The following is a 62,587-nucleotide window of genomic DNA, read 5'->3' as shown; positions in this document are numbered from 1 at the left end:
TGTCTCCGTTACGTCCGCACGCACCTTCCACCAGCGTCATCAGCATTTTAATAATGGCCTGCAACTCGTGAAAAAAACATATGACCCAGTCTACCTTAATGCCAATGTAGTCTAGAGACACCGGTGGATCTGCAGCTTAAAGAGTGCCGCTTTCACATCAGTTATGTCGGCAACTCGACAACATCGGCATATTTCCTTGCAGAAGCGAACCCTCCCCCCACAGAAAATGAGAAATTATGAAATTCCCATCGGGGATTCTCTGGGCTTTATTATAGGCTACATTTTGTCCACTTTTGGTAGGTTTGTTGTGGCATTGAACCTTAAATAACCCGCCATACCATTCAAAATGAGGTATTTTATGATTTGAATAATGACAAAAGCTTTAGGGGACCCTTGCTGATGGAATAGGTATGTGTCTTGCGGCACTCCTCTATGGAAAATGTAGTCATGCCACCGGTCTTGTGACACTGACCCGGCTCTCTCAACCGCCACGCAAGGCAGTTGCCAAGGCAGGGGAGACCAGGAGATCATCGCAATGACACGATAAAGGGAAATAATCAAGGGATTTTAGTTTGGGGGGGGGGCAGCAACCTGCAACCTGCAACCTGCCCATACAGTTAGCAGGATGCCTTTATCGAAAAGGGTGTCATCAAACGCGTCTCAGAGAACCTCTGTGCAGGCTACCTGGGCTGTGTTTAACACCCAGATGATAACAATTAAATGATTTCGCCGTCTAACTTTGTAGCCTGCCGCTTCTCGAAATAGGCTGCCCTTGCGCTCTCCAACATGCCTGGTAGCAGCTGGCACATAGAGGAGCGAAGTTGCCACCGAAGAGGTGACAACATTGCCCACTGATTAAAAAAGAATAAACGTCAGGGCGTCGGATGAAAAGAAAATGGAGTAGCCTTAATATGCTCCGGATAAGTGTGTATTCCCCCAAACACCAGCACTATCGAGCTCTAATGATAGACTAATAAACATTAGTCTCTTAAACCAATAAGCGCTAAAGCCTCGCTTGCATCCCCCTCATCGGTGTCAGAAGGGGAAAACTGTGTGTTCAAGTCTCGATGTGGTCTCATGTATGCAGCGGGCTCGGGACAGGATTTCCGTGGTGCGCGCTCGAGAGGAAAAACTGACGGCAGTGTCACTGCGACCTTGAAGCAAGGTCACTCGGTCTCTGCTGCAGACACTGCAATTCTGCGGGGCTGCATCACACTGGTGCAGAGTCTGCATTTTCATCCTGTTAGAGGCGAAACCGGTCATGCTATATTCATTAGACTCAACCCCCGAAAGCGGAAAACTGGATTTGTTAGAGAGGGAGTTGCTGTATTATAGTATCGTAAGTGTGGCTGTCTAAGACACGACAGTGTTGCCTTGAAATAGGTTTTTAAACTGTGGAGAGTGAAAAAGTAGAAGCACACTGTGAATGCCAGTCAGGGTCCCCTAGGGTGCTTCCTACAGCGGGTCGTGACCTCGGACAGGTGTCTGCTGATAGGCTACATAAATACCAAGAAGCCCTTGTGCCTGCGGTACACAAAGAGTATTGAGCGCTGCATTAGTGCAGTGCATGCACTGAGTCATACTGATAGAGGACAGTCTCCACCTATCCTATAAACACCATGATCAGTATATAATCGCTATGACTAGGTTATAGTACCAGGCTATAGAGTGTTTGAGGACTAAACAGCGTGATGGTCTTCGGTTGGTCCTAGCCCCTATAGCTGAACAAGAAGAGGACTTGACAAATGGATGGCCAGGTGACAGGAGTAAGTAATGACGGGAAATAAATTTAACACGATGGAAAATATTATTTCTTACAAAACCTAATGTCTGCGTGGCTACATTCATACGTGTTCTTATTACTTACCAAATTTATATGAAATTTAAAAGGTAAATACGCTTAAAATAGGATTTAAATGATCCTAAATTATAATGATTAGCCATACTGAGGTCAGTATCTATAAACATGGACAGTTTTCGTTTTGTTTCTGTTTTTTTTTTCTAAATTTGATACCTTAGCATTTAGAAGTGATGATGTCACCAGTTTACATTTCTGGAAAAGCTCATAATAGCTTACTGAGCTTACAGAGGTTTTGTTCAAGATGTTGCATCCAGCTGAGTTTGATTTGCAGGCAGAGCGCCCATCTGTGAATGAGAAAATGTCCCCATTATGGAACAGCTCCGGGATCTTTTTCTGAATAACATGATCACTGCAGTCTGTGTCTCTGCTGTGAAGCTGGAGAAGTGACTTGTTCAAACCTGGAACACAATACTGTAGAAATAACATATTTGAATTCTATTTTAGGATGGATTTTCCCTTTTTTTTCCAGGTCAGGCATGTAGCCTACACCAACAGTACAAACACTGCCAATTTTTTTTTTTTTTGCCTTCTAGTGGCAGCACAGGGAAACTGCAGCAGCGGTGCTGATGACGTTATAGCAGCTGAGTGTGTGTCCTCCAGTAAAAGGTCACCCACTGCCACTGTACATCATCACTGCCTGCTGACTTCCTGATTGCAACGCCAGAACGCTGCTTTTCACGTTTCCTGCAGAAAAGTGTCAGATTTCCAAAGGCCAGACAAACATTCACATAGTTCCTGCTCCGTTAAAATGCTTTAACATCACAGCAGGGGGGCAAAAGGCAGGCTGCAATTTGTCTCATTTTAAAATCATTCAGATGGTCACTAAAAAATAATTGCACGTCTACTGAGATATCAGTCAAAGACCTTGGCTGTATTGAAGTATACTGTACAGTTAAGTCTTGGAGTGTTGGACAGAGGGAAATGTGTCAGTGTCTGCCATCTGCTGGTTGTATTCAAAGAGAAAAAGAATCAGCATTAAATTACTTAGAGGAAGAGGAGGGGGGATTTAAAACATTAGTGGCAACTTCAACTTTGATCTATGAGATATTTTGTGACATTAAGGCACATTAGCTTTTCTTAAAAAATAAATGAAAATACTGATAACAAAAGAACTACAGGCACACTTTGCAGTTGCACCATGTGTGTCCTTGGTGCCATTTTCAGATTGAAACACCAAGGTAGAGTTACCAGCCAAGTATCACTTACATGGATCAACTGAGGAGCTATAGCACATGCTAAAAGGGCCATATTGACAACATGAAGGGCATTCATACAGTACACCCACAATACAGTACTGTGGGTACAGTGCGCTATTCAAGTGCTGCAGCACATGTCTGTCTCCACCAGCCTAAACTGGTCTATAGTGAGCACTGAACCGACACAAATGTTTTCATCCTCACCGTGAAATGAAAAGACACTTTCCTCCCCCTCTGTGCACAAGACAAGTCCCTCATTTCAGTTTACTGACAAAATTCTGAGAAAAGCTTAATGTTGGTTTGTTGGTCAACCACTTGGGCCGGACTGGAATATCAATTTCCGTTTAAAAAAATATCAATAGCTCTTCAATGGATTGCATTGAAAATTTGATGGTACAGATGGTCCACAGAGGATGGATCCTGCTGACTTTTGTAATGTCCTGACTTGAAAAATTTAGTGAAAACTAAGTGAACCCTTTGGAGTTACCTGCATTTATGTATAAATTTTTCTTAAAATATGATCAAATCTTCATCTTAATTACAATTATGAGCAAACACAATCTATTTTAACTAATAACATAATGATTGTATTGTTATTGTCTATGCTGAATACATCATACGGCTAATGATATCAACAAAAGTTAACTAGAGTCAGGAGTTAGCAAACCCGGAGTCCAATCATGAAACAAGACTGGAAGTGTGGGTTAGAGGGACTTTGACTTATGATAAGCACTCAAACATTTTGAGTTTGCTGTTCACAAGAAGCATCTGCTGATGTGAACTGTGACTCGCAAAAAAGGGATCTCAGAAGACTTACAATGCAGAACTGTTGACTTGCATAAAGCTGGAAAAGGTTACAAAGTCATCTCAAAGAAAAATATTTCCCAGATTTATCAAGGTATCTTACAGGATAATGTCAGGGTGGCTGTCTGCCAGCTGAAACTGGGTAGAAGCTGGGTGATGCAGGACAATGACCCTGAACACTAAAGTAAATTCTCTACAGAATTACTTCAAACAGAAAAATTCTGTTTGGGACTGGCCCAGTAAGAGCCTTAACCCAACAGAAATGCTGTGGACTTAGCTCAGAGAGCCATTCACACCAGACGCCCTCAGAATAGGTCTGAGCTGAAGCCGCTCTGTAGGAAGAATGGTCTGGAAATTGCTCCTGAACATTGTTCAGGTCTGATCCACAGCTACCTGGAGCGCTTGTTTGAGGTTATTGCTGCCAAAGGAAGTTCAACCAGTTATCAAATCCAAGGTTTCACTTACTTATTCACCAGCGCTGTGAATGTTTAATGGGAGTGTTCAATAAAGACACAAAAGATTATAATTGTTTGTGTATTATTAGCGCAAGCACATGTTTGTCCATACTTGGGACTTTGATGAAGACCAGATCACATTTTATGACCAATTCATGCAAAAAATCAGCTGATACTAGAGGGCTCACAAACTTTTTCCTGCCACTGTATATGCCTTATTTTGGTTTGTGACTACATACCTGCAAAACTGATGTAATTCCCCTCAGCCCCAGCTGTACTTTGTGTTCAGTTCTAATTAGCAAATCTCACCATGCTAAAATACGAAACTAAGATGGTGAACATGGTAAATATTATACCTGCTAAACATCAGCATGTTAGCATTAGCATGGTGAGGATGCTCGCAGTTGAGGCTGTCCTCAACTATTTCCATTTCAACTGGGCACTAAGCCAACATGTGATGGCAAAAATTATGTTTGTTACACAGTTATTACCATGTTTCCCAGTGAAGGTTAGGGGACAGAACAGTATCTTTAGAAATCAGGTACTTGCAGTAGTAAAGTAAGCATGCTTGTAAGACACGGTGTTGCTTTCATTTAAAAAACCTTTATTACATAGATGCAATACATTAGGATGAATTCATTTGGCCGTCAAAATGCAAATATTATTGTTGTATACAGTATTTAGAAAAGTTTTGTTACATACCCAAAAATGTACAAGAGCCTGTTTAGTACCCGTTTAATTGTTGGCAGGATTTAAGAGTAACTGTCTCCGACCAAAGCAACCTCTCTTTAACATGAGCACCACACTACTGTGGTAAGGTTCTGACCGGATAGGTTTTGGTTGCTCTCTCTTGTTTCTTGGACTATTTGGATAAGTAAAAGGCAGCAAATCCTCATGTTGAAAGAATGTTATTGCATTTCTGTCTTGGCCCAGTAGAGAGCAGTAGCTCTTCAGAAAGTAATGGGAACATTGGCATCAAAATCACTTCATTGTCTTTGATTGAGGCATACACACTCGCATGCTAAGAGCATTAAATGCAAATCAAAAGAGGCTAAGGCTTCTGCAACATGTTTTCATCTTAAGTGCATTTAAGTACAGTACATATACACAAATAAATTGCTAAACTGAAAAATCCTCTGCCAGATTTTCAATACATCTCATATCTCTCAAGTTGATACTTGTTATACTATTGGGGTTTCTGTTACTAGTTTAAATCTTATGTTGCATTGGTAGATCTGGAACTGGTTTGGGGTTTCCATTGGGCTCCTTTTTGTCAGGCTTGGAGCTGTCGTTTTTTGGGCTTCTCTCTGGAACAGGCCTTCTGTGGCGTCTCCTCTTTGGCTGGCGAGACCGCGTAGGGTTGGGTTGTGTTGGATCCAGCAGAGGATCCAAATGTAGTTTACCACTATGAGCATCTGAAGACTCATCAATAAATGCAAGGTTCTCCCCAAAGTAGTCCAGGGGCTGAGACAGGTGGGGATCTGGAAGAGTCTCCTCCTTTTCAGGCTCTGCAGTTTTTTCTTCAGGCACTCTCTCCGACTGAGTCACTTGAGAGTCTGTTTCTGACCCAGACCCTGACTCATTAGAGCAGGAGGAGGAGGAAGAGGAAGAGGAGTAAGATCCAGAATCTGTTTGATTATCATGCTGCTCTTTTTTCCCTTCAGGAGCCCCTGTAGCTGACACACTGTGACCATGGCTGCGAGGGCCGTGGCGGCGCTTTCGCCGGCGACGTTTGAAAGGGTCATCGATTTTTCCTGGAATTCGAAAATCCACTGACATATTCTGGATGTTCTGAGTCCAGTCAGTGGCATGGGCTCGTAATCCCTCCATCTAAGAGAAAAGGATAAAGCCACACATGATGGAAAAAAAGTGGAAGACATAAGACATGATAAAGCAGACAGGAGAATGCAAGTACCTCAGCTCTGGTCTTCTTAGAAAGAACCCGAAGCCAGTTACCAATCATTGTCAGGATAGATGCAAAGTAGGCAAGACCCAGCAAGATCCAGAACCACACCAAAGGCTTGTACCAGTGGTCGCTCCTCGCAATTCCAGAATCCCCTTTGAGAAGACACAAAGGCATACAAGTATGTATCCATCCATCCATCCATCCATCCATCCATCCATCTATCCTTTTCTACGAGGTAAATAAACATTTAAGATAGATGATACTAGCCAGCAGGTTAGGTAATCAATAATTAATCTCTTCCAAGAAAATCATCCTTAATAATTTATGAGGTAAATGAAAATTGTCTGTGCTAAAGGAACTTGATGCATTACAACTGATATTTATGAATGACTAATTAAGCTATACCAGCAACTCATCTGTGGATCAATAAATTCAACGAAAAAGCATAATTAGGCAAAAGCAACATAGAAGAACGGAGAGTATGTTTTCACTTCAGCTGGCTTGCACAAACAGGGAGATGTCAAGGTGTCAGTGGTGTGTGCAGGAAGCTCTGAGTGTTAAAATGCCCTCTTAAAAAAAAAACAACAACTGGCTACTTAATGGGAATGTATCGGCGCACTGATTAGGTATTTTGACCTCTGTCGTGGCCCTCTTTTTAGCTCGTTTCAGCTGTGACATGACCTCAGGGCAAATATAAACCCTGTCCTCATCTCTGCATGCAGAAAGAGCTAGGTCGGATTTAGGGATTTGGGAACTCAAGGCAAACCCAGGCACGAGACCTCACTCATGCCTTATTCTGACCTTTTCTCTAACTGAGAGTGTTATTGGTATTAAGGAGTTTACTGATTTTCATGGTTTTCCTCTGCTTCCCTGATATAAACCTCTCTCTGGACCATCCACTGAAAAAGTGCATTTATTCAAGTATTATACTTAAATTAAATTTCGAGACACATTTTCTGCAGCTCTCAACAAGTCTGAAGGAAACATTGTGCCTAGTATTCCACTACATTTGACGGCTATAGTACCATACAGATTATGATTTTACCTCAAAAAACATACGACCAGTTTGTATGATGTAATGTTCTTGAATAAACAACACAACACTTTATAAAGTAGTTAAAGTAAGCATCACCTCTTAACCAGCTCCACCATTAAAATGTTGCTTACATGTCAACTGATTCATAATATTAATCCAGTTGGAAAATATTTGGCCTGTACATTGTAAAAAGGATCAGTCTGCATAAATAGCAGGCTACTTTTGACAATTTGCTGATAATAGAGTATTTAGATAATAGAGTATTTATATAGTATCTTGTAATATTGCTAGCCTGCCTTTACTTAAATAAAGGATCTGAAAATTTCTTCCATAGCATGTGGCTGTGCCTTCTGTCTCCATCTGTCTTCCTCTTATCTTGAATGAGGATTACTTTTTTTGTATTTAATTATGTTTGTGGCATTTCCCTAATTGCAGGGAGACTATGTTACTAATATTATGTTGCTACAAGAATACATGGGTTACTGCCAAGAGTTCTGCAATTAATGTATTACTTTCTCTAGTGTGATTCATACGCGTGCCTATTTGCAGTGCCCACTGACAGTGATAAAAGAGGCCCTTTGAGAGCATTTTGTAAGTTACTGGAGAATTTATAAATATAAAGTATGCTAAAATGGGAACATACCGTAATTTATATGTTATATATCTTAAAATCATATTTTAACAATAGCCATTATGGCCCTTTTTCACCCCCTTCCTCCTCAGAGTGTCTGTGCACACCACTGTAAGCTATGTTAGGAAACCTGTGGTGGATCAGCTGTTGTATACCTGCAACGTAGTCTCCAAACCCAACTGTTGTTAGGGTGATAACTACAAAGTAGGCCGACTCCAGAAGAGTCCAACCCTCCACCTTTTGGAAAACTAGGATAGGCACTGCAACAAAGAGCAGGCAACCCAGCAGGATGGACAGGACAGCTGAGATCACTCGCACAATAGTGGGACTAACGCGCCATTTCTGTCAGCAGGGTGAAACAACAGAGCGGGATGAGACAAATAAAGGGAAGTACATGTACAGTACTATCAAAGAAGACATGTACAGCTCTGTTTGGGGTCTGACCAGGAATAGAGTCTCTATTTTGGCAACAGTTTTCCTCAGCCCAGTACCCAGATGGTCTCCGACTCCAGCGAGCAGGATACCAAACATTGGGATTCCCACCAGGGCGTAGAAAATGCAGAACAGCTGCCCTCCTTCTGTCTTGGGGGAGATGTTTCCAAAACCTGACAAGCAGGGTTAGAGGTTGAAGACACAATCTGTCAACAGATTCCAGTCAAAAATGTGTCATCAGAATTAAATTTAGCGGTCTTAGTAATTCTACTGTACACCTACCGATGGTCGTGATGACTGTCCCTGAGAAAAAAAAGGCACTGGCCAGATCCCATTGACTGACAAAGGTGATGTTGTTGCTGGGATCCACACCTGCACCGACGGCCTCCACCACCTCCTGGGATCGGACAGTGGAGAAGAGAAGAGTTTTAACCTTTACCACCAGTTGCAGGGCATTAGGTCCTCCACAGTAGAGTTGGAAATGCTGTAGAAAACGCATGGTCACGATCATCAGCAGGCTGTCAGTGACAAAGAGGTGACTTGTGATGCACAACTGCAACGGCTCCATTCTGTCCCAAGTGTATCGAACCACTGCCAGCACTAATAATGTAATTGCCTGATTTAATTATCTGTTTTGTGTCTGTTTGAACATGAAGACATTTTTTAACTATGAATTTAAAGCTTAATATGATGAAGTTGTGACTGAACATGGTCTTTGCAGACATTATTACTTCTAATAAATTAGAAGTCCATAATTACAGAGACAGGGCTGTGTCGACTTGATCCTGTCTGTCCCAAATGATTTGGGAAAATTGATTGAGTTTTATTGGTTTCCAATTAAATTTGTGCATTCATTTGAATCGCTGAAGCTCCTAATTAGTGTAAACACAGTCAATAGTTTTGCAAAATCAGATTTCCATGTTAAGCAGACATAGTGACTGAAATGCCACGTAATGCATAACCTGCATTTCAGTAAATACCGGTGTACATTGTGGTGTGGTTTTGTTGTCAGTACATTTTGGACTATAATAGGCAATGAAAGTTTTTTTTTTTAACTCTTCAACTGTCTCAAGTTAAATTAAAAGAATTCAGGTCAAAGGGTAAATTATGAGGTTAGTCACATGCACCTCAGCCTCTGTGTCTGTTCACCACAACAGGGAATTTATCTGAACTATTTGGAGCCAGAAAAACAATAATTACTGTCTGACTATTTAGAATTTAAGTGCTAGAATATTATCAACAAACAGATGAGTTAAGATTGTAGAGGGACATTTCTAGCCAGTGCACTTCAGGTTTGCATGGCCATGACATACCTGACTGCGCAGCCACAGATTTAACAACACATTATAAACACACCCATGCTATAATAATATTACCCCGACTACGTGTAATCATAAAATAGATCTGAGACCTGATTCTAACAATGATTTTTATTATCGATTAATCTGTTTATAATTCTCTGCTGATGAATCGATTAACTGTTTATTTGATAAAATGTCATAAAACACTGATAGAATGCCCATCATATGTTCCTATGAAGCCCAAAGTGACACGTTCAGATTACTTGTTTTGTTGGATCAACAGTCGAAAACTCATATGTGTGTGATTTACAATGAATTAAAACGGAGGAAAGAAGCAAATCCTTAACTGGAGAAGCTGGAACCAAAGAATGTTTGTCATTTTGGGCTGGACCGCAACAGCGGGGCCAGGCCTATAAACACGATTGTCTGTCGCCGACTGACTCACTTACTGACTTACTGCGTGATGAAGCTACACCATTGGTCAGCCGAATGCCATGTGACTGAGCGCTGACGTTACACCATTGGTTGGCCTGCCAAGTACTGGAGTTTCCCAACTGGCCGTTTCTCTTTCAAAACGAATTGGCACAAACCTTTTCTATTGAGTCTTCGGAAGGTCATTTACAGGCAGTGTTGCCAAATTAGTGCGTTTGTCGCCGGATTTACCAACTTTTCACACCCCTTTAGCGACTTCTTCACAAAAGCAACTAGCGACTTTTTGGGCAAAAACATTAGCTACTTTCCATAGAAGAGAGTCGCCAGTATTGCCCAGCGAAGGCGCAAGGTCAGGCTTTCCCTCCACAGGCACACCTTTCTATGTGTCTCCTTCAGTAGACTGGACAGCAGCTGACACAGATGTGAATCAGCTTGTAACTTTCTCTCCGAGTGATTATTTTACAAGTAAATATAGCTGAAATCACAGCACAGCCGTTGTCTTTAAACTATAAAAGCAGGATATTAGTAGAGCAGAGCAGCAGCTTGGAAATGGCTTGAAGTGACTACTGTTTAATATGTAGTGTTAAAGGGCCGCATTTCAGTAACTCTTTCATACTTGCACATATCAGCTTTGTTAGGAATTCGGCTGTAATAAATAATTTTATATGTGAGCACAGAGAGTAGAAGAGAGGCAAACAGATAAAAGGTGGTCCAGCCATATATTAGATTTTGACCTTGTCTTGTTGCTTCTTAAATGACTTAAACAATCTATCAATTATCTAAATTATTGATGATTAATTTAATTTTCCACTGACTAATCAATTAGTTGACTAATCATTCCAAGTGTAAAAAATTTGTCAGCTTTAACTGACTGCAGATTTGTTCTGAGCTTTTCAATTTCTGTGCTTACGGGGTAGAAAACTGAGTACTATGCATTATTCTCACATTCTGACACAGAGCAGGAGGGCCAGCACTGATAGACCACCTAGTCATACCCGCAGGTCTCCACGTGTGCCACAACATCACGCACATGACCAACCCCATTAATAGCCAGTGGAAGAAAATCAACAACTCTACAAGGGTGACATTGCGTAGTGTGTCACATCTCATATTACTCAAGTTGAGAGCAGATTGTAGTAGGAGGGAACTTCTATTGGAACGTCTATTGAAGACCTGTTGAAACATCAGCTGACTTTGGTTCAGTGAAACCTGACCCACAATATGTTGAACAGAACAACATCTGAAGAATGACTTTGTAACAGCTGCCTTGCTCACTCATGAATAGGATTACTTCAATTCTTGGCAAGTTGTCATTAAGTGCACGTGTACCATTTTTTCTAGGTGTGCTATATCACAAACTCATCTTGATGATTTCTACATTTAGATTTTCTTTTCTGGCAGCAACTAACAATAGATTCATTGACTCATTGAGTGTTTTTCCATGTGAGTGTATTTCTATTATTATAAAATGAAAAATTGTATTTGAAGCTTTTGTTTTAGAAAGGCAGCACATGCTTTATTTTAACCTTTTCTAAATCAAAATGAATAATTTGGTAGACAATGTTCTTATTAGACTGAATTTAATCACAATCATGGTTGTTTTTATCTTTGGAGCCCCAAAGTGTTCAATATTAAATAAATAAATGAGTTATAAAATAGCCATTTGAATAAATTGTGTAACATGTGAAACATTTTTTTGTGATACAATTTAGGAGATTATTAACATGTATTACTATAAAATGTCATTTAATAATTTGTGTTTTCATATTAAGTTTTATAGAATTTTTATTTCATTAAAACAAAATGTCCATTTTTCAAAAGTGTGTTTTATTTCTTAATGACATATTTCCCACAAACACTTGTATTTCATGCTACTTTTTATTTCATTCTGCCACTTATCATCGTGGTGTTGCCTTAAGCTAGCAAGCTCAACAGCTGCTACCAGGCTGAGCCAGTTAGCTCCTTTTAGGTGGAGGAGTCATTCTGCATCACAGACACAGAAACGAACATCTCCATTCATTTATTTAGCTTAACAAAGCTGCATATGTTACCTGCCTAGGCTGGTTAACTAGCTAGTTGGGGTTGTGAGCTTGGTTTATTACTCATCGACGAACTGAGGAAACATTGTTAATGGCCAAAGTTTACTCGGGATAACTTCAGCATTGTTGTTGCTCCAGCTAACAGGTGCTAACAGAAAACTGTCACTTGAATGTCATGCTAATATGGAATAAAAACTGCCTTTGTAAAAGGGCATTTTGAAACAAAAATTTAGATAATAAAATAAAAATGTAGCCTGTTATTAAAGAAATTATGATGAAATAACATTTCATCGTAATTTGTTTATTTTTTTAACTGATTCTTCCATTATTTTACAAACTGTTGGCTCATTTATATATTTTACACAGTTTATTCAAACATTTATTTATTTCATAATGTCTTTTCTGTTTATTTAATATTGAACACTTTGAGGTTCACTGCTGATATTACTATAATTCAGTTGCCCTCATTTCAGTTCCTTCATTTAACCAGTAAACAGGATGCACTGAAGGAATCAATCAGATCTCTTATCATCAACACCAAAAACAACATGTGGCCTGCTTGACTAAAGGACCATAGTGTTTACTTCTGTTATGTCCTTCAGTCTCTTGAGCCTTTTTGCAAATGTCAGCAACTGCATCTATAGATCTCTTTGCAGGCTAAAACAGTCATTTACAATGTTCATTCTGGAGCGAGGACAAACATCTCAGGATCACAGCACGGCTGCCAGGCCAGCTCATAACACACAACCTATGCATGACTCAGCTTCCACTCAGTTACACACACACACACACACACACACACACACACACACACACACACACACAGAGAGAGACACTAGAGCTGACCCATCCTTACATAGCTGCTCTGCCCACACCTGTTATCTGCCCCACAGTTGTGCTGTACTGCTCCTAAGGGGTCACTGAGAGGCTTCACTGACCGGCAGCATACGCTACGCAAATCTGAAGAGTCTCCCTCAGGACCCCCAAAAAAGATTCAGAGTATAATAAGTTGTATCGTCAGTCTAGCAAGTTCACAATTTATATAAGATAAGAAGCCGAGCCAATTATTTGTCAGACACCCAGCCAAAATTTATTTTTAGCTACAAGAAGTGGTCGGTCTCTAAGCTTCAGGCCCGCTTTGGTGTTTGTTTATGTGTAAATAACAACAAGCCTTGACTTTGTACACAGTCACTTTTTGAACACAAAATTTCACCTTACTATAATTTCAAATAAAATGTTGTCTCAGTACCGCTTTTGAGCTTTATTGAGAATTTTATAGTCACAAAAAGTGGCTTTTTCATTCTGCAAAGGCATCTGCAAATTCAACAGATGAAATCTGCATGTCAGTGAAAGGAAAGAAATAGCGGGCATCATTGTGTAGGTCACAAGTCGTGTTTAGATTACTTTTCAGTGGTTCCCAAGTTGAGGTCAGAATGATTAACACAAGGTCAATAAAGTGATAAGACAGGGGAAAAAAAACAAAAAACAAGACTTTTTTTGGTGAAATTCTGAGTACTTTTACCTCTTCGGGCCTGTTAAAATTCTTCGAATGACACAATCTGAGAAGGAAAATCACTGTTCGGTCAAACCGCTCACAATTCGTGTCAAGAACGTAACCTGTGATGGGGCTTTGCAAACAGATATTGCTTCATTTTTGGAGGTTCCAAGCCAAAAAGGTTGGAAACCACTGCTTTAGGCAACTCAAATGTGACGCAAAAGTGGTGTCACTGATACGTCTGAGCCCATTTATAGACTATCCGTGACGATGCAATCCCATTTGAAATTGTAAGAACACTGGGGGAGAGTAGCTAATCTGCCCAAGAGAAACTATTGGCTTTTGTTGATAGGTGCTTGTTAAACGCTTTCAAATCTTCCAAAATAAAAGCCAGATAACGAGTGGCTCTTGTCATGAGAAGATCTGCTGTACCTCTATAAGGGTCTGTAGGTTGTCTGAGTCGACACAGGTAAAGTTCATCAGGAAGTCCCGGCGGGTGTCCTGCAACTGCATGTGCTTGCCCTCCTCTCGTGGAGCCTCCAGGGCGCGGAACACCACGGCACCCAGCACCAAGTAGAGAAGCACCCCCGTGAGGATGGCGAGCAGGGTGGAGCAGCGCATGGCTGCCGATCCGGTCAGTTCGAACACAGGCTGCTGCTTCCCTCTACCAGCCTCAGCGCTGGTGTGGCCCGGATCCCAGCTGCTGCAGCTGAAACATCAGCAACAACACGAGTTTCATTCTGACCATAGCGCCTGACAGCAGCACAGGCGGCACACACGCCTGCGGCAGCCGGCCTATTAGCTGCACACGAGGCATTAGATGGTCTCAAGCCTCACCACACTGCTGACACACAGTAAATGCAACATCCCCAATCACAAAAACCCGTCATCTGGTCTGCACTTTAAACAGATGTGATTGCATGCAGGGCAATGAGAAATAAATGATCCATGTCATGAATACACAGACAGGTGCACACATAAGACTTGAGCATACCTGTCAATCCGTCTTAGATGCCCACGCCTTCGTCTTTTCCAGTCTCTCTTAGCACCAGGTCTGAAGATGGAGTCCCTGGATCCGTAACGACTGGGGAGCCCGTCCACCTCACACTCTGAAGGAGGGGGCACTAGATAAGACAACAGACACATATTTTCATATGCAATTCAGCATTCAAAGCATTTACGTCAGTGATTTTAAATAAGAGAAGGACAACAATAAATTCACTTTCTTACAAACAAAAACTGTCAGTATTGAGGATAATCCTCAATGGCAGGCAACAGCTGACAACAAGGTGAGGCTCTCAGATGGGGAGGTTTTCACACAGAGATGCTACTGTTGTGGAACAAAAGCAACCTGTTGTTCTTGACTGTCACACATTATCTGCACCATCTTCTAATCATATGCACCCCGGAATTTTGTGATGAGAGACAGCTCAGCTTTGTTGTTCCACCCACACCTTGGAAAAATTTGGATGAAGCAAAGGGAGATTTTTTTAAAAATTTCCTTTAGATGATCAGCAGCTGGAGAAGAAATATGGTAAACTGCAATTACCTCCAAATACGGCAGTAAGGAACTTTGGAAATCTTTGTAAACATAAAAGACGCAGAAGCCTTGGATGAGCGATGTCCAGCTGTGAAACCCAACTCAGTGGGATGACGTGGGTCATCGTCGGCTCAAACCAAGATGGTATTCTCATGTAAAACGGAAACTGGAGACAATGCTCTACACTCTGATGCATCTTTACCTTGTTAAAGCAATGGAGCTGAGAAACTGATAGATGTGTCAGACACTCACTTTGTCCCGGAAAGTTCGGATATTGAGAGGGGAGGATTTTATCATTTGGACCAGTAGGCCTGCCACTTACAATTCATTCTGCATTACTGGATTGCAAGCCAGAATTACCAAAAAAAAAAAGAAAGAAAAAAAGAACCTCCAATCTTCTAAAGTTCCGTGAATGTAGTTCTTTAGTCAGCAGAATTAGAGCAATTAAGTGTTAGACGATGATTGCAAAATATACGCTTGCTCTCCAAACAGTTTTACATCTCTTGGGAAGAAACACAGGTACTGTCCGCTGACTCAATTGAACACATTACAACTAGAAGTTGGCAGTATATGTACTCATGCCTACATTATACTAGTTTAAGAGGCAGACGATTTTTTGGTACAGACATATAGTGCATGTCGTAAAACAGCCATAATAAATTGCCCTAACATACATGTGTCACCATCACACGTAACTAACAAGTCACATACAATTCATGAATTACTTAAAGAACACAATGATCCACATTTTTGTGAAGGGCTGAATGTGCAAACTGCTCATTCAACATCTATCAACAAATATCAAACAAGATGCATTACAATAAAGCGGCTAATATGCAGTTTATCTACAGTATACCCACCTGAGACAAGCCTAACACAGACTGCCAGACAGATTATGCACCACTAGGTAACAGGAAATTGTAACATGGCTTGCATTAAGTGCCCACAGTGCTGCTACTGCTGCTGCTGCAGCCGAGCCACGGCCATAATGATCCCGTTTTATGAGCATTTAGAGTCCCTCGGGGTCCATAAGGTGTAAGGTGCTGACCGAAGCGCCTGACAGTCGAGTCTGTGTGTGCGCTTACCTCAAAATGAAGGATCATAAGAGTCCAGAGTACCAGTTGCCTCATGCACGAGTTCAGGCAGCCGCATACAGGGAGCGTGTGTGAGCATGAGTGTGTGTGTGAGGAGGGAGCCTTTTGCTGGTGCGCACAAGAGAGAAAAAGATACTCAGTCAAACTGACTTTATATAGAGAGTCAGAGAGTGAATTAAAGAGAGAGAGACAGACAGAGAGAGAGAGAGAGAGAGAGAGAGAGAGAGAGAGAGAGAGAGAGAGAGAGAGAGAGAGAGAGAGAGAGAGAGAGCAGCACAGATAAAGATGGAGGTGATGATGAAAGCTAGACTCCGGTTAGATGAGTTTGTTTTTCCAATCAGCAGAGAGAGATTTTCAGGAAAGCTGTAATGATTGTTTTTTTTGGGGGGGCAAACACACAATGCACCTCGTAATTTGCTTCAGTCTGTAACTGTAAATGTCATTGTTTTCTCCTGTGAAATAGTGTTAAACTGTAGGCTATGTACAATGTAAGGCGGTAGGGGCTGGAGTCATATCTTATAGGATCATTTTTTTAAGATTCGTTGAGGACTGATTGGTGTTACACTTCCAGCTCTGCAGGGGGAAGCCGGCTCAGCCACCCTTCAGCCCACTCTCAATATCCTATCTTCCTCACAAGCTGCCTGACAGAACTGCTGCTGCTCTCTTTCTCTTTATATATGTGTGTGTGTGTGTGTGTGTGTGTGTGTCTCTCTCTTTTTACAGGGTAGGGATAAGGTTTCTTAGACAGATCCAGGAGACTGAAGTGAACTTTCAGATCTTCCTCTCAACCAGGTCAGGACATTACTGCTACACATTTCAGATTCCTGGCTTCAAAGGTCATTAGTGTTAGTAGATTAATTAAGTCTCCCCATATCAGAAAGATGATTATCCTCAGGTTATTGTCTAATGAAATAGTTAGCCTAAGTACAGTATACACTATAGACTATACAGCCATGCCAATGTTTCTGTGAGGCTTCATTTACAGGTATAATGTTTACCATTCTCACAATTTTATTTTAGTGTTTTGTGTTTTAGGCAGTGAGATAAATTAACCCTTGGGGACAATTAAGTTGAAGTATACAATATAAGCAATGGCTTTGCTGCAGCGGATAGTAAAACATTTTTAAAAAATGGAATGTGGAAAATATGCTTTTTTTCTTTTTTGAAAGAGAGACAAACGGGCAACACAGACAGAAAACCAAGACTATAAAGCCAAGTTGGCAAATACCCAAGATGCTTTAGTGTTGCTCAGTCAGGGCTGACCATCACTATCTGTGAGGATTAGATTAATTAGTTTGTTACTCAGCGAAACAAGTATTTGAAAGGACAACACGAGCCGAAATCTCGATGCGGTCGCAGCTCACCACATTTCATGAAGGCACATAATGACCTGATCAGAGTAATCAATCACAAACATGACTCTTTTGTCAATAAGGCTTTTGTTTGTATTAGTCGGTAGCAAACCCATGTTGCCTCCTGACAGAACCGGTGTTGTTCCTTCTGACCACAGCTGAGTTGGGATGGAAGGTGGAAACCAGTCAGCAGTCCATCAAACACATCTCCATTCAGTAAATTTCATTTTAACCAGGGCTGGAAAGTAACTAATTCCAACCAGCATGTAAGTGATGGATTGACTGGTTGCTCGATCATATTCTATAAACGGTTAGTGTCCGGATGCCACAATTAATATTTATAGTGACTTTGTATTCTTACTCGTACCACCTCTAATTCCAAGTTCATATCTAGACAATAACTCAGTCCCCCTACTTAGCCTGATATATCGCCCTGGCTGACAGTCTGCTGAGGTCCCTGGCAACCACCGACTGAGAGCAACTGAACAGAACTGTACTTTTTACCTCTGAGGGGAGAGAGACCTGAATTTGTGCGTGTCATTTTGCCAGCAGGCCAATTTTAGGAGAGCTGGGAGAAACGTCCCACGAAATACGCGATACTTGTGCTGCTAGATTAACGCGTGCTCGTGAGGGGAATTCAGAGAAGGCGGTTTCGAGTGAGCTGGACGCTGTTTGGCTATTTGTACATTTTCTACCAGTGTTGTGAGAGGTGGTGAGGCCATGACGGAAGAACAGGTCGTCTGGGATCCCATTAGCCCGGTGCTGTGTTGGCCGATGGTGAGGTTGGAGGTTACTTAGTGATGAGGGTGTGCAGCTGTTCTGCTGTGTCACTGCAACTTCCTGTTGAACCATTTGAAGCTGTCAACAAAACGTGTAGTGGCGGGGGGCTACTTGGATATAAGGAAATATTCTTTCAGACCTTGATTGTTGTGAGTACATGAGTATGTAAAGTTTCAACTCCAACTGAAAACACGTTAATAAAACTTTTTGCAGTCAAAAATAATGTCATTTTATTAGTTTTTTAAATTTCAAATATGGTTTAACGTAAACCACTTTGATTGGGTGGTATGGTCTAGACTGAGAACTAACGGCATTTCGACTAATTAATGTAAGAATAGGCAGCCGAATGACTGAATTCAACCAAAATGGACGTTTTACATGTGTTTGCTTTTTTTTTAATGAGATTAAAAATGTCCAACTTTCTTCTGTTGCTTGTTTTCTTTGTTTTTTTTGCATGAAACAGGATGACAGTCGGATGATCATGTGAAAAATGACCTCAACAGAAAAACATGTTATACAAGTTTTTACGTAACCTGTAAAATACCCATTATAATTAGCAATTTTGAACCACTTGGACCAAAACAACAACTTCTGACCAGCTCATCTGCAGATGGATCTATTACATGATTGGATTACATTTTTTGACACACCCTAAAATGCAAGATGAGTTGGCAATGTTTTTTTGTTTTTTTTTTAAATTATTATTCTTTACAGGAGAAGCATCAGTGCATTTGTTTACGTATATTTGGCTTGTAACAATAGATAGAAAAATTATATGGCTTGGCCATGACTGAGCTAAAGATAGTGTATGGTTGTTTACTAGTGCACATGTTGCCTATCTACAATCTTAGGTGTAATAAGCAGATGATCTCTTATTGCTAATCATCAATTGAGCTTATTACATTACTGTAGCTGGGTTATGAGTCCTAGTAATGCCTGACAGACTGACACAGGCATGTATCATAATGCATTAGACTGTCCCATCATGTTGTAATGTATTTACAAGCATTTGTAATGAGACAGCAGTCTTTCTCCAGCTTTTCCCTGCAAACACTAGATCCGTACTTGCCGAGCAGAGGAACGGGATTTATTGTGTGCACTCACCAAATAAACCGTTAACCACATTTAGCTCCTTCAATTCAATCTAGCGCCTGGTTTTCTGCTCTTATAGCAAACTGAACACAGTCCAAGCCCAGTGAAACAGGTGTCTGTTATTCCAGCTGCATGAATCATGACACAGTGCAGCGCGAGGAAGGTCCATGGAAATGGATAAAGGAATGATTATTTATCGGGAGGAAAAACAAAAGCAGTAACCAATGTTAAACAGAAAGCTCTATAGAATGCAGTGTGAGAAAATACTGCAGGAAGAGCAAAACCCTGGGCAGTTTTTGCATTGCAGATCCAAAACATTTCCTTCCTACAGCATAAATTATGGTCAGAAAAAAACTCTTTTAAGTCTTTTTTCATCAGCAGACATAGTTCAATGAAACTATGAAAAAAACAAACAAAAACAAAACGTGTTATCAGACAGCAGCACAAAAAGAAATCAAGTCTTGTTGGGATAGAAATGAAATGAGATGAGAGAGAGAGCTAAATGAGCTGCGGGTTGCCATGTTTAAAGGTGAAGTAAAGAATGTTGAGTTCTACAATGAATTGGTGGCTACTCATACTTTTGGTATCTGCCTGTTAACTTATGGTATGTAGAGTAAGGTCCAAAAGTCTGAGACCACTTTCCCGTTCAAGTGAATGAGAGGTTTTTTTTACACTAAAGTTTGAAACAAACCTTCCTATGACTTAATAATATATTGCTTCAATTGATCTACTGAGCATGAAATAACAATAAGATGCTTGCTTACAACTTTACCTAGTACTATTAAAAGGAAATGAGAACAGTAGTTTGATCGAGTAGTTTGAATGCTTCTCAAGGCAGCACACCTGAAAGGCCTGACAAACACTTGGTATACTTTCACCTTTTCTCAGGAATTTGCGGACATTTCACCCAACTGTCCTGTTAGATTTGGTACGTGCCCAACAACTTATCAATTTATTCAACCTTTATTACTTTTATTACTACGGCCTACAGACTGACAACATCGTGTAATTTCCTAGCATAGCTCTGTTCAACAACCACCTGAGCAAAGGTCTAAACAGCCAGAAAGACTCCAGATATCTTAGAAAAACTGCAGCACACCGTTTCACCTCTCATCGATTTGAATCCAATTATAACACTTGAAATTACACTTGAATCCGATCCCTCCAGGTCCTGGAAAGCTTTTAAACCAGGGGAGGAACTCAACATAGCTAAGAAGGATGTAAAGTCAGAGGGTGAAAGAAAAAGATTACAAGATAACTGATTTATGTCTATGCAAGTACTTGAGTCTTACAGGAAAAGGCTTTTACAAGATAGACTTTAGGTTGGTGAGGAAATGCCACATTATTCCTTCTCTCCCCAATATGCTACAATCACCAATAATATTAGGAATAGTCACAGGCAATGTCCCTCATTCATGGAGTCTGCACTGAAGAACCTATATGCAACGTCTTTCCAATGTTTTAAAAATTTTAACAGCGTTAGAAATAGACTGATGAATCTGCCAGGCTGATAAATGCTTATTGCAGATACTGTATATTGTTACTGGTGTATATGTAGGCCATGAGTAACTGCAGTACAGAAAATGCCAAAGAAACGCTGCCTCCATTACATACTTCGACAAAAAGCTCTGACAAGTTTGTTTTTCAACTACAAAATGTCTCGCTCAATAAATATCCTGGACACAATTCTAAAAAAAGCTTGAAAACCTATTTTCTCAAGCAGTTTTTTACTCCAAGCGATGGGATCCTACCATTAATCTTTTGCTTGTATGGGCTTAACTTAAAAATAATTTCAGCATCCCCGCGACTGGTAGAGAGTTATGTGACTTTGCCATCAGCCTTGATGCTGAAGAGATTCTTTAAAACCTGCAATGACTTTTTTTTTTTTTTGGGCCACCTGGGGCAGGACTAGCTCGTCACACTTTTATAGGCAAAACTATTTACTGGATAAAAATGACTAAATTCACCAAACACTAAATGTTCCATTTTATTGATAATAGCAAGCTGAATAAAAGTCTTTTACATTATTGACAAAATGAATGAAATGTCATAGAAAACATACTAAGATGTGCTCTGGTGCATTAGTGCCCACCGTTTTCTTTAGATCTACACAAATACCAATGTCTCTACGCGGACGTTGAATTTCTACTTACTTTTCTTTTGTTAATCTGAAGATATGATCTACTTAAAGTCAATTTCCTTAGTGTTGATTTATCTGCATTGAGGATGATTTAGAAAGCACAGTATTCATTCCAACAATCCTTATGAAAATACTGTCACAAACTTAAAAACTGAGATGCATCTCTTTACAAAATCTAAAAACAATCACTTGCTTTATTGTGACACCCTTTAGTACAAGGGCTTCTACATCTGTTCTTCAATGGTTCTTGAAATATATGTTAAAAAAAAAGAAAACTAACATGGTGAACAGTCAATTAAGATGAATTAGTTTCAAATGCTAAAAAAAAATAAACTATGAGCTTTACTGTGGAATGGAATAAACAACAATCAATCCATTTACACCAGGTTTTAAAAATCACCACTCTAATAAATATAGAAAACACTGTGGAATGCATAAATTATATCAATGAAGAATTGCTGTAAAAGTAATGCACAAGCAGCAACTGTAAGTTTCCAAAATAGCCTTGCTGGTGAAGTATTTCCTGTCGGATTCATTATAAACTCCTCTGGCAAACCTGAAGTTATCATCTGAGCTGTCCTTGAGGAGGACTACAGATGTGGAAATTGCAGAGGGATCAGTTCAGTTTGATCATGCACTCTCTGGACTTGCCGACTCCAACCCACTTCACTGAAATCAGAAAAAAAGACAAGATGTGCCTGGCAGGTTATGCAAAGTGAAGAACAGTTTGGCTGGAGTTTCTCCATTAATGTAAAGCGTCTCTTTACAAACCTGGCACTTGCAGGAAATCCTCAATGAACCGAATGTATTTTTGTGCCTGTGACGGCAGCTCCTCAAAGCTCCGAGCCGCCTCAGTACTGCAGCACCAGCCAGGCAACGTCACGTATTCCACCGACACCTGCGTCAAAACGTCTGTGTTTGCTACAACAGAGGCAGATCAATAACACTGAGTGAAGAATGAAATGATTTTGTTTTGGTTTACAGTTCCCGATTCACCAAAAGACTGTGGTCAAAACACCATGTCGGACAACTGTCCTTTACTGATATTTATGGTCACGTATGCAGGATGACATGTCTTCTCATCTAACATGCTGTGGTGCTCCTGAGTGTAGATCTAATGGTTGGAAGACTGTAGCACAAGCAGAAAGCACTTAGAGAATTACATCTAGATCAGGAAAAGAGCCACTTCATCAAACATCCAGTACATTGACCACAAACTGCTAAATGTATACAGGAAATTAGTGTTAACATGCTTGTTGATGCAGCTGCAGTGTCATATGAAGCAGAGAGAAAGTTTTTGTTTTATCATTCTCGGGTTCAGTAGCTTGACAATTCAATTTGCTTTATTTGGCACGACAAACACAGAGATACACAAGATCTGCTGCAAAATAGATTTTCAAAAGCCAAGATGCTGCACACTTGCTAGTAAAAGCTGACCCATGTAAAATCAGACATTAGGGAGCATTAAAGCTATGTTCATTCACCTGAGTAACCAAATCCTAAGTAGTAGCTTTGAAAATAATAAACCCTTTACTCAATTAAATATTATTAAAATGTCAAGGTAAAAAGTGACCACACATTCATTTGAGAGAGAGAAATGCCAGTCATCTAGTGCAGATACCAAAATTAACATTCACTGTTTCCAGCTTCTCAACAATGTGAGGATTTGCAGCTTTAATAGCACTGTTTTATGGTATATTCTTTATATAAACGGAAAATGTTATATCCTCAGCTTTCTGAATTTTGTTCAGACATGAAAAGCAGTTTGAAAGATGTTACGTTGGGCTCCAGGAACTTGTGAAGTGCATTTTTCATTATTTTCAGGTGTTTTAATCAATTAATTGAAAAAATTATTGTCTCATTATCAAAATAGTCAATAGATGCAACCCTACAGTCTCTACACACTGCCCCCGTCTCCTTTAAGGCAACACTAAAACATAATTTGAAGTGTTTTACCTAATCTCATTATTTATATAATTTATTAAAGCTGCAGTGACGTATTGGCCAGTCTTACTACATCTGAATTTTTGACTGTTGAATACAATTTTGCAGACAAAGAGCAGATCCATGAAACACTGAAGTGGGAATGACCTACCGGGGAAACATGGCAGAAGCTTTCCATCAATTTTGTAGGCCACACCGACTTTAATCTCATGCAACATGTCCAAAATGTCCAACTTGGTCAGGGCAATTCTACAAAGAAAGAAGCCACTCTGTTCAACTCTGAAGACAATGGACAGTCAGAGCACATGATGAAGTATGTTTTCTACACTATAACAGCAAAAACTCCAAGTACGCCAGCAGGTGAGGATAATAATCAGAAATGGTGTGATGGTTCCTTACGCAGAAAAGCCATTGACCATGTGAGCGTATCTGACCAAAATCAGGTCCAGCCACCCACAACGCCTCTTTCTGCCTGTCGTCACACCAAACTCTCTCCCTCTAGACTGTAACAGCGCCCCGATCTCCTAAAGTACAAAAAAGTAGAAATACACAGTCAGCTGACAACCAAGCTTAAGGAGGAAAAAAAAACAAAAACAAAACAAAAAAATCTACTGGTTTAAAAAATGCATCTATTTTTACTTTCAAATTCACCAAGATAATTCAGCAATTTTAAGGGATATCATGTTGATTCTGGCAGTTTTGACACTGTGGGAGCAGCCCAGTACAGCCACACTCCTCTACAGTCAACCACTGAGCAGCTCCACCAGAGGAGTTGAGGGGCAGACCCCCCCCCCCCATCTTCCACACAAAGTTTTTCCCAGCAATCCCAGAGATGAGCCGACTTATGTCTCACCACAAGTCTTCCTCTTTAACCTCAAGTCTGTAGCTGACAGTACCTGAATGACTGATGATCCACTGAGGGGCTAATAGGAGAATCTGCATTAGTGGGACATAAGCAGCCTCAATGTGGGATGTCATGTGACTTAACTCATCGAGCCTCTTCACCATTTACTGAGAAAGGACTTACCCAGCAGAGTGCTGGCAATTTTACAAAAAGCTGCCGATGTGTGCCTGAGAGGCCCGTGTGATGAATCTGATGCTTTCATCACACCACCAATGACTTTTCAGCTTGTCAATATTTATCTCTAATTAGTTTCATTAACACATTTTAAAAAAGGGTCTTTTTGCTCACATTATCCTGCTCTGTTGGGAAAGCACCAACGCCCACCCGGGTGGTGTACGCTTTAACAACACCGTATACTCGGCCAATGTAGGATGGGGGCACGCCAAGGCCGGTGCACACTCCTCCCACAGTGCAGTTAGAAGACGTCACGAAAGGATACGTCCCTGAAAACAAAACAAAAAACAAACAAACAAAAAAAAAAACATCTGTTGACCTGAGGAAGCAAAAACATCCATCCATTTTCATAATCAATTCCACAAACCCCTTGTTGCTCACCAAAGTCAATATCCAGGAGAGCAGCATTGGCTCCCTCTACCAGGATCTTCTTACTGGGTCCAGTAAGAGCTTTGTGCATGAAATACACACCGTCAGTCACCAGAGGATGCAGCCTCTTAGCGTATCCCTGAGAAAACAGTCACATCGGTAAATTCATAGAGCAAAGCCAAATATGAACCATCTGTAGATGTGCTGTTTGAAATCTACAATTTATGTGTGTGAAAAAGCTATAGAAAATATGGTTGTGGGGGGGGGGGGGTCAATACTATTCAGCAATAGATACTAATCATAACTGTAACAGTCATCCATTCAAACTGAAAATGAGAGGGAACAGACAACCTTTTTAAGAAATAATCTTGATCACTGTAATGTCCTCACTTTTTTTTCTAGTCTTAAAAGCTGCATTACAGTGATGCAATTTTTCAAACTAAAAGCTGATAGCAGCATTACAGATGTTTTTTTTCCTCAGATACACACATACACAAAATACAGGCCTTTTTTACAGCACACATATTGACTTGTCGTGGTACGAAAAGCGCAGGTGGAACTGATAGCATTAACTGTAGCTCTATTCAATTCAAGTGTCACCTGTAAGTCATGACATTGACAGCAGGACTCTGAAATAGAAGCAGCTAAATGGAATTCAGCCATGATTCCTTAAGAAACATTGTGATACGTGATCTTGTCGGCCCTGGCTCTACATGACAACCTGTCCTCACCTTCAGCTGCTCCAGTTCACTGTCAATGTCAACGTTAAGGTTTGGATACATGGTCAGGAAGTGTTCTGCCAACATACGAAACCTGCAAAAGGGACCGAGTTTAACAGTCTATTTACACAGGCCCATTTACGTCTACCTGCAGCCCTCTCTATGCAAACATACCTTCACACATCAATTTCACAACATGATTTACAGAACAGACAGGCTATTATAATGCTTCTATGAAAGCAGGGTGGCAACAGTTGTCATGCCTTCCAGTCAGGTGTTGCCACCTGCTGGCAGGAGAAGGTACAGAATCTTCAATAGTCAAAGCAATGCATTATGATGCTACAAACTCCACACTTAAAAACTACATCTGCTCATTGTGCTACAGTATAGAGATTAAAAAAAAAGAAACACACCCTAATGACCCTAGTTTAACTGACTTCTAAACTCATACTAGTAATTTGACAGGTATTATTGCATTTAGGGATGGAAACACAACAGCATTTGGAAATGCTCCAAAATAAAGAGAGACTAAGACATTAAATGCTCTGCACACTAAGATTCACTAAAAGATTCACTGTCATCCCAATCCTACTGAGATTCAAGTTCTCTTAAAACTTTGAAATATGAAACTTGGCAGTGACTTGAAAGTGCTGATCAGGGGTCCCCATCAGCTGTTCTAGAACTTTATTGCATCTTAGATCACAAATTAATAAAGGAGATGAAAAACATAAAAATACTCACTTGTCTTCAAAAACCTTGAAATCTGAGACAAGGTCACAGATTCGCAGACCGTTCCGAGCCGCTTTGGAGGAGTAGGCAGGACCAATACCCTTTTTGGTGGTTCCCAAACTGGAGAAAAAACAAAAACGGGTTAAAAACTATAATTAACTATTTATTTAACAGAAAACTATTCACTCTCTCTTGAGAACAGGGTTGTAGTACACATTATAATATACATTTCACCCAAATGAAGATTTACAAACTATTTGAACTAATTAGAGTAGATTTACTTTTTCCCTTCTTGTTGCTGCCGCTGTTGCTCCTGGATTCCATCAACGGCTTGATGGAAGTTGAACACTAGGGGTGGACAGAGAGGACAGTCAATAAGCTGACATTTCTAATTCAAAAACTTGAATGACAAAATGCTTACTCACCAATGTGGGCACGATCAGAAATCTTCAATCTGTCCTCCCATCCTTGTAATCCTGCACAACAAACAGTAAAGCCCCTTATCACATGTTCGCACTCCAACAAATATCTATTCTACCTCATCTATCTGGGTGAGATTACTACACACAATACCCACTGTTTTCCCTTCATGTCATCTGATAATGTTGTACATGTTAACTATTTTTTACTTATACAAGTACAAAAATATACTCCCTATACTTTTCAGACATGCCTCTTTTAATAATACAGAATTTAAGAAAAAAGTAAATAATAATAAAATGTTGCTAGTCTGATCATTATGCTAAGTGACATACTGAAATAATTTTTAATACTGACACTGCCAGACAACATTTTGATACCGCTGCATCGCTCTTATTTAGAAAACTTTACCTTTGCCTTTCTGCAGGTTCTTTTCAGCCTCCTCAAATAGACCAGGTAGGTGTATCACCACTCCGTTGCCTGTAAGGCAAAATTAAACTTTTAACCGACCTAATGGGAAACTGCTTTATGCATTATCACATAAAATATTTCAACAAACTGCTAATGTTTTCCTTGAGGTTTCATTTATATAATACAAGCTATCGTGTTGCTAGTCACTTTAACAAGTGTTCCTTTCCTCATTTCCTGTTTTCGTGACAGTGGGGAAAAAAATAGCCACCAAAAAACAGAGAAAATGCAAAATTAAGAAAACGCGATATAAATGGTGATTATGATACCAGAGCAAAGTAGAAACATTGGGTATATTTCGATTGACGGTTGGTTTTAAAAAAAAATCTGATTATGTTATATCTTTGTGTGACTATGTACAGTCCCTTTAAGTCTTCTGTGCACTATTTGTTGATTCCCAGCTTCTTAGCCACACCTTGCTAAAACTAATGCAATCTAATCAATCAGTATAGCAGTAAATTCTCCCTTGATGGAGGTTAAAATGTTTTTGATTTAGAAAGGTGCTGATTCAATTATAAAGTCATTTTGGAGGATGCAGTTTGTGGTGCTGATAAACTGTATGGTGTTTTTCTGAGAGGTGTTTGTGTTATTTAGTCTACCCATATTGATATAAATGGGGTGGACAAAATATTAGAAAAAAAAGATTAAACCACTCTGGATCAGCTTCAGTATCAACAAATACAATTGTAAGTCTCAGGAAGCTAGGATTTAGTGCAGGGCATATAGTTGGGTCCATGAGTATTTGGACAGTGATGGAAGGCATGGAAGACCACAGAAGACAAGTAAAGTGGATGATCACAGAATTCTTTCCTTGGTGAAGAAAAAACCCTTCACAACATCTAGCCAGGTCAAGAACACTCTCGAGGAGGTCGACATATCATTAACAGTCTACAATCAGGAGACGCCTTCATGAATGTAAATACAGAGGGTTTACCACAAGGTGCAAACCACTGGTAACACTCAAGAACAGAAAGGTCAGATTAGACTTTGCCAGAAAACATCTAAAAAAAAAAAAAACCCGCCCAGTCCTGGAACAAGTTCTTTGGACAGATGAAACCAAGATGAACTTTTACCAGAATGATGGGAAGAGAAGAGTATGGGGAAGAAAAGGAAAGGGTCATGATCCAAAGCAAACCACATCATCTGTCAAACATGGTGGAGGCAGTGTCATGGTATGGGCATGCATGGCTGCCAATGGAAATGTGCCACTGGTGTTCATTGATGATGTGACTGCTGATACAAGTTGCAGGATGAATTCTGAAGTCTATAGGGCTCTGCTATCTGCTCAGATTCAGCCACATGCTGCAAAACTGATAGGACAGAGCTTCACAGTACAGATGGATAATTACATAAAACATACTGCAAAAGCAACCCAAGAGCTTATCAAGGCAAAGAAATTGACCTGACCTCAACCCAAATAACCATGCTTTTCACTTACTTAAGGCAAAACTGAGGGCTGAAAGACCCACAAATAAGCAGCAACTGAAGATGGCTGCAGTAAAGGCCTGGCAAAGCATCTCAAGGGAGGAAACTCAGAATTTGGTGATGTCAATTGGTTCCAGACTTCAAGCAGTCATTGACTGCAAAGAATTAAAAATCATTCTTATATTTAGAAAATTTTGGTGGTTTGTCCAGTTACTTTTGAGCCTCTGAAAATGGGGGACTATGAATGAAAATGGCGGTAATTCCTAAAAGGTTAATGTGATATTTTTGTGAAACCCCTTGAATTAAAGCTGAAAGTTTACACTTCATTTGTGATCCATTGTTGTAGTGTGCAGAGGCAGAATGATAAAAGCTTTGCTGCTGTCCTAATACTTATGTACGTAACTGTATCTAGGTTTGTAGCACAGGAATCAAAACTCTGCCGGAAGTTCCCCATTGTTCATTAGTAACGTAACAACAGAGCCCAACAAAAGGAAATATTTGTTGTTCTAACTAAATTGATCTATGGGTGCACATTTGATGTCGGCGGATATTCATTGTTGACATTACTTTAGGAAATGCCAGCACTGAGGAAACCTGAAAAATGTGTGAAACTACATCCTGTTACTAGCTTTGCTGTGATCACAGGGTGTCCCCCTTCTGATGATTCGACTGATGTGTAAGAGAGAAGTGTATGAAAAATAGCATTTGGTTCATTAGTATCTTGTCTGTACTCTCTATAAACTGGTTTGGGGGGTATTCTAGAAATCGGGTTTAGTGAAAAGAGTTTTTTAAACCTTGAGATGACAGGAAAGTCTGGGGTTTCTGATCCAGAAACACAGTTCACTTTAACTCGGGGTCAGGTACCCCGGTTAACGCACTGTTTTTATTAAACCCCTTGAATAAAAGCTGAAAATCTACAATTGATGGATTTGTTTCAAATCCATCGTGGTGGTGTATAGAGGCCAAATAATGAAAACTGTGTAACTGGAAAATATTTATATACCTAACTGTAGGTGTACCCAAGGAACAATAAACAGACTGTATGTTGATCCTATACTAATATATCTAAAAATTACTACAAAACCAGTGTCACTTCCTCAACAACATGACACATAAGGACAGATATGGCTGTCTGCTGTTTAATTTCTGTCCGGATAGTGATCATATACTAACATTTTATTATTATTATTATTATTTATTATTTATGTTCCCGCCAACTTCATATCTTTGAAAAACAGAACACAGAGATTGTCTCATACCGATGAAGGAGACAGCCTTTTTGTTGAGCACTCCACTGGGCAGCAGGTGGAAGTCGTACTCCACAGAGTCCACAACCACTGTGTGACCTGCATTGTTTCCTCCCTGCAAACAGTACAAAACATTCAGCTTGCTAGAAGGCAGTTTTCTGATGAGACAGAACACTGGAGGGCAAGTACACAGCAGAGAAACAAATCAACACTGTCCTTAGTGCTGATTTGTCGTGCTCTTATATAACACCTCAGCCTGATGTGAACAGCGGGGCAGGGTGTTTCCAGGTGGCTGTGGCTAAGAGATAAAACATTTCTGTTAAATGTCACTGGGTTGACTGGGAAAATGAAGAGCAACCACTGGCTAACATGGGGCAGGTGGTGTTTAACATAACGTTACGTTTAGTTGAAAAGGTTATCGGTATTCATGGAGGTCATTTGATGGAATAAATACACAATTTGCTACCAGGGAAGCTGAGAAAAACAAGCTAGCAGTCCCTGCTAGCATCAACTTGGCACTTCCACATCCGGGAGGTCAGACAAGGTTGTTGACGTTGGAACCAGGTCATGAATATTTAACGGCCGCTAGACGGAAACGACTCACACCAAACTACAATTAAAATTAGCGGATATTTTAATAACAGCAAACAACACTGTGTGGTATAGTTAGCGGGCAAGATGCGCATGGAATTCGATGATGAAGTTCTGTACCTGACACCTGCATACAATATCCGCATCCATCGCGAGCAAGTCCACAACTTTCCCTTTGCCCTCGTCGCCCCACTGCGCTCCGAGCACAACGGTCAGTTTGTTCTGAGGCTCCTTCGGGACGGGGAGCGACGACTCCTGCTGGGTACTCTCCCGTGGCCGCTTCACAACCGGCTCCCCGTTAGGCGAGTCGGTCTCTCGCCCGTTTACGTTCGCCATGGTGCTGTTGGATGCCATGCTGCTGCCCTGCTTCTACAAACCGGAATATCGTTTTACCGCGTTTCTCTGCGTCACAGGAAGTGCGCGTCTGTCGCCAACCAATAGATGGCAGTGTTTCTTTTTTTTTTTTCATTCATCACTGTCTATCATCTATTTATCTATTCTCACTATAAATCTATTCGTCTATAATTGAAAAACTGATACATAAATGTTGCATTAAACTCCTGTTTGTTTATTCTAATAAAAATTAAAGACCACTTCAGTGGAATCACGAAGAGTACACGGGGATAACACGATTCAGTACAGTAACCGTACTGTAGCCATATTGTGCCATACCTCGCATTCGTGGGTTCGTTTTTTTTGTCGTTTTTGTCGCATGTTGGTGCATTTTTCTTTTCTATTCCTCAGAATGTGGGGATTAAAAACATGTTAAACTCGTGAGAGAAACGGTTGTTAGCCGAGTGTTATTCTGCTTTGATAGGCGAACACTCCAATGGGACGCGCAGGCTTTAATTTATGAACTGATCAATTAAATAACTTTAAACAGAAAGCAAAGCAGCACATCACATGAGGTGGTTCATTGATTGAGAAGAGCTCATTAATTAATCGATTAATTAATAGGTTAGTAAAAGATCTTTTCTACGTATGCAAGCACTTACTGTTCATATAGTGGAGGGACAGACAATAATTGAATTTAAACGTGTTCATTTGTTTACTAATATTCAATAATTGACTTCTTTTAACCAGCTGTTGTTATTTGATTAAACACAGATTTGATTGATAGAGTCAACAAATTTAAACACATGAACAGAAATGTTTGGGCCCTAAGAAGCCGTGCATCGTTATATACTGTACAGCCTCGTGGCCCTGTCCTGTAAAGGGCTCCTGTGTCTTAAACGGTAATTCAACACGGACCTCACTGAGCACAGGGAGTTAAGAGATTCAGGTCTGTTCAGAGTCGGGTCCACCAGGGGACACCAGGGGACAGTCAGCCACCTGAATATTATCGTCGCAGCCATGGATTCGAGGAAGCGCCGGACCGGCTCAACGGCAGTAAGTTGAGGGCCAAGGGTTACCGAGGGTGTTACCGGCTTCTGCCGGCCCCTCCGAGGGCTCAGTGCTTCACCCTGCTGGGCTGACGGGGATTTCGGGGGACGATGGGCCTCCACAGGTTAGTGAGCCTGCTCGGGAGGAAGAGGAGACCTGCTGCCTGCTGCCAGAGGAGGGACCGGCCGGAGAACTATGTGAGAGATGGATGAGGCTCCAGCAGCCGGACTGCTCCCCTGGGTCAGGGGAGCCTCACAGCGGCTCTCGGGACCCTCCGTGTCAAACGTGCATGCCCTTGCATTTATTTACACCTTCGGGATTTCTCCTTGCGCTTTTGGTCAGATTATTGCCAGGAAAGCGAGGAGAATACGCTGTTTTGTTTTGTTTTTTTGTGATTTTCCCTTTTTCTTTTTTTCTCTCACCGCGGCTAAGCGTGACCCGTACCGCCGGCCCCGGGCCTGTTGCCTGTCTTGACTAAACCAAACACGGCATTGACTCGATACTGCGACGTGTGCGTCGAGCTGATCTCGTTGACGACTAGGTGGCAGCAAAGGCAGCGTTTTCGACTTGTGTGTCAACTTGTAAGGCCCCCGCCACTCCAGGTCATAAGCCCACTGTTTTGTTCCTGGTGCATTTAAGCATTTATCAGCTTAGCAGAATAACTGAATTATTTAACAGAACGCTGAATGCAACAGTGAAAGTAGGATGTCTGTTATCAGTCATTGTTGTTTAATGATGATTTTGTAAACAACCCACATTTGTTTGCAGGCTGGATTTAATTTAGGAGCACACTTCATAACATATTGCAACATAATATCTTATGAAAACATACATTATTAATTGGATTTCGTTGTTGACAACTTGTAATTTGTCAGTTTTATGTATTATTTAGATATAAATGATGAGTTTCACATGAAAAAACCTAATTATATTGCGTTGAGGGCTCTAAAATGACAAGTAGACAGCGTAGAATTACCTATGAGGCTGAAACAGCAGGCGAGAATGGTGTTGACACTTATTCACCCCATTCGGTTTCACTGAAACACACATTTCAAATTCTGCAGTGTTTCAGCATAACATGAGCTCAGTAAATGTTTGTACGGAGGTAACTTCATCTTTTACGATCCCGTAAGTATCAGTATATCAAAATTATGCCTGTGTATCATCGTGTTTGTTTAAGCACATCGGTTAATTATGAAATGCATTGTGTCCCAAGTTCTCTGAGGAAAATTTATGATTTGTAAATGTGCGTGGTATCAAAATTGTCTTGACTTTGGCAACACATGACACTTATTCATACCAAACAGCGGACAAATGACAGACTCGTCCATGAATAGAGTGACACATTCAGACTTTATTCACCGTATAAGATACTTCAAAAGCAATTGTAATTCTCGGAAAAGCCACAAAAGTCACAGTCGACTCGTTGATGCGGCAGCTCCATGAAACCAAAACTTTCTTGTGTATATCTGGACATGTTCAGAGGGGAGAACGTAGCAGTGGCCTACAGAACTGACAGGCAGATGTTACACTGATCACTGGCTGTCAATTCATAGGTCATCACCATGTGCCCCGTTGCTCTTCAGCTACTTTCATGTAAAAGCCACTGAACACCTTTAACAGTGAAGTTTGTCGCTGGCAAAGTCAAAGTAACAGAACTCCCCCCGTATAAAAAAACAAAAAATGTAATGGAAAAAGCATTCAGGGTGCAGGTTGTGTTTGGTGGCTCTCTGCAGGTAACAGCCCCTCCAGTGGAACGGACACAACTTCCACATGGAGTTGCTGTTACATCCAGCAAGCACCACACGGCTCGTCACTGACAACAAACTGCAGAGCTTCTCCAGTTCTTCTCCGAGCCCTGAGATCACACCTGCAGGTTCCTCAAGGCGATTTGGCGCTGGTGTGGAAATATACCTGAGATGAAAGCGAGAGAGAGGGAAAGCGGAGAAACGGAGCAAAAGAAAGCACAGAGGTTAACTCAGGATTATGACTTGGAGGCAGTTGCTTTAGTACGTGAGGAGTCTCCACTCGCAAGTGACTTTGACCCGGCAATTTCCTCCTCCCCGTTTTATTGCCTGAAGAGCTGGCATCATTGCTCACGCTCTTCCAACAGCACGGCCAAAGGGCCAAGGCCTGTGCAGATAACACAGATTTTATGGCAGCTGTCAACATGAGGGCGCTTTTCAATATGTGAATACATGGGTGTGTCTGACCTGTGTACCTGCAGGCCTCACATTTCCTGCTTTCTCTGACATTTGTCCTCGTAATTACTAAAACATTGGCTTCATAGTTCGTCAATATTCTATCAGTTTGAACATAATGGTGTTTTTTTAAATTCTGTAATTCATTTATTCTTTTTTTTTTGTCTTCTCCAGCTTGCAGAGTAATAATTCTGTAGACTTTGCCTTGCAGTAAAACACCGTGCACAGGAAAAACAGAACAATAAAGCAATTAGATGATTAGCAGCTCTGTTGAATAGACCAATGAGACTGCATCCATCTACTTTCTGCTTCTTCGAGGAAAGAAACACTAACATTCATTTAAAAATGAAAAATATTTCTTATTCAATCACTGCGCCAAAATACCCTAATACTATTGGCCTGACAAACGTACATTTTTCAAAAATTACAACGGATCAAAAAACATAAAAAATGTAGTTGTGGACTCCAGACTATTAAATAAGATTAAGATTTTTTCTTACAAAACATAACAAGCTTTTTCATTGTAGTAAAAGAAATATAAGCGGGAAAATTAGATTTTTCCTGTTCACCACTGGCTTTCTTCAGGTATGCTTTTAAAAAAATAAATTGGATGTGTCCTTGTACATCATTTTAATCCATTAAATTTCATATAGAAAACACTCCTCAGTTTTGGGCAGAAGCTGTACTCACCTTTAGATGCATGACCCGCTGGTTTTTCACAGGACAAGGCCAAAGGTTTGAAGAGCAGCGGCTTGTCGTGACTTGCTGCCGGGACAGAGCCGCTAAGAGGGAAATACAGTACCGAAAAGCAGAAATACGGCAGCGAGGGCCGACAAGGATGAAGACACGGAGAGTGATACTGACAGGTCGACGGCAACTAAAAGAGCCACATTTTTGATCTGAACGTCAGCAATGACAGCAAAGCACTGGCAGCGGGGCAGAGCAGCCAGTTTAAGAGATCAGGAGTTGGTGGACGGTTAATTATTACACTCGCAGTCAATATTTAACAGGCCCAGCGCCCTGCCCCTCGGTCCAACATCCTGATTCCACACTGAGTGACACAGAGGGAAGGGCCAGCATCAAGCACATCTCTTTTGTCCCCTGCACAAGATATGTATCAAGTGCCTCAAAGGGCCTGTAGAAATAACCCAGTACACCCTCTGAGAGATGGGCCTTCTCTGACTCATGTGATTTGAAAAACTTGAACTCAGTGCCATTTGCCATGTCCTAGTTCATAAGACTTTTGCATATTAATGGAGATGTAAATTGCAAAATAAAACTCCCTGAGCCACTCAAGGGATCAACCGTGAGGGACGTGACAACATTTGTTAAAAGATACTCCCTGTGCTTTTTGTGTTTTAGTCACACATTCATCCTGACGTAGGCTAAACCACGATGTACTGAAGTATCGGCACGTGAGCCCAATCTACGTTCCCTACTGAATTCATCTTTCTCACACATGCCATACGTACACACACCCACGCCCAATGACCAGTGTAAGCAGATATGAAGCTCAGAGGTATGAAGCAATAGCACAAGAGGAAGCAAAAGACTTCAGACTGTAGTCGCAGAGCGGGAGTCAACGACAGCACAATAAATGGCTGATTGAATGGTTCGTTAAAGATTGGTATAGGAGGAGGATGCAGAGTGCACTTTGATGCATAGAAATGATTAATAATGTAACAAACTGTGAACTTAATAAGGGAACAGAGGAACTCATTAGGTGCTAAATGATCCTGGATGATACAGTGGTACAGTGAAAGTTTACTGTTTTGCACTGGTTTAAACAAGTTCCTATCTCTTACCATCAGTGGCTTATATTTTACTCTTATGCACCTTACATTTCTGCAGCTGACTCCTCTCTGCCATGGATATTAAATGAATATCTTTACTCTCTGATTTGTTAGAGGAAAAAAAAAAAGCAATGCTATCAGATGTTCTAACAGGGGCAAAAGTCTCTGGAGTCATATCAACAGATTCATAATGAAACAATGTATCCACTGTTTTTCCAGCCTGGTGTAGACATGTTCACTTGAGAATCTCTGTCTGTCACTATGCAACTGCGAGCCCCAAACGCCTTCAACATTGTATTCAAATAAAGTCTAAAAAGTAGTGACATACAGCTATTTTTGTTCTAAGTAGTAGCGTTTTTATACGCTCTGCCCCCTCTTTTATTCATACACTTAGGCTATCTTATCTCAGGCGTTCAAGGGATTGGCATGCCTGAGTGCAGAGTCCAGTGTCTTAGAGAGAAAATGTGCCCGGTTTCAATCTTCCACGCAGATAAAGTCGTTTCTTGTTCCTTATGAATGGACGGTGCCTGAGGTCATGATCATTTCAGCTGCAATTTAGACCAGATAACATCAATCTGCTGAGCATGAAATTATCTCGTGCGCAAGGTCACATGCAGTCCCTCAAATCTTGACTGAGGTTGTCACACTATGACTTCATTTCAGAAATGATTGACTCCATTAGGGGAGATGATGTTCTTTGACGAACAAATTGTCGAGCTTTCTGAGTTTCTACGTCTAATCTAAGATTAAAACAATCTTTATCTTACATGTTACTTCCCCTTGCTTTAATTTTGTTTTCTATCAGCAAATCATGTCTATTTGTATTTAAATTTTGCCCCGAGTTTTGATGGGAGCGAGCACACCGAGGCACTTTGCCTCTGTGTACATTTCTTATTTTACTAGTTGCCCTTTATGTATTTTCCTCATATTTACTGGACTTAACCGGGGAGCAAAGATCAGAAGAAAAAGCAATGCGGGTGCAAGACGTTACATGATTGTGTCAATAAAAAGATGTCCACTTTTCCAACTTGCTACTTCAGACCTTCAAACACATCTCCACTTGGCACAGCCAGACCTCAGAGATCAGATTACTAATGTCTCTGAGATAAAGAACAAACAGAATTTTTTTCCCCCCTTTTTGGTTGACTGGTTCGATGTTTTTTGACATTAAGTCAAGAGAAATCAAGAAGTCTAACAGATCATAGTTGAGTAATCCACTCACAGTTTCTTCATATTTTCATGTCCTGACATGATGTAATGTTGTAAGGAAAAACCTAAGTTTTGAAGGCAGGCTCTCTGGGTCTATAAAATATCTGTGTTGTTTATAAGGCCTGTACCATGGACCTACAGCACTGTAGTATATAGTACTTTTTTTTGTCCCATTATTAATTCCCGCTGTTCCTTTTCATCGGCGTGCAGTCTGCTGAGCTTCTTTTTCCCCTTCACACAAGAGGAGCTCATCGTGAGCTGTATGGAGCCTTGAGACTGACACAATCTGGTAGACGATTATCCGTCAAAAACAGAACTGAATGGCATCAATATAAATAAATAATATTGTTAGTTAAATAGTTTAAACAGATTTCCTTTATCTTCCAATCAGTTGACAAAATAACTGAGAACGTTTAATTGCTTATTTTACTCTTCTATTTATCTTTCTCTGCCCGTTTTTATTTTTCGACTCATTGCCATTGTGCAGGTTGAGAGAGACGAGAGAAATGCACATTGTGGTGAAGACAGACGCGTGCGTGAGCTTCCAAGTAACGCTACCTAGCGCATTTTTGTAGCAATGGCTAACCAGCTAAAATGCGGTAGAAACTGCTGCTGGATTTTTCTGAGGTGCTTCAGCGGTACACTATATGGATGACTAACATGTTGTGCGCGGGCTGGTGTTGTTTCAATGACGAGAGTTAGCTCCAGCTCGCTAGCTAGCAAAGAGGCTGGCGCTCAATGCGTTTAGCCAACAGTTAAGCTAGTGAGACACACAGTCCTCTCCACTGGTAAGGCGCGTGTATTTCTTTGTAAACTCTTTTTTTTTTATTTAACTAACAATACAATTAACTGATTCATTTACTAATATTTCTGAGTCGTTTGATAACCTCTAAAGGCACTTTGTCAGCTTCAGGACGCCTCCCACTGAGCTCTTTCGTGGTTATGATTTTCCAACACCAACACACACACACCAACCTTTGACACTGACACGACACCTTATGAGTCCCGTTCGTTTTATCACGACCACGTGTCAGATATTCTTAATCAAATGACAGGTTAGAAGCTGCAGTTTGCTGCATCGGTGATGTTCAGTGCACAGCCAATTCTGAGGCATACTTAAACCTGATAAACCAACAACAAACATTTGCACTCGAGTTTCACTACACAGTCTGCTAATATCCAGCGAAATTTAAAATGTACACAGTGGCAGAGGACTCCAAAACATCTGTAAATCACTTAAACTGCCGTAATCAGTGAGGACACTGTTGAATCAATAGGGTTTTTTATTTTTATTTTATTTTAGTCTAACCTTCCTATGCTTCATCTACACTTTTCTTTTTGAGGTATTTGAATCTTATTTCACTTGTCTTCACATACAGTGTCCCACAGCAAGTGTCAGCACGGACCCCGATCTTAAAACCACAATGCTGAAGATGTTGTTTAGACGAGGAACAGGTCTGACTGTAAGAGGTAAATATCCCCTGGATGGAATTTATGAAACTGAACAGTGAGCAAATCTTTTGAGTGAGGACACCTCTGCCACACTGAAGAGTTTACCAGTATGACTGCAGCACCCACTTGGAGTTTGAGGAAGCCTTCAAAAAGAGGTATTTCGACCTCTAGTGCCCTCCATTGGTGACCAGAATGCATTGCAACAACAGCAGCAGGCCTCTGCATTAGCTACACTGTAGCTAATGGGAGCAGAGATCCACCACAACTAATAGTGCAATAATTTGCTGTGTACTTTCAAGTCTGGCATTCAATGAATCTCCCACTTTCCATTCCTCAGTCTGATATAGCTCTCGGCTGTACGTGTGAAGGTCCCTGCATTTTGACATCATCCTCTCTTCCTTCCTCAAACTGTTTCTAAAATCCAGAAGAAAACCTCAGCTCTCCTGGCTGAATGCGTGATTCTTGTCAAATGGAAGTGACCCTTCATTTCCCTTTTATCCCACGTCAGAGCTGTGATACTGTTGTTTTGACAATGAATATTTTCTGTATTCATGGAGGGAGCCCTCAAAACCCATTTCCTTCAGGCCTGATGAAATCTCTACCCTCTTAAAGTAGATCTGCCGGTTTTCTCTGCTGGTTCACTCTCATGCAGGCCTATTCATCCTCATCCTGTGCTTGAATCTGTAATGTGGTACTCATTATTCATCCGCCTCTAAGTCTCTTTCTGGTAAAATGTTTTCACTCCGTTTTGGTTTATGAAGTCCAAATGTTTTTTTTTCTTTTTTCTGAAAAATCAATAAACAAATTGTTCAGTCAAACAATAGTGCTTTGTCTTGCTTTTTTGTTTGGCCTGGGAAGCAGCCATCGTAGTAAAAAAAAAAACCTCCTTTGCGCAGAGCGGCTTCCTTCGCTGTTGATCAGGTCGATGTGTTTGGGGAGTTCAGGGAGAAGAATTGGCAGTGATCTGAAATGCCACCAGGTGAAGAGCTTTTGTTCCGAATTGAAGTGCAGCTTGACAGCCAGAAAATGTCAACACCACCTTGAGAGACCTTTTATTTTTGAATCATTGGCATTCATCCAAAACCGTTTCAACCCCCCACAGGTTTTATTATAATCCATGGTACTTGTGCTATCAGTCAGTATGATCACACTAACTGCCACATTAACTACTTGATAAATAACTCATTGACCAAAAATTGCTTATTCAACTTCCTACAGATGCTACCGGTCCCCAACTGTGTACACATGTAGAGCTTATTTGCAGCATACACCTTTCTTGTACTGCACACACTCCCAGCAGTAGCCATCAAATCCCAGTCTCCTATTACCAGCTGCTTCTTTCACAGCATGAGATTAAGATTTATACTGCACAGCACAGTATATTGTATGTTATGATGGGACTTCATGACAATAACTTGGTGTGTTCTTAAGGACGTTTTTGACAGCTGAGGAGCTCTACATATACATATATACATACAGCTCTGGAAAGAAATTAAGAGACCACTGCATAAATTTCAGTTTCTCTGATTTTACTATTTATAGGTATGTGTTTGAGTAAAATGAACAACTACTGATCCACACCTTGATAGACCTAGCTGTGTGGCATGGAGCATTGTCCTGCTGGAAAACCAATCCTCAGAGTTGGGGAACATTGTCATAGTCAAGTTTTCTTCCAGGATAACCTTGACCGTGGCTTGCTTCATGCGTCCTTCGCAAAGACGCATTTGCCAGATTCCAGCCTTGCTGAAGCACCCCCAGATCATCACCGATCCTCCACCAAATTTCAAAGTGGGTGCAAGACACTATGGCTTGTAGGCCTCTCCAGTCTAACCATTAGATGACCAGGTGTTGGGCAAAGCTGAAAATTGGACTCATCAGAGAAGTTGACCTTACGCCAGTCCTCTATGGTCCAATCCTTATGGTCTTTTGCAAACCTCAGCTCTTCTTTGCTTCTCATTGATGAAGTGCTTTTTTCTAGCTTTACACGGCTTGAGCCCTGCCCTTAGGAGCCTGTTTCGAACCGTTCTCGCCGTGCACTACACCCCAGCTGCCATTTGCCATTCTTTTTGTAGGTCACTTGATGTCATCCTACAGTTGCTGAGTGAAATTCGAATGAGTTGACGGTCATCCCGGTCAGTGGGGTGTCGTTTTCGCACTCTGCCGCTCTGTAGCTTTGTTGTTCCCAATGTCTGCTGCTTGACCTTGTTCTTATGAACCGCCGTCTTAGAAATTTTAAGGATGAAAGCAACCCGACGCTCACTGTATCCCTCTGCCAGTAAAGCCAGAATTGAACCCTTCTTTTCCTCAATCAAAACTTTTCTTTTGGCATGTTCAATACTTATTTTTCTATTCCAATTACTTTCGAGGTACTACTAGCACTGTTTTTGCCATCCAGCTGGTCCTATTGCAAGAGGATAGTGATGACCACAGGAGTGGTTTTTATACTTTTCCTTGTTAATTAAGATTTGGCTCAGGTGATCACCTAATCAGTACCTCATTAAGCAGAATGAGGTGTGCTTGTGTTGGAATTCAATGGACACTGGAGTGGAATGGCTGTCATACATGTAGAGATGCTGATTTCAGAAAAATTTGCAGTGGTCTCTTAATTTTTTCCAGAGCTGTATGTATTCATATACATATATACAGACATATCTATATATACACATATCTATATGTACACACACACATATATATAAATACACGTATATACATATACACATACACACACACACACACACACACATACATATACACACACACACATATGTGTATATATATATATACACACACACACACACATATATACATATACATATATATATACACATACATATATGTATATAGATGGAAAAATATATGTATAACAAAAGTAATACTTGTGCCCTGTGCTTGTCATTCTATCTGTAGGAAATTTCCCAGACAGCGTTTGAAACAAACTGAGGCTCAGGCTTCGTTTAACTCAAATAAGCACAAAACCTCTTGGATAAGAAAGCTCACAAGATCCAGTGCACTGAATTTTGGACTCATGGGTTACATAAATTAAACATAAGTGTAATCAATGCCAGCTGCAGCCCTTGGAATTGGATGCATGTGTAGACATCAGTGGATGGATATACAAAAAAAAAAAAAACAATGGAGAAATTGTTTTTTTTTTAAAAGCAGCAAAACGGTATAAAGGCATAACGTAACTTTATTTTGCTCTTCTAAGCATTTGGGGGATTTGGAAGAAAGAAATGTGTGTACTAATATATTCAGCACTCACACTGCTCAGTTAACTCAGCATGGGGCAAAACGTTTGCCCCATGTTTAGAAATGTGGATTGGAATGTAAAATTAATACAGCTTTCCTGTTTAAGGTTTATTTTTTTAATCCAATGTCAAATAACTTTTCCACTAAAGATTAACTGCTGCTCAGAAACAGCAATGAAAGTAAATCAAAATAAAACATTAATTATAAGAGACTAATAAATGAAATAAATTATTTTCCTTCAATTTATGATGCTAAGATTTTAAACATTGGTACACTTTCAGACAAAAAAGAAAAAGTTTGTTTTATTAAAAATAGGATTTAACTGTAAGACTTTATTCAGCTCTGACACTAAAAGCATAGTGAAAAACCTGCAGGTTTCTACCTAAGACGTGCTACAATGTGTTGAATAGTACCTGTGTACAATTGTATGACTGTAGATTGTTGGAATACTGATTTTTACGTATTAGCAAAGTAAATTTAGTCTTACTCTATGGGGAAATGTTATGTAATAGATTAAACTAAAAGTTACATACAGACTTCTTGATCATCTCATTGTGAATTCCAGTAAACGATTTAATGCTATTCACAGTCCTTTTGTTACCCTCTACAGAAACCTATTCGTTTTAAAACCAACTACTTTCAAGTTACATTACACAACAGTTTAGTCACATATAAAAAAAACCAACTGAAAACATTTTGACAAAACATTTAACCAAACACATATGGACATCTAATGTAAAAAGCCCCACCACACTGCCCTGATTAAGATTCCTCTCTGATTGGAGTGCATCCAGAGAAAAAACTGTTCTGAAAACTCGTTAGGATTCGTTTCTTCTTCTTGAGGAAACTGACTGTTGTTCTGTCCTCCTCATCCTCCTCCTCCTCCTCCTCCTCCTCCTCCTCTGGCAAGATGGGTTTCCTGACCAACTTTAGGTCCGCAGTGGCATGTCCCATGTCCCCGATTTCTTTTAGCACCTAAAACGGTACGTGTTGGTATGTTAGTATTAGTTCTGCATTACATATGTTGAAGTTCCAGTGGCAACAAGCATTGCAGGCCAGATACTAAATGCCACAATTCATATTTCTGTAATGTTGTGGATTTGCAGTGTTTACCTAAATAAACAGGAAGAGTAAAGTAGTGACAGCTTGATTACTAAGAGAAAGAATCACAGTCTGTTCAAATTAACTGATATGCAGCATTTTTAAACAGCATTTTTTATATATATATATAGCATATCTTCTGCATGTATGCCATTTAAGGGCCACCATATGGAGGATTACTCCTTGTATTGCTGAGTCTTCAGAGGGAGCCACTTTACCTTCTTGGTGGGAGTACAAGATGGCGGCTTGAAGAATGTGGTGTTGTCAGGGCTGACGGGTGTCGGTTCTTGAAGAGACACAGAGTCTCTGGAAATACTTTCTGTCTGGCTAACATCCTGAAAATGAGTTGAATGAGAGAAAAATGTTCAAAACTGAGAACAATGCTTATTGTTCTGCATGTATTTTCATAAAGGAATCCAATATCTTCAAAAAAGCAAATCAATGAATTCTTGTCAGTGAAAGCCAGATCTGACTGGACAGGAGAAACATGACTGTGGTTGAACACCGAAAACACTGAAAACTGATATATTATTTCAGTTGCATGAAACATTAGTGAAATTTGTTGGTTGTTTTTTGGTTCTCTTCTTCAACTGATTGATTTGTAAGATTAAATATTTTCAAATTATTCCTCTCTAAATAAGTTAAGAAAAACTTGCATGTTTCTCAAGCTGTGTGCAGGTGGGACAAGTGTGTGAAAGAGTGTGTTGACTTCTAAATATGCCCAAAGCAGCAAGCTCGTCAGCAGATGTCCAACAAGATCCGAAAGATTAGATCTTTAGAACATAGGGCCCCCCAAAACGTACATAACTGCATCACACAGATGGGGTTAGTTATTGGTAAATAACTGCATTCATTACAAGACTTACCTCAGCAGGCACCTGGGTGTCCATATTTCGACATTTCTCATGATCACACTGGCAGTTCTCCCCACATGTCATCTTTCCTTTGCGACATCTGCAGTGCTTGTTACTGCAGCGACCTTTACACGCACACTAAAAGAAGAGAAACCACTTTCAATCCCAGCCTTTGCATCACAAGTTGTCCCGTTATCCTGATCCTTAAAAAAAAACATCTACTGCTCAGTACTGTCCAAAGCAGCTGTAGGAAATGTGCACTTTTTAATAATCCGCTTGTTATAACAATGAAGTACACACAGACTTAGTATGCTGTTTCTTTACTAGTCTTTTTTTAAAGAGAGGTTTGACAAGCTGAGATTTACAACTTTTATTCAAAGCTGTTTTCAACTGAAAAAAGTTCGCTTTGGATGGCATCTCTTCTTTTCACGCATCTGGTGCATTTTGAGTGATGTGACTCTGCTCAATGAAATTAGACAGATGATTTTCGTTAGCAGGTTGATTTCATATCCTGGAATATGATTGTTTCGCCTTCATGATCTTTCACTGAGTATTGAGGACAGTCAGGGTCTATGAACTTATTGATTTATTACACACATGACCAGTTTGAAGATGTCCCTAATCCTACTATCAGTCCTACCCCAGTTGCCTTTGGTTTCTTTGAGGTTCTGCGACCCTTGTCAGGTTTCTCAGGACGCCACTCGTCCTCTTCGTCCTCATTCTCATCTTCACTGGGAGACAACAGTTCTTCAACGTTGATGGCCATGCTCAGCGGTGCTTTAGCTGTTGTGAAGCGCTTCCCTTTGGGCTTGTGTTCGTAGAGAAAACAAGCAAAGAAAAGAAAAAAATCAACACACTTGGACTTATCTACCTATCACGTATTAAATTAAAGAGGATCATGTTCACAGAATCATTCATTCTTGGTGCAGTGCTCTCTTTCAGCTACAACTTTGGTCCTGATTAAAACATTCTCAATAACTAACCTTTGGAGGAACATACTCAAACGATTGATCTGGGCTTTTTTCGATATTGGTCGTGGGCACAAGAATTTTCTTTCCACTTGCCAGGTGGAGTGATGAGAGTTTCTGTGGAGGAAAAAAAACATAAAAACACAATACATGGTTGTGTTTGAGCCAATCACTCATCTTAAGTAAAGATAATTGCAGTACTTCACTTGTTTTAGGCATTTGTGATGCGACATTGGACATTTTTCATGCCTACAGTCAATGTTATTAAATTGACCATGACATATCCTTTTAATAGAGTCAACTGAAAATTTGTTATTTTCAGTTTTTGAATAGTAGTGTTACACAAGTGCATGGTATTCATAATTTATCATTGAATTCAACATTAAAATGATAAAAAAATAAAAAAACAGAAGGAAACCAATAATGTTGGGGTTACCTGTCTGTATTGCTCATTCTGCTCCATCAGTTTCTGGTTCTGCTCGCTTAATTCCTGCAGCTTTTCAAGCTCTTCTTCCTAAAATGATGTTACAATTAACCACACGATTAAATTAGTGATAATTTTGGATGATTTCTCCCAAAACAAGGAGAAATGCTGAGACACGGGTTGATTAAACACACTGCTATGGAACCGGTGGAGACAAACCTGAACTTTGAGGCGCTGGAGAAGCTCCTTCTCCTTTGAACTCTCCTCATCTTTCTGCTGTATTTTGTCTGACTCGCCACATATGGGTTTATTCTGTAGCTGGTTAAGGAGGTAAAGAACCTGTACAAAGAAGAAATATATGTATGTAAATATATATACACATACAAATATAGGACAAAAATGTCATGAATATGCATGCGATTTGCCATATAAACAACAGACATGAGCACCTTCTCTTGATGCCTTTGCTCTAGTTCCACTAACTGCTGCTGGTGCTCCATGTCCATGGTTGACATCACATTTCTGTCATCAGCAAGCATCTTCCTCAGATCTTGTGAATTTCCCTTTTCCTGTTTGACTTCACTTTCCAGCTTGGCATTGGCTGTTTTTGCAGACACCAGCTGCATAAAAAAAAGAGTTTTGGAAATGCAAAGAGAAAGCAGCAAAATAATGTACTATTAGCTAATTCAACACGGAGATGTAAATACAACATTATGTATTATTGGACTTCCTGAGAGAGGACAATTTGTCACCTCAGACATCAAGACTTTAAGGGCACACTTGGCATCCACTATGCTTGTGATGCCATCTATGCGTTGTTTCAAACGCCCCTCGCTGTCTGCGACAAGAAGTTTCTGCTGGAGGTCAGCTATCTGGGCGTTCCTGTTAAAATACAAATCGCTCTGAAAATTTTAAGAATCCCTTTGCTAAAGTGCAATAACATACAAAATAAATTCGGTGTTTCTGTTTCCCATGCAATGACTTGAAATAAAAGCACATACAGGATCTGGTAAAAAAGAAAATCTCTAAGTGCCTTGGTGGTGGTGACACATCTGGCACAGCAGACTTTAACAGGACCAGAAAGATATGTTTTTGATAAGAATTTTAAAACATTTTTGTGTATCATCAAATGTTGTACCGATGAGAAACATAATGGCTGAGAATAATGCATGGGAAGCTATTTCAGCCTATGGCGAGGCAGAGCCCGGTCAAAGCATGTCAAATGGAAAGACCAAATCGAATAAACTGTTTAGGACAAAGGCTGAGCTGGTTTCTCAGACTCACCTGAGACCCATCTCTGTCTCCAGGTTCTCAACCTGTTTGGTCAGAGGTGCTTCCAGCGCCCCGTGGCTCTCCAGTTCAGAGATAATCAGTGTCCGACGCTGTAAGGAAAGACATTAGAGGACTGATTCTTTTTAACATTTCTACTCTGCTATTGCACTGGATGTCTCACTTTTTCTGTGCATAGTCTCCTAAGTTTGTATGAGTAAATGTACAAATTTCTCATTTCACCCTAATTTTGGGAGCAGGTCTCTCCCCAGCCTCTATCTGCTGTTTGAGGTGGTTGATCTCCTGAGCCAAGACTTTTCTGTCATCCAGCAGATCGCTGAGGTGGCGCCGGGCCTCTTCCGTACTAACCATCACCTCCACTTCATTGAGAAGCCACGTCTGATCAGATAAATACAGAGTTACAGAGTTAACAACAATAAATGCCCAATATACAGTATACAACAATAAAAAGTCTGTCAACATTCTTGAAAATGTAGAAATATTTCATGCTTTAACATATTCAACATACTTTAACTTCTCAAGCTGGGTAATGCTTTTAAAATAATAATAAATAATAAGGCTTTGGTGCACTTGATGAAGTCTGACAGAAAAAATAAAAGTCACTGCAACTATAGAGAAGCTCTAGAACCAGGTTTTACTACCTTAACTCTTGCAGCAGCCCCCTCTATTCCTCTGCTCTGAGCATCTTTCCGCTTCTCTGCCACCTCACTTCTCTTCTGGAGGGCATCTTTCAACCGCTTGTTTGCAGCTGCAGCCTGTAGGGGGGAAAAAAAACACCTTGTAATGAGCTAGTTTATATAATTTCCTTTTATACTTCCTTCTAGCAGCTTGGCATAAATCGAAATTGAAACTGAATTGCTTGAAGAAGTTGAGAAGTGGGGGACAGACTAAGGTCTGCAACTAGGTTAGTGCAAATTAGTGACACATTTGAATTATAAAATATAACATACAGTATGTATTTGCTATTTTACATATGCTGAAATATTAAATCTAGCATATTTACTTGTAGATCACACAAATTACATAGAGAACCGACCAAGAGGCCTCACCTCTTCAGTTTTACGACGCAGAATATTGGCCTGTTTCTGGAAATCCCTCTCAAGTTTCAGCAGCTCATACTGGCGCTTACGATCCTGTGAACCAGATTAAAAACAATGTAAAAAACATACTATGAGGTTTATGAAGCCAAAGAACCTAAATCGATTAGTATAAAGGCAAAAGGACTGACTGATTGAATTTATGGATAAAATATCCTCCAGTGTATCAAGAAGATGCTGATCTTCACATACCTTCTCCTTCAGCTGCAGCACCTCCCTGTCCTTCTTGCTCTTCCAGTGTCTGAATTTCTCGGAGTCCTCCCTCATCTGCCTCATCAGCTGTGTACGCTGGGTCTTCATGGCCTGAGAAACACAGCGTTATCGTGCTTGGATTTGGCATCTGTGGCTTACATGTGTAACCGGTAGCATTAAATATTAGCAATGCGCTATCCCATTGAATACATGTTTTTTTTAGAACAAATTTTATTTGAGGCAATGGACTCAAGTAAATGGCAAAGCAAATCAAAGATATATTGTCACTGCTAACTGTTTCTTACTGTATGTGAAATTAAAGAATGCATATAAACCTGTCCTGCCAAATGGACTTCCAGGATCATATTTCATTCACTGGTACATGAAACAACAAACCCCCACCAGTGAGGTACCCGGCATTGTTTTAACACAGGCCAAACATCCGTGTGAAATAAGCCTAAAAACTGTCTGCAAATATCAGCCTGATGTCTTGTCAGCACAAACAGTGCAGATTAATTAGTGAGCAGACTTTCAGTTTCTTCAGTCCATGCTCAAAGTGATAACTGTAAGTGGTGCAAGCTTTTTCTTTTCATTATTGCACAACATGTTTGCACACATAGGCCTGAAAAATAAGAAGAAAGTAAATCCATGTTCCACAGTTTTATATCTGGGAAATGTGTTTAGCCAATACTGTGCACTTTCCACAATTTTATGTTCAAGGAAACAACACTGTTGCTCACTTGTTGCAGGCGGATGAAATTTAAGTTCCCAGGATAAATTCTGCTTTAGATATCTGATGTAACTGAATCCTCAAGAAAATGAATCAATTCTGGATTTTGAAATCAAAAGGTATTGGGAGATCAGTGCTGATATTTAGCCCTATGGTTAAATATATATTGTATATTGTTAAAATTATACATTTATACCATACTATAGCACCAAGAAAAATCTTTTGCAACACAAGGTCAGTTTCGAATATAACGGTTCAGTTTCTGACCTTCTGATTAGATAATGTGAACTGCAATGAAAATCAGATCCTCAAGCCTATTTGGTGATTGAACACGACCTAGGACAGTAAGATGTCTGAAAACCTCAGCAGGCTATTTCAAGACACTTGGTCAATAAATATTATTAGACCAGCAAAAGGTAAACATTTGCTGGTAGTGATGCAAACATCAATGTTTTATAGAGGTATCTTATAATCTCATGAGTGACAAAACTTCAAACTCAAATAAACAAAATACATTTTTTGTGCTAGTTAAAGACATAAAAAGTAAACTTTTATTAGTATGTTTGGTATCATACAGATGAGGGAAATATTATATCCAAAATGGTGTTTGTGCATGTTTACTATTAAACAACATGCTTAATGCACCCATCATCTCCATCATAAACAAAAATAACTGTAACGAAAATCACCAGTTACCTGTATCTCCTGCATGAGCTTGCTAACTTTCTGAACAGAGGACTCTTTGAGTTTTAGCAGTTTGGACTGTTCAAGAAGCTTCTTCTTCATGTCTACGAGCTGGCCCTCAAGCTCCTGCAGCCTCTTCCTCCGCTGCTCACTAAGCCTAGAAGAAGGTGGTGTATGTCAGACGAAGTAGGAAATGAGGCGTGAGGGCTTATGAGATTACTTTTGAGATTTTACATCAAAACAAATGAACTTCATAAATATTATATCAGGTACCAAACAACAGCCTAACAAACAAACAAAAAAAAAAAAACAAAAAAAAAAAATCAGTGTTCATACTTAGCCTGGTTGGTGTCTTTCTTTGCAGACTGAAGTGCAAAAACGAGTTCTTCTTTTTCCTTCTGCAGAGAATCCACTGCAGACTGTAGAGTCTGTACATTTTTCTGTTGGACATAATGCCAAGAAGATTCAAACCTGCCCATCATTTTTCAACAGCTCAAAAATATGGCTCATAATTACTATAATCACACAAAAAGACTATGCTTTAAACCAACCCATTTCAATGCTCACGGGAACCTTGTACCATAGATGTTGCCTTGGGAGTCACACCACACACCTCATGTTAGCATCTTAACTACAGTAACAAACATTTACCCTTTTCAAATGCACTCACAATCAATCTCAGTAAGTTCAAAAAGGTCATAAACAACATAAATACAATTTAGAACTGAGAAATATCTCCACCATAGTGACACAAACGTAAAGCAAGCGTATCTATTTAAATGACTGAAATTTAAGCACTTTCAAAAATGGGAGTCAAAAATGGATCCAAAATTCTTGTACCTGGTGTTCTGATTGCATCGGCTCCAGCTGGCTGTCATTCTGGCACATTTTCTTCACAAAAGCTTCCTTCAAACTCAACACTTTGTTCAGCTCGATCAGTTCCTTGGAGAGCTGGGCCTGCCGCAGTGCATGATGGGTTGTAAAGGCCTCTGGGGAGTCCTTACCAACAACGGCAGTGGCATCCTGTTTAGTGAGTTAGAGGTGGGAAACATCTTAAATTACATTTAGTTCAGAAGTAAAGAGATGAGTAGAAAGACAGTCTTTATTCCTCAATTAGCATGTGCAAGAGAAAAATACATTACAAAAGTATATGCTGAATATCAGTATCTCATAAAGAACTGTCAAAATGGAAAGCACAACACTGAATTCTCAATGTTTTGAATCATCTTTGACAATACATGTCATTTAATGACAACATTAAGAGAAAAAATTTGTCAACATACTGATGGGGACTCGTCTGCTGCATTTTTACTGCCAATCCCGGATACCTCAGGTACATCCTCTCCTGCAGCCATAGCATCAATGGAGGCAGCAATGCCCGCACTCTCATTCTTATAAAAAAAAAAAAAAAAAAACAACAACATGTGGGCAGACATGTTTGTCAACATCCTTTACAACAATGAAGAGAAAACTTCATGACCATAACCTCAGAGGATTCATCACAAGATGCAAACCTCTGGTAAAACTTCAAAAACAGAAAAGCCAGGCAGCAGTTCACAAAAACACACAAAAAGTAACTGGTAGAGTTCTGGAGCAAAGTTCTTTGGACTGATGAAACAAAAATCACGCTATATCAAAGAGGAAAGTGTGGAGAAAAAGGAACAGCTCATGACCCAAAGCCACCACTTCACCTGTGAAACACGGCTGTACTTCTGTTATAGCTTGGGCTTGTTTGGCTGCCAATGGAACTGGCACACTGGCATTTATTGATGACTAAAGCAAGAAATCCCACAACAAGCTGAAGAGCTGAAGGAGGCTGCAGTGAAGCTCTACGAGAGCTTCACCAGGGGAGATACAAAGAGTCTGCTGATGTCTGTGGCTCAAAGACTTCACGCAGTCATTAGTAAAGTAGTAGAAGGAATTTCAATAAAATATTAAATATGATGATTTTCTTTTGGATGTATGATGTATGATGATTTTGAGCCCCTAAAATTTGGGCACTGTGTTAATAGGGCTGTATCTCCCACATGAATCTGCTGAACTTCAGAGCCTGAAGAACGAAAGTTGTTACTGTCCAAATACTAAAACTTAAAACTTGCTCCTTTATTTCTGATTAAAAAAACCCCCCAGCAAACAAACAAAAAAAACATTTATACTGGGACCTGGAAATTAGTACAGCAAGTGACAATTGTATTCAACTTCAATTAAACTATTACATTTTCATTAATCGAGTGAGACTAAAAAAACTCAAATGTTCATTGCAAATTTCAGCATTACTACACACTTCTATCTTTTGGTGCATTTTAAGTAAATTGACTCATGTACCTTGAGCTCCAGGATGATGTCTTGCAGGTTCCTCATCACCTCAACATTCTCCTTCAATTCCTGGTCCTCCAGCGTCTCCAACAATTTCTCAAGATCCACTGTACATCTGAAATAAACACAAATAAAGAGTGTGGCTCAATATAATCAACACCTTGGTCATTAAAACTTGTATTTCAATTATTTGCCACCTTTTCTCAGTTGTTGCGACCAAACTGAAATAAAGTCTTTCAGTACTAAAACCTTTTGCTCTTTTAAACCACTTTGTGAGATCGTAAACATGCAACAACAAATAGCTGAAATTATGAACAAAATTAGTCAGACCATTGAAAACGAAACAAAACATTTAACGAGAATGGCTTGGCACAGAAAAGTTTTCTGTGTCCTCTTTAAGCTTTGTCAGACCCATCCCGAAGCCGCCCTGGCTTCATGCCTTTGTAAACTTACGCTGCATGGTGCCGCAGTTGTTCCAGTTTGCTTTGTAGTTTCTCATTTGCTTGTTCTGTCTTTAAAATAAGGGAAACACAATTTAAATAAACATGATGGATAACAATGCAACAGTGAAATGTGAGAGAAATGAAAAATAAAAAGATAAACTATAGACTCTGTAAATTAAGTATGTTTAACTTTATTTTGATGGCATTTTCAATTGTATTGGCTTTTTTACTACCCATTGGTACAAACGGACACATTTTCACCAGGGTAAAAGTTTTCCCATCAGCTTTCAACAAGGACTTTGGAAGAGGGTTGGTAAATGTTAAGATCTGGGTCACCATAATGATCTTCTCAAACATGAGGGCCGTCTGTCCAGCTGCCTCACTCAGCTCCCGGCTTAGCTTATTGTTCTCATCCTGCAGAGCGCGGTTCCTTTCCAACAGCTTCGTCACCTTCTCTGCTGACTCTGGCCTGCAACAGAGGGACAGCGTAACTGTTATGGCCTTTTGTTATGCGTAATATGTACCCTGGGTACATTTATCTTACATTCTAGGGCATTAAGTAACGGGAAAATTTTATGTCTTACCCAGAGAGTACTGGAGCTACTCCTCCACGGGCATGAAGTAGCATCACCTGTAGTTCCTGAACCTAAACAAGTATGAATCAGGACACTTAAGACGTTTATTTTAAACAGAAGAAGTAAGGTTGTGTATTATACACATTCATCGTATCAATCTTTGATATTTTTTCTAAACTGTAGTCAATATAACCAAAGATTTCCAACTTGTAAGCAAGTAACTGAACTGAACTGAACTTGCAGCATTGTTACATAAGCTAATCGCAGTTTCAGATCTGATTGTGAGGTCAACTCTGCGACCCCCACAATTTCTGTACCTGTTGTTTCAAACGGCTCATTTCTGCAGCTCTGGGGTCCACATTGACTACAGGTTTGTTTTTAATTTTGCGAGCTCTGTCAGCATATCGCAGGGTATTGATGGTCTCCTCCATATTTGAGTCTGCAGGACTGATGCATGCAATCATCAAAGTGTGGCTGTTGCCTCCCAAAGAGTCTGATGAAACAAACACAGAAAACAGTTCACAAAAGCACTTAGTAAAATTATTCTGCTGTCAATAACTGTATTATTGACTGTTGCATTACTACTGCTTTGAACACCTGTTTGTTTTGATGTACATTAACCAGTAATGCTGTCATTTTTGTGTTCAGACATAAAGCTAGACATAGGTAACAGAACAGATACAGCCATGAAAAACAAAGATTTTCAACCAGACAAAGCAAACAAGGCGGGATGTATACTGTATGCTCTGTGAATATGTTTTGCTTGAGTTTGGAAGTCCTAAAAGTGAGAATGGTCTGAGTCTGACCTAATGACCAATATGTAACTTTTGAACATCTAAATCAAAGTCTACCTTGTAGCAGGCGGGTGAGCTTGGAGTCTCTGTAAGGAACAAAGGCGTTTTTCTTGCTTTCATCACCCAACGCACTGATCACGTTACCCAAAGACAAAAGGCCGCGATTGATGCTGATGCCTGAAGATGAAAATAAATAGCATTAAAACAGAAATACTGGTATTAAGGACACAATTAAAATATAAAGAGAGAGCACACATACATTTTATACTGCAGCTTATATATTTTGGGAGAATCATAAATTGAGGGTTTACAACTTTTAAATGAGTAAACCTAGAGTAAAATATACATATTTAGGTTACCTTCCTTCAAACGATCTCCCTCTGCTTTGGTTTTCTTTTGCCTCTCAGAACCAGCTAGATCCACAAGGTGCAACTTTGAAACAACTGAGTCAACTCTGCAACAAAAGATTGCACAAATATTCAAACTTATAGAACATTCTGAAAATGTTGCCATGATGTGGACATGCACAAACACATTATCCTAAATTCTGGGGCAACAACATATGTCATCTTTATGAAAAACAGCAGCACAAACACAAGTTTCAAGTTAATTTTGGTCAAAATTAAATATCTTTTTTTCCCATCAGTTATCATACATTTAAACAATGCAGTTTTAATAAAACATACATTGCTTCAAAAAGTATTCAGACCCCTTCCCTTTTTGAACACTTTGTGTTGTAGATTTAATTTTAAATTGATAAAACTGCCATTATATCCCATTCATCTACAGCCAATAATCCATAATGGTGATAAGTGAAAATGTGTTTTGTTTTTTTTGTTGTTCTTTTTTAATATAGAATTTTTTCTTGCACATTTATTTAAAAAAAAAAAAAAAAATCAAAAAGTGAAATATTTTATTTACACAAAGTATTCATACCCTTTGTTGTGGCACTCCAAATTATGGTCAGGTGCATCCTGTTTGTTTTTATTATCCTTGAGATGTGCCTAGGACTTAACTGCAGTCCACCTCTGGCAAACTGAATTGATTGGACATAATATAGAAAGGAACACACCCGTGTATATAAAAGGTCCCACAATTGACACGGCATGTCAGGACAAAAACAAAACCATAGGTCCAAGAAACTCTCTGTAGACCTCCACAATAAAATTGTGGTGAGTCACAGATCAGAGCAAAGATATAAAACCAAACCTAAAGCTTTGAGTGTTCCCAGGAGCACAGTGGCCTTATTCATTGTAAAATGGAAGAAGTTTAATGTTTTCACTTTGTCATCTTGGGTTATTGAGTGTAGAATGATGGGCAAAAATAGCAGTTTTATCAATTTAAAATTAAATCTACTAAACAATAAAGTCTGCACTGTCAACATGTATTCTGCATGTATGTATGTTAAGGCAAAGTGGGCTAATATAAGCCAAAATATTAAAATGAATATGGGAGAAAACACCAAACTGACTTGTCTGTCCCTCTGCGCTGCTCCAGTGTGATGGTGAAGATAGCATGTGAGCGTGAAGAAGCAGCATTCATCGCTGTTGAGCCCACAGTGCGAGCAGAGTTTCCAAGCTCTAGACATCCCACCATCTCATGGGCAGAGAACACCTGTCTCTCAATTAACCCCACAATCTGTAAAATATGATATTTTCAATAAAAACTTAGGCTGACATCAAGGTATATAATTAGACAGAGATGCAGTTTATTGAGGTTTATCTGTCTATTTATGATAAGCTCCCAAAACAGGAGACAATGTGTGTTGCCACTCTTAACATCTAAGGGACTCACCTTAATGCCATCCTTGGGGTCTTCCCGAATGCTAATGGCCGGTTTATCTTTGGATGCACACAGCAAGTCCAAAATATCTTCATTATAGATCTACAATCAAAATGAAAATACTTAAACAAATTACTTCAAAAGGCTATCGTGCAATTAAATAACATTTGCCTGATGCCAAAGACCACAATACATTTTGAAATTTAATAATAATAAAAAAAAATCTACAGAGTACACAATGTACTGTATGTCCAACCTCCAGGTAAGATACTGCCAGACGGAATTCGCAGTCTGTCCTTTTCTCTCTTTCCTCAAAAATTCTACCGATAACTCGAGGAATAACTCCGACTGAGGGATCATTCTCTTGAGCTGATGTGTATGTTCCCCCCATGGAGAAGGTCTTTCCTGATCCTGTTTGTCCGTATGCAAGAACTGTGGCATGGTAGCCTGGAAACAGGGGTCAATTAGAAAGAAGAAAATAAGAATAATAATAAAAAAACCCACAATAATTTAACATCTTAGTTAATTAGTAAATTAAAGTTATTTAATTTTGTTTTATGTTTTAGAAGCTAATGGTAAGTTTTGTCCCCAGTGAAATGTCTTTAAGCAAAACCATGGATCCCGAACAGTTCTTATGTTGCAGACCCTGCATGGTCACATCCCAGGAAGGGGGTAAAACCAGAAAGACATTCCAATCAATCAATCATATTGAAAGATGTAGCTACCTTTGAAAAGCCCACACAATAAGGGGGACACAGCCGTATTGAAGACTTCTTCTTGTTCAGCAGTGGGATCGAAAACATAATCATAGGTGAATGCCTTCTCTGTGCCAACAATTACCTGAAAACAAACAACACTTAAGCAATTTTTACATTTAGTTTATGGTGTAATTGCATAAAATAAATTAAAAAAAAAAAAAAACTTACATATCGATATAATTGACTTGGTACAAAAACATGACTTTCAAATAGACATAAAAAAGTTTTTCCTAAATTGTGGAGTACACACCTGTGGCTCCCCAGGCACAAAAGTGAGACAGCATTGACATCCCTCGTTGATTTCTTTAGGTACCAACGGGCGACATCGCAAGGCAACCCGCACTGGGATCACCTTAGCATCCTCATTTGTCATGATGCAAGATTCCAATAAATACCTAGTAACAAAGGAAACAAAAGAGGTTGTCACAATGAAGCCAAGTAATGTTAGTTCAATGTGGCATAATTACATGTCAAACATGTAATCATGACTCTGACAAACCCCCCATTTTAAACAAGAGACAGCACAATAAATAAAAAATGCAATGGTAGATAGACGTAGACTTCCTATTATTTTTAAAACTAAGATTTTTCTTACATGTTTACATGAGGAATTAAACATGTGAACACAAGCGTTTCAAGATTAAGAGATGAATTGCAAAAAATACCTAAATAACCATAGTTAATCCCGAACTTTCATTCTAAAATACCAACATATGCAAGCAATAAGTACACAAATAGACTCAGCAAAGGTCTATCGATCCATCTGAAATAGTATTATAAATAGAACAGTTTGGGGTTAATGTTTGTTATATTTTCAGAACAGCAGGGAAAACATTTCTTTTGAAGAATATTAGCAACTCAACAGTGGCTCTGAGACAACATCAGAGTAGAGTTGGTTACATAACTGTCACGGTGGCTTGCATTACAGTGTCAATTTTGTTGCTCACTCAATATACATTTGGTGTTTAAAAAAAAACAACTGTTGAACAATGCATAGTTGTACTTACTGAGCTGGGATATTACATTACATCCGTTGTTTTTGTTATATTGTAAAGTAACACCTTAGTTCTGTTGTTACATTTTCCTACAAAATAGCGCTACTGGGTCAGGAAAAGCCTCATTGTTTTATTCCTAAAACCTTGAATATTATACCTTTTTAAACACAATTATTACATCTGAATTAAAATGTCAAGCATATTTTAATGCCATGCAATTTTTCTGTGTTGAAAGTGCATTGACTTGTGATATGATTGTGTTTGATCAAACTGAACAATGTGGCACAGTGTAATAATATATTATCAACAGACAAACTGGGCTGAGAGCACCAGATGTATGAAACCCAGCATCAGTCTCTTTTTCTGACCCTCTACCCCAAAGAAAGAAATTACAATGCGTTGTTGGAATACTTGAAAACCGTAAGGTCAGTATCTAACGTTACAAAGATGGACAACTGTCTCCACATTTAATACCGTCGAAGTGTCACTGTACACGGGACTGGCTCTATAGATTTGCAGAGTTTTTGTTTGAGAGGTTACATACGAATGACTTTCATTTGGTAGACTGGCTTTCAGTGGTTAATCAGAAAATGTTCCCATGTCTCAGCAGAGTCACCATGGGTGTTGTCAGAGTGGTCATGGAGTTCGTCCATTATTCACTGTGTATGTAGCAGCTCCCATGATTTGTCTGAGGATGACATCATAACTTACAGACCATCTCCTGTTCAGACAGATCAAAACCGAGCTCTGCAAAAACCTATTGTTAATATGGAAATTTACTATTTTAGGATAGATAATCCTTTTTGTTGTAACCTTACTCGGTCGATCTGTCTCCAGGATACAAAAGCCAGCCAGCTAACTATATCTAACGTTTATTTCAATGAGGATGCACTGCAACTCAAGCTACCAATTTTATCTTTAGCGGTCGTTAAAGTTCAGTTTTTTAGTGAATTGACAGCAATACGGTTGGGCAAACACACCGCCTTCAACCAAGCTGACGGATGATTACCATGTTAAGTTAAAGTAAACTAGCTAGCAGCGGCTATTAGCAAAACGTTGATATTAACGTTACCTTTTCACGTTTCCTCCAGTGCCAGCGTTTAAATATCACTTAACCTGTATTCGTCGGCTCTGGTTGATAATGGAGATTACTAATATCTGACGGCCTTAATTAACTTTTACGTTTTTAGTGTTACTTCATGTAAACTTTCGTCCTATGTCCGTGTGCTTTACTGATATCTATGAGATGAATGTTGTTACTGCCCGCCACTTTCAAACACCCAGCTCCGCCCCCCTCCTTCTTCTTCTACATGTAGTTTTATGGGAGAGTCAACACAGCAGGGCCGCTTTACTGACCTCTAGAGGAAAAACAGAAAAAAAACACTATTAACACAATACCTCAACAAAGATTCACAGAAATTATTCTTTCACCGTTCAGCTCAACATCTGAGTGAATTATCATGCCTTGGTCTGGTGTTTGACTGCTTCAATGAAAGCAAGGCATATTCAAATAGAGGCATCTTTTCCTGCTCCTACTTTAGTTATTTGTTACTTGTTCTCCCTCCCTCTTCCCTGTTATTGAGCCTGTGCCTTCCACACAGTGAAAAATAAAATTCTTCATTTTGTTTCATGTTAAGTTTTGTGGTGCATTCAGAATACTGGATACATTTGCGAGATTGGGCAGTAAACAAATTCATTAAGACTTTGAGGTTCAAAAACTCACAGGGGTTTGGTTAATTCGGACTGTCTCAATGAATCATCCAGTCTGTAAATCATTCAGTATTCAAATGCTTGTCCCAATGAGCTGAGCACATATCTGGTAATGCATTAATTATTCTTGCATGAACCGATTATATGGCAATTTCTGGGCCAATGTAAAACCCAAATTAATTTCTGTGTTGACCCAAGCTTGCAGAGATAACTTAGCTCACTAAATTCCCTATGGTGATTCGAAATCTGCACTCACTTGCTAATCAAACATTGCCACAATTTAATGACAGCGATGACAGAGGGAGACATGCAAGGGAATCACTTTTATTACCTGACAGAGTTCGTCCCCTAATTTACGGACATTGAGGGCCGTGAAGAGAGTGAGCATCAGAGCCGTGCTCTCCAGGCAACAGTATGTGACTCAATAAATGTGTAAGACAGACATGTCACATTAAGAAATAGAAAGCTCGGGAGAGATTTTTTTTCAATTCAGGATAAGTGCAATTAGAGGGGGAAGATACAGCAGAAGACACGCTGAGGGGCTGACATGACATCCCTCTTTATGAGATGAGTTTCAGCCTGCAATGTAAAATGGGGATCGACTCTTCTGTTCTGGCTGGAATAGAAAGGTCATTACACTGGGAGTCAGAGGGGGAAACAGCTGAGTCCAGATAGAGGGATGACATGGTTTCCGCAGGGAGGAGAATCAGGCAGTCTAGTGGAATAAGTCAGAGGACTGGCGTTGCATTTGCATTCTGATAAGATGCATTAACATTTCCATAAATTTCTCATTTCCTCAATTATGCAAAATAACTCTCCTGTACTCAAATTTTGTCCTACCAATGCATGGGGGTTTTATTGAATGTACAGGACAAATGAGCACACACAGCTCTGTTGTAACGGGGTCCTATGCAAGCCATGACCTTTACCAATCTTGTGACCACTGGGAACTGCAACAACACCGATAGAGCTTATCCACTCTAACACAGATGTCTGGCGCAGCCTCCACCCCTCCTGTGACAGATGCTGTTGACCTCCCATACAAACAATGAATTCCCAGTTTTAATAGTATGACTGATTGAGCTATGAGAGTACACATCCACCCAACACATTGACAATGGGATGTGGTAGGGGGGGATTCAGAGTGCTTTAAAACTCTAAGGGGTGGAGAGATTTTTGTGCCACAACATGAGATTGGCCAACAATAAGTGATTGTTTTGATAGCCAGAGATCTCAGCAGCAGACCTCAGAAGTAATCGCTGAGTCTCTGGTATTGAGAAAAGCCCCTGCTAATGTACTTGGGCCATTATATGCCACATGGAAGTAAAAAGATCAATTATTTCCCCTTTACTCTCATTCAAATAAATTTCTATTCAACCAGGGATGTAGTATGTGGTTGACCCCGCACACGGTCCAAACATATGATGTTATTTTGTATTTTCTGACCTGTGAAGTTTTACTGAACTTCCCGTTTCTTTGAATCATCATTAAGGTGGCTAACGCTCTGTCTTCTGCTGGCTATTGTACACGTTATCTCAGTCCTGCTGTTGTGGGAAATTCCACCACAAGGCCTAATAACAACATGCCAGATGGTCCCTGCTCCCAAGAATAGAACAGGCAGTGAATGAATGGAACAAACCAGTCCATTCTCTCCATATATATTCACTAAATGATGACAGTGCATGTCAGAATTTTTCTTGAATAGGAAGATTACAATGCCAACAAAAATGCGCTCAGCTCAGCCCATTCACCTTACTTAAAGCCACTCTGACCTTGAACAACAGTGCCCTCTCTTATACTGTAGTTGGAATAGGAGGTAATTCAGCCTGCTCTCCCCTCCTGTTATAGTTTCAAAAGATAATCTGGATGGGGTGGATTGCATTGCAATGACATCACCCATGCCTAAAATCCAATGGTCGCGTGAATGGGGTTTTGAAGAGAATACACTCTACTCAGCCGCACTAAGCCATGTGTACATACCAGTTTCATGCTCTACTAAGCTAAACAATCTATAATGGAGTTTCCCATTACCTGCTGAAAATGTAATGTATTATCAAAACAAATTTAATCTAAGTAGCTAAAATAATAAGGAACTCTGCTGAGAATCAATTAATTAGTGCAAGCTTCAGTATTTCACTGAAGAACTTTATCATTGAAATATTAGCAAGATTAAACCACCTCATACGCTCAAATTCGTCATCAGAGCTGATACACACTTCATGACTTTACAGTGCTGAACATAACAATATGGCCATATCATATCGCATCATATACGACCATGACTGAGGACATTTTCCGCATTATTCTGTTGACTGAATAACACAATAATGTTAATCAGTCAATCATCTAAGTATGCAGTTAAGTTCTAAAATTAGGTATTTTGGACCATAAACTTTGGAGAAGGTTGACTTTCTCTTATTTTTCTCCTGACAAATTTTCCATAAATTCATTTGAAAGAATAAGTATGGAAAACAACTGTCAAAGTCATCTGTACTACAGGAGGAAACTGTCTCCAGACTGACTTCAGTGGTTAGCCTGCCTTACACATATTGCTTTAAATGAAGTTAAACTTATGTGCAGTAGCCCTGGTGTGTAGCTGATTTCTTATGGGCCCAAATATTTTGAATAGGAGGGGAGGGGGAACACACCATAAAATTAATTTAATAATTTCAGTGTCTAGATGTTTTATTTTGGATCCAGAGATCAGGATCTCCTCCCCCCCCGTGCCACCCAACCAGGCGATACTTCCCTCTGTTACGCATACAGTGTTTTAATTTTCCAGCACACTCAGTCCGGCATCGCGAGTCTGGGCAGGGTCATCAGCAGCTGAGCCTACAATGCATATGAATCACTGATATTTAGATAATGCTCACTGTTCTCTTCACTGATACATTTATTTGTGACTAAATGTGTACTAGGATGCAGGGGGCGCTGATTCAGGGGGGCCAGAATTGGACAGGGGGGACATTTGTGACAGGGTTATATTTACAGTTTCAAGGTCCCACGAGTTTACCATCAGCCCTGAACACATAAAACTAAAATAACAAATTACTAACACGAACTATTCAAAGATATATTACCTTGGCCTGAGTAACCTTTATCTTAACCTCTAGAGATGCTTGCTGCAAGGATACATCACCTCAGTGAAATACATAGACACTGGTAAATCAATTCGCTTCACAGAATACACACTTATGTGGCAAATCCGAAGAATAGGCCGATATAAAGACCGATCTGGTCCCGTGCCTTTTATAACTTGGGGATACTTTTTCATGCTCGCACGCATTCACGCGTATGGGCGTCATGAGCGCGCATGCTTTCACAGCAGCGTACATTTCCTCTGAATTGCAAATTTGATACCCCAAAAGCTACGCAAAATGTGTAGCAAGCGGGCGCAACGCATTTTCTGAATCCGGTTCCGGCGTGCCGACGACACCGATGCCTGTGCCCACAGACTGATCACAGGGCTTTTACCCGAACAGCACTGAATGGTAGCAGCTGAGAGGCGGGTGCGGAGCGAGGGTTGCCAAACCCGGAGGATTTCTCACGTCTCGCGGACTAGAATGCTCTTCTATATGTATCCTCATGAACGGATGACCACCTCCAAACACACCTATACTGAAAACTTTCAGCTCAGCATTTGACGCGGATGTGTTATTGAGATTTTAACCAGGTCCGAGAACAGACATCATGCAGGTGCAAACTGTGGCCTAACGTTACTGAAATGACTTGCTCGGCGCTGACGCGGTTCATTGTGCCATGCCAACCCCGCATTGTCAGATGCCATTTTACTCTGCGTTATCCCAGTGTCTGGAATTCCAACATACTGGGCCTGTTGTGTAATTAGAAGTTCGTGAGGCTGTAGCAGACAAGCTGGTGCAATGAGAAGCTACGCTGCCCAAGACATGGTGCGCAATTTGTGCTGAAGCTTATGGGTCCTGCGTACTCAAGCTCCCGGCTTCCACTTGGAGAGGTGTGCTGCGGGGCTACGGCGCACTGGCTGTCGGCTTC

General features: G+C 40.0%; 4 protein-coding genes across 4 annotated transcripts in view; 1 reads left to right on the top strand and 3 right to left on the bottom strand.

Annotated features, from left to right (window-relative positions):
* Positions 1-5,372: 5,372 nt before the first annotated feature.
* On the bottom strand, positions 5,373-14,209 carry LOC120802549 (potassium channel subfamily K member 4). Its single transcript, XM_040150469.1, has 6 exons — positions 14,021-14,209; positions 8,604-8,718; positions 8,334-8,494; positions 8,045-8,231; positions 6,232-6,374; positions 5,373-6,146 (listed from the first exon to the last, which is right to left on the bottom strand). The coding sequence occupies exons 1-6, from the start codon at positions 14,207-14,209 to the stop codon at positions 5,526-5,528; spliced, it is 1,416 nt and encodes a 471-aa protein (XP_040006403.1). The 3' UTR covers positions 5,373-5,525.
* A 7,205-nt stretch (positions 14,210-21,414) lies between these two features.
* On the bottom strand, positions 21,415-31,001 carry adssl (adenylosuccinate synthase, like). Its single transcript, XM_040151319.1, has 13 exons — positions 30,697-31,001; positions 29,998-30,100; positions 27,257-27,325; positions 26,851-26,901; positions 26,707-26,773; positions 26,438-26,545; positions 25,709-25,790; positions 24,990-25,116; positions 24,723-24,877; positions 23,930-24,054; positions 23,682-23,779; positions 22,358-22,507; positions 21,415-22,255 (listed from the first exon to the last, which is right to left on the bottom strand). The coding sequence occupies exons 1-13, from the start codon at positions 30,928-30,930 to the stop codon at positions 22,203-22,205; spliced, it is 1,422 nt and encodes a 473-aa protein (XP_040007253.1). The 5' UTR covers positions 30,931-31,001; the 3' UTR covers positions 21,415-22,202.
* An 11,174-nt stretch (positions 31,002-42,175) lies between these two features.
* On the bottom strand, positions 42,176-58,146 carry kif4 (kinesin family member 4). The gene is made up of 31 exons (XM_040151490.1): positions 57,939-58,146; positions 56,122-56,266; positions 55,839-55,953; positions 55,370-55,560; positions 55,126-55,215; positions 54,803-54,969; positions 53,691-53,785; positions 53,389-53,508; positions 52,855-53,030; positions 52,547-52,608; positions 52,299-52,431; positions 51,973-52,031; positions 51,529-51,634; positions 50,487-50,594; positions 50,044-50,226; positions 49,540-49,643; positions 49,216-49,360; positions 47,790-47,900; positions 47,550-47,633; positions 47,142-47,255; positions 46,723-46,878; positions 46,495-46,592; positions 45,963-46,092; positions 45,660-45,830; positions 45,430-45,549; positions 45,223-45,300; positions 44,802-44,903; positions 44,459-44,626; positions 43,831-43,956; positions 43,183-43,299; positions 42,176-42,838 (listed from the first exon to the last, which is right to left on the bottom strand). Exons 2-31 carry the CDS (start codon positions 56,242-56,244, stop codon positions 42,626-42,628), a joined length of 3,765 nt encoding a protein of 1,254 aa, XP_040007424.1. The 5' UTR covers positions 56,245-56,266; positions 57,939-58,146; the 3' UTR covers positions 42,176-42,625.
* A 3,850-nt stretch (positions 58,147-61,996) lies between these two features.
* Positions 61,997-62,587, top strand: part of ammecr1 (AMMECR nuclear protein 1) — a 16,478-nt gene continuing 15,887 nt past the window's right edge. The window contains exon 1 of the mRNA XM_040150083.1: positions 61,997-62,587. This exon is cut by the window's right edge and continues 899 nt beyond it. The gene's annotated coding sequence lies outside the window, so the exon portion shown is untranslated.

The sequence above is a fragment of the Xiphias gladius genome, chromosome 17 (assembly GCF_016859285.1).
Source record: "Xiphias gladius isolate SHS-SW01 ecotype Sanya breed wild chromosome 17, ASM1685928v1, whole genome shotgun sequence".
Lineage (NCBI taxonomy): Eukaryota > Metazoa > Chordata > Actinopteri > Istiophoriformes > Xiphiidae > Xiphias > Xiphias gladius.
Note: the sequence above shows the minus strand (reverse complement) of the source record. Positions and strands in the feature narration are given on the sequence as shown.

What these genes read in the sequence shown, in the direction of transcription:
- kif4 (XM_040151490.1), bottom strand. Translation starts at nt 56,244, where the DNA reads ATGACAAATGAGGATGCTAAGGTGATCCCAGTGCGGGTTGCCTTGCGA. An exon ending in GTAGCTCCAGTACTCTCTGG is followed by an intron (nt 52,432 to 52,546) that starts GTAAGACATAAA and finishes CCTCTGTTGCAG; the next exon opens with GCCAGAGTCAGCAGAGAAGG. An exon ending in TTGAGTATGTTCCTCCAAAG is followed by an intron (nt 44,627 to 44,801) that starts GTTAGTTATTGA and finishes TACGAACACAAG; the next exon opens with CCCAAAGGGAAGCGCTTCAC.
- LOC120802549 (XM_040150469.1), bottom strand. Translation starts at nt 14,209, where the DNA reads ATGCGCTGCTCCACCCTGCTCGCCATCCTCACGGGGGTGCTTCTCTAC. An exon ending in ACCTACAGACCCTTATAGAG is followed by an intron (nt 8,719 to 14,020) that starts GTACAGCAGATC and finishes GTCCGATCCCAG; the next exon opens with GAGGTGGTGGAGGCCGTCGG. An exon ending in CTAAGAAGACCAGAGCTGAG is followed by an intron (nt 6,147 to 6,231) that starts GTACTTGCATTC and finishes CTTTTCTCTTAG; the next exon opens with ATGGAGGGATTACGAGCCCA.
- adssl (XM_040151319.1), bottom strand. Translation starts at nt 30,930, where the DNA reads ATGGCATCCAACAGCACCATGGCGAACGTAAACGGGCGAGAGACCGAC. An exon ending in AAAGGCTGTCTCCTTCATCG is followed by an intron (nt 27,326 to 29,997) that starts GTATGAGACAAT and finishes TTTGCCTTACAG; the next exon opens with GCAACGGAGTGGTGATACAC. An exon ending in TCCCAACAGAGCAGGATAAT is followed by an intron (nt 24,055 to 24,722) that starts GTGAGCAAAAAG and finishes TTTGTACTTTAG; the next exon opens with GAGATCGGGGCGCTGTTACA.